At 35.7% G+C, this 72,089-nt stretch overlaps 4 protein-coding genes and 1 long non-coding RNA gene across 5 annotated transcripts; 2 read left to right on the top strand and 3 right to left on the bottom strand.

Moving 5' to 3' along the window:
• Nucleotides 1-7,092: 7,092 nt before the first annotated feature.
• LOC110790162 (uncharacterized protein At4g22758) lies at nucleotides 7,093-8,583 on the bottom strand. Its single transcript, XM_021994934.2, has 2 exons — nucleotides 7,964-8,583; nucleotides 7,093-7,589 (listed from the first exon to the last, which is right to left on the bottom strand). Exons 1-2 carry the CDS (start codon nucleotides 8,358-8,360, stop codon nucleotides 7,426-7,428), a joined length of 561 nt encoding a protein of 186 aa, XP_021850626.1. The 5' UTR covers nucleotides 8,361-8,583; the 3' UTR covers nucleotides 7,093-7,425.
• Nucleotides 8,584-31,835: 23,252 nt separating this feature from the next.
• Nucleotides 31,836-35,853, bottom strand: LOC110790174 (pentatricopeptide repeat-containing protein At4g13650). Its single transcript, XM_021994953.2, has 2 exons — nucleotides 35,637-35,853; nucleotides 31,836-35,500 (listed from the first exon to the last, which is right to left on the bottom strand). Exons 1-2 carry the CDS (start codon nucleotides 35,703-35,705, stop codon nucleotides 32,405-32,407), a joined length of 3,165 nt encoding a protein of 1,054 aa, XP_021850645.2. The 5' UTR covers nucleotides 35,706-35,853; the 3' UTR covers nucleotides 31,836-32,404.
• Nucleotides 35,854-36,987: 1,134 nt separating this feature from the next.
• On the bottom strand, nucleotides 36,988-43,341 carry LOC110790173 (protein TIC 100). The gene is made up of 11 exons (XM_021994952.2): nucleotides 42,569-43,341; nucleotides 41,757-41,828; nucleotides 41,544-41,633; nucleotides 41,272-41,445; nucleotides 40,569-40,659; nucleotides 40,109-40,171; nucleotides 39,921-39,987; nucleotides 39,570-39,673; nucleotides 39,354-39,480; nucleotides 37,989-38,737; nucleotides 36,988-37,609 (listed from the first exon to the last, which is right to left on the bottom strand). The coding sequence occupies exons 1-11, from the start codon at nucleotides 43,210-43,212 to the stop codon at nucleotides 37,223-37,225; spliced, it is 2,568 nt and encodes an 855-aa protein (XP_021850644.2). The 5' UTR covers nucleotides 43,213-43,341; the 3' UTR covers nucleotides 36,988-37,222.
• A 4,715-nt stretch (nucleotides 43,342-48,056) lies between these two features.
• LOC130472342 (uncharacterized) lies at nucleotides 48,057-49,035 on the top strand. The gene is made up of 3 exons (XR_008932449.1): nucleotides 48,057-48,186; nucleotides 48,373-48,486; nucleotides 48,849-49,035. It is a non-coding gene; the product is annotated as an uncharacterized lncRNA (long non-coding RNA).
• A 6,402-nt stretch (nucleotides 49,036-55,437) lies between these two features.
• LOC110790172 (uncharacterized) lies at nucleotides 55,438-71,764 on the top strand. Its single transcript, XM_056843148.1, has 20 exons — nucleotides 55,438-56,181; nucleotides 59,736-60,584; nucleotides 60,666-60,923; nucleotides 61,139-61,405; nucleotides 62,195-62,285; nucleotides 62,460-62,913; nucleotides 63,010-63,089; nucleotides 63,182-63,266; nucleotides 67,979-68,070; nucleotides 68,157-68,225; nucleotides 68,318-68,354; nucleotides 68,616-68,698; nucleotides 69,424-69,921; nucleotides 70,020-70,056; nucleotides 70,222-70,276; nucleotides 70,540-70,592; nucleotides 70,685-70,750; nucleotides 71,013-71,127; nucleotides 71,269-71,307; nucleotides 71,400-71,764. Exons 1-20 carry the CDS (start codon nucleotides 55,578-55,580, stop codon nucleotides 71,513-71,515), a joined length of 3,948 nt encoding a protein of 1,315 aa, XP_056699126.1. The 5' UTR covers nucleotides 55,438-55,577; the 3' UTR covers nucleotides 71,516-71,764.
• Nucleotides 71,765-72,089: the final 325 nt, after the last annotated feature.

Raw genomic sequence — 72,089 nt, 5'->3', positions numbered from 1 at the left:
TATGTGTTTGTATAGTAACTTCTCTTCAAATAGAAATGAACAAAACAACTAAAGGGAACTAGAAGTGGGTAAATCTGAGCTGACAAAAGCTGATCCAAATCACCAACTTAGTTCAAATCCAGCCTAATAATAAAGGGTTGGATCTACTCTCTTTGTTCCTTAACGATGTTCCCGGTTTGAATCTTGGGTGGAAATTAAGAAAATTGAAATCTTAGTTTGTTTGGGTATATGTGTAATGATTGAAGGTAAGAGTAATGATTGTGTGTAAGAGATTGGAATAAATGAAAGAGAGAGAAAATAATAAAGAAATATGAGAAAATGTACATATTTTATTATTAATAATAATAAATCAGATTACATGTGAGGTTGAATACTCATCCGGAATTTATATACTGAAATTTGAACAAAAATCAACAAAAAAAACAATCAACCAAAAAATCAACAAAAGTCAACCAAAACTTAATTCGAACCAAAACATTCGAACCAGAAAAATCAACCAAAAATCAAGAAAATAAATTCAACAAAAATCAACCCATAAAAATTCAACAAAAATTCGACAAAAATGAACCCAGAAAATAAATTCAACAAAATCAACCCAGAAAATCTCAAAAAATCAATCTAAAAAAATCGACCCAGAAAATAAATTTTTAAAAAATCCACTCAGAAAATCTCAAAAAATCAACCTCAAAAAATCAACCCAGAAAAAGATCGACAAAAAACAACCCAGAATAATTCGAAACATGCATGATCAACCCAAAAATTCGAAACATCAACCCAAAAAATCCGAATATCAACCCAGAAAAATCGAAACATCAATCTACAAATTCACCATCATACCACGATTTTGAGGTTTTAGAGGTCAAATTCGACCACGAAAACCCTAGATCTAGAGTTTGCATGGTCGAATTCAACCATCTAAATTCATAATACGTATTTGGAGGAGCTTTAAATTCTCGATCTAGTGTTTTTTCGGAGGGTAGTGGCGGCGACGACGCAGGTTTGGTTGTGGTGGTGGTAAAAACGGCGGAGAGATTTATGGAGGAGAGATTTTGGAGGAGAGAGAGAAAAATGTTTGAGGAAGGAGAGAAATGAAGAACTTGTTCTTCATGAATCAGAGGTTTGGGAGGAGAGAGAGAGAGAGAGAGAAAGAGAGAGAGAGAGAGAGAGAGAGGAAGGTGAGAGGGGAAGGGGAAGGGGAAGGTGAGGGGTGTGAGTGACCGGTTATAATGGGAATGTGGGGGTGAATATGAGGAGTTGAATAGAATTAAATAAGGGGGTTGAATTTTGGGAAGTTGTAAAATTGAATTAAATAAGGGGCTTACTATTTACCGCCCCACATTACTCAAAACCGCCCTAATATTTTACTTGTATAACCCTCTTTATTTACCCCTTTATTTTTAACATTTACCATTACCATTTCTTTTTTTACCGTTTCCCCCACCGTCGGAACATCACTGTCGGAGCACCACCGCCGGACCACCGCAGCCGGAGCGCCGCCACCGGAGCACCGCCGCCGGAGCACCACCGCCGCCGCCGGAGCACCACCGCCGCCGCCGGAGCACCACCGCCGCCGCCGGAGCACCGCCGCCGGAACCCACTTCCAACACCACGCCGACCACCACAATGCGAAACAACTTTTACATGGCCGAGACTACCGGAGGAACTTCAAATTCACAAGAGGTATTTTTTTTTTCCGGAAAAAAAATTTAATGGACTTATGCAATTCTAGCTCCGACCATGGTACAGACTTATGAGTTTTAAGTCTGTACCATGGTACAGACTTATGCAATTCCAGCTCCAACTATGGTACAGACTTATGCAATTCTAGCTCCAACCATGGACGGAGCTAAAACTTCATAAGTCTATTCCATGGTTGGAACTAGAAATTCATAAGTCCGTTAAATTTTAAGTTTTTTATTTGTTGTTTAATTTGGTTAAATTTTTCCGAAAAAAACATTACTGACTTATGCATTTTAAGTTTGTACCATGGTACAGACTTATGAATTTTAAGCTCGTACCATGGCAGGGGCTTACAATGCATAAGTCTACACCATGGTGTGGGCTTACGATACACAAGTCTGTTAATTCACAAGATTTTTTTAAAAAAAAATTGTGTACTTAAAACAATTCATAAACTTATGCAATTCTAGCTCCGATCATGGTACAGACTTATGCATTTTAAGTTTGTACCATGGGACAGACTTATGTGTTTTAAGCTCATACCATGGCAGGAGCATAAACTGCATAAGTCTACACCATGGTGTGAGCTTAAAATGCATAAGTCCTTACCATGGTATGAGCTTAAACTGCATAAGTTTGTGTCATAAAAATAAAATTAGTATTTTTCTTATATATTGAATATAAAAATTACTTTGTTTAAAGAATTTATTTTTTTAAATGGGCAGGTTCCGTTGCTAGATTTTGGAAGCGAGCTGGTGATGGAACGAAGAGGGGTGGGGGAACGAAGTGGGTGCCGGTGAAAGGGGGACAACGCCGACGAGGGGAACGAAGTGGGTGCCGGTGAAAGCGCCGGTTAAAGGGGTGCCGGTGAAAGGGGACGGTGAAGGGTGTGGTGGTGGTCCGTTTTTTACACTGCCGGTGAAGGGAGTTTCTCTCTCCTAAGAGAGAGGGAGGGTTGAAAAATGAAAAGTTACTTTAAATTAAATAAGGGTATTGATGTAAAAGAATAGGGCGATTTTGAGTATATTGGGGCGGCTTTTAGCGCTCCACTAAATAATGTAGGTGAAGAAAAAAAGGTAGAATCTTTAGGTATTTAGTGTAATTGTATAGGAATATAAGGATATTTTGGGAAAAAATATATGGCCAAAATAAAAAAGATTGAAACTGGGAAGAACTTTTAGGAACGCCCAAAATAGAAATGGGAAAAACTTTTAGCCTGTTTAATTAAATGGCCAACCCAACTCAACCTGTTTAATTAAATGTAATCCCCCGTATATTTATAAAGCTTATTAATATAGTTTTACGAATAATTAATTATATTTAAATTATATTGGTGAATTTTAGTAATATATATACATATTTAATGAATATTTACTTATTGAAATGCATTTTAAATATTTTAAGAATTTTTGAAATCAAAAATAATTTTAGAATTTTATTTTGAAAAGAAATCGAATTACGAAAACGGATTGAATTTATAAAACGATCCTATTTAGTTTTGAATTCGAATCATAAAAACCAATTCTACTCCTAGCCCAATTGGGCAAAGCCCAAACCAATAAACCCAACAAATACTCCTTTCTCTCCTCTACTCTTACGTGAAACCAAAAGGGAAAAAAAAGAAGGAAAAGAAACCCTCCTACTGCAATTCACGCACAACTCAGCCATCTCTCCCGCCTTCACTACTCGTCGTCGTCCCAGCCGTCGACCACCACGCACGGTAATCTCAGCCCTCTCCCTCCTCTTTCGATTCTCCTTCTTCCTCTGCTTTCGTTCCTCCCCTTCCCCTCTATTTTTCGTGCTTCCCTTAATCCTTTGCGTGTTCGCAGCAACCCCGTTCGCGCAGCAGCCACCGCACGCAACCACCGTGCCCAGCTCCTTGTCGCGCCGCCTTGCTGCACGTACGTCAACCACCACTGCCGCCCTACCGGCCAGTGCTCTTCCTCTCCTCTTTTCTTGGATTCCCATTTGCGCACCACCATTACAAACACGCGCAGCCACCGTTGCTGCCACCGCCGGCCACCTTGCGTCAGCCGACTATCTGCCTTGCTGCCGCCGTCCCTGACCGCCGGCCAGCCTCCTTCTCTCTCACTTTTGGTTATTTCCTTAAACCCTAAACTAATTAATGAATTTAATTATGTTTTAATAGTTTAATTATGTTTCTTGAATTTAAATTATAAGTTTTATGATTTGATTATGAATTTCAAGAATTATATGTTTGCATAATTAAATTATTAATTTTAGATTATATAAATGCATTGAAATATTGATTTTTAATTATTTAAAGTATGAATTTTAAGGTTTTTAATGATTTTAAATCATGGTAGGATGGTTAGGAATTATTAAAGTTATTGTTTTTATGCTTTCAAACATGTTAATTATGTTTTGGAGTAGTTTGAAAGTAGTTATATTGCTGGAAATTTAAAGTATGATGCTTTGAAGAGTTTTCAACGAATTTCACTAATTAATATAATAATTACGATGCTAGGAGATTAAATATTCAAGTTTCGATATTGGGAAATGTTCTAATTATGTTTAGGAAGGGTTTGAAGCTCCCTAATGTTGCTGAAAATTCAATATGAATTGATATGAGTCTATATTGGTTGTTGTTAGGTGGAGAATTCTCCGTAGGCGACTTTTGAATTATTAAAGTGGTCTTGCAGTTTGTTTACACAAGGTACGTACATACCTGTGTGCTTGGAATGTGTGCTAATTGTTGAAACCATGTTGCATTGTTAATGAACTTGGTTATGTTGATATCGTTGATGAATTTAGTCAGGTTGAATATTGCATGTTTAATACTGTTGGTTGGACATATTGAACCTATATTGCATTTTGAGGATTATAGCATGTTAGTATGGATGGTTGATACAAACATGTTTGATTGGGAACACTAGATTACTTTGTACATAATTCAGGTCAGTGGATTGTTGTTCCCTTTTAGCTTTTTCACTACTTTATGAGGGCCGAGGACCTCATTTAGTAAGTTGAAACCTTATACCCATATACAGGGTTGATCAGTATTAAAAGAAGGATTGGAGTTAATTGGAATGAGTCTGGTTTGATGCCTTTGTGATCACTTACTTAATTCCAAGATAAAAACAGTTGTAAATAAATGTGGATTGTATGCCTTATGTGATTGTTGAGTCATAACAGGGTGTCAATTTGTAAATCATGTAAAGTGAAACTGAGTAGCAATAGCTTTAGACAGTGCACGTCTAAAGTGACGGACAAACAGGAGTTGGGGTTCATGGTGGTAGCCCATGGCCTTTAATTCGGACCGGATTGTGTCCTATTTTTATTCAAACGTTCCTCGATATCGCAGGTCATTGGGGTTACGGAGTCGCGCCCGTACCTCGTCTTCCTTAGTGAAGCATCTAGCTAGAAAACTCGGTCCATTGTCTATTTCAATTAAAATAATATTATTGTTATAAAAGTCCAGTCCAGTCTAGCCTAGCCTAGTTAAGTATGGTCGTTAAATTATCATGTTTGTCTGCCCTTATTTATGTTCATTAGTATCATGTTAGGATGGTTCGTTTGATAGTATCATGTTAGGATTATTATTACTTTTAGTATGTAGTACTCAGCTTTGCTGATTACGTGCTTTGTTTGTGTGTGTTGATCATGGCTATGCCTTATTGATCCTGTGATGACCCATCTTTGGTGAGCAGTCTCTAAGGATCAATAAGCGTTGCCCATCTACAGGTTTGAAGATGATGCATCATTGGGATCGGGATTAGAGAGCTTGTAGTTAGATTTGTTTTGTTAAGTGATTTGGTTTGTTAATTTGGATTTGAAATTTGTCATACTATTCGTATTTCCTTATTTCCGTTAATTGGTTTTGGACTTAATATGTAATCGATTATTTATAAACCTAAAAGTTAGTTTTATGTTTTCCGCTGCAAAATTCTGAATAAGCCGTTACGTTTTCACACGGGCGATAATGCCTTGATAATTCTCTATAGTTATATTTATAAAAGGTTATTTTAGAAAAAGGGAATTGTCGGGGTGTTACATTAAATGTATTGGTCATGTTGAAATTTTTAACCCGAAAGCAATCCACCTAACTCATATAATTATTTGGGTCAGGACAACCTAAAGATGGCTGTGGGCCAGGCCGGCCCGAAGCCCGACCCGACCCGGCACGAAAAAAAGTCCGGCCCGACACGAGCACGAAAAAAGCACGGCCCGGCACAGGCACGAAGTCGTGGGTCGTGGCCTTGATTTTTTGGAAAAAGCACGACAAGGCACGGCACGACTCGACCTGGCACGACAAAGCACGCTAAATTTAGTAACATTAGCCTTAGGCACGACGGGCCGGCCCGGCCCGGCACGAAAGCCCGTGGGCCTAGGCCCTTTTTTTTTAACTTTTCGGCATGGCACGGCACAACACGACGTGGGCCTGGCGTTGGCCCTACCCGGTTAGGCCCACGGACCGTGGGCTCAACCCGAAGCACGGCCCGACCCGCCCCACGACCATCTTTAGGACAACCCGCTCAACCTACATTTAAAAAAAAAAAAGAGGATCTTTTTAGCTTTTTACAAATTTTAAATATGAAAAACTTAAACTAACGTCTAGCAACCGCCAATGCTTAATTTTCTCTCTCAATATCTATCTTTTCTACCTCATCACAAAAATTATCCACGTAGATTTTATGTTCTTTACATCAACATATAAAGTAGCGGATCTATGGTCATTTCCTAAATAACAATGAAGGAATACGAGAAGATAAAAGTAAATAATAAGTCCCTTCTTTGCCTCTGAATGCCGCATCTTCTTAGACCCGGATGACCAATTTTACTCACCTGACTTTCCTTCATCCATTTTATTAAAAGTTATTATTGCCAAAATTTCCCCAACTATTTAAGTCCAAGCAAATACTCCAGTATAATGTTAGTTGAAAGATTTTATTTCTCATTTTTTCCTTCAACATTAAAAAATTATTTGAGGTTTTGAGCCCCCTCAAATATATATTGGAGTATTAGTTTTTTTTGCTATGAGATATGCTCAAAAAAATCATCCCTTTAGCTATAAATTTAAGTCAATTTACACTTAAACGGGAATAAAGACTTAAATTGATCAACCCCAAGGGCAACTTATTTAATTAGGTAGGGTTGGATAGAGAATCTCAACCCGTTAAGTAAATAGGAAAAACCTCAACCCGTTCATAAATGGATCGACCTAATTCTGACTAAATCCAACCCAATCGCCAACTATAGGTAAACCCACACATCGAGTATCATCCTCTTAAATCCTTGTTATCCGCCGCACAGGCGCACAGTTTACTAATGGATACCCGAGATTATCCTTTCCACTGCATTATTGGAATCACATCAATTACAACTTACAAGTACTACGAGTAGTATTTAAACAAGCAACTTGTCAAGAATGCCAACAAACAAATTGACAAATTGTCTAACAAGCAAATATCCGGATTCAGAGTATATTCAAAATGAGAATAAAATCCATACAATTGTAACTTTGTAAGATAACACTGATTTTGTATCTAACTATTTTTTTAATTATCATTTTTTGCTATAGGAATCTTTCCAACTGTACAATACTACTTCTGCTACCACAAATTTTTAAACTAAAAAATTCTAAATAAAATCTAAACATAATTTACTAGTCCAAATTCCTTAAACACAAGAATGGACCACCTTAAACAAGAATATGGCCAGAAATTATTATTTTTCATTACCAAATATCTCACTTTTTAAAATGTTTTTTGGGCAGGGTTTAATTTAGAATAAGAAACTCATGAACTTGAGCCAAGGAGAATCAACTTTTGTAGCCTGTTCAGCCTGCTTTGCACATGACGACGCCGTTTCAACCACCTCCTTCCTCTTTTTGCATAGGAAAAAGTTCCTTGACCCTAACTCTGCTATTTTCTCTCCTCTATCCAAACCTGCAATTAATCCAACATTCATCAATCAACTACTATATTAATCCATCAAAATTACCATCAACCAATCATTTGAACTGGTTTAATTTGAACCAATAACGCCGACAACTAAATTTGAATTGACTAGCTATACAATCATTTCAACTGCTGTAATATTAATAAAAAACAATAGATACTTTTTAATTAATGATGATTAATATTTCTCAATTCGTTACAACTTAATCCGGACAGACGTGTATATGATCATATCGTGATAACAAAATCAGTTTAATAATTCCAAAGATACGGCAGTAAAAATCGCATCAATAGTTAGAACGACAAATCCGTAAACACTAACGAATCTTAAACAGACAATAAAATAGGAGAGAGATAATTACTTTCAAGGCTAAACTGCGAATAATGGAGGTCGAAATCATCAACAATGGCGGAGGAAAGCACAGGACGGCGACCTTCTTTCACATACTGCTTAATCGCAGCAGAAACTAATTCTCTAACCGTTAATTCCGGACTAATAAGAACCTGAACAGCGCCAACACTACCTTGAATCATCACATTCAGTAGAACTTTTGTGAGCTTCTTCGGCTTAACCTCCTCTTTAGGCGGAGAATTGACGGCAGCGTTTCTCATCGCCGACGATAAATCCGGCACCGTTTTCGGTCGACGGAGTTTTTCCGCTGTCGGTGAAACAACCGTTCTTCCGTTGAAGGACATCGATCTTTCGGTTACTCTAGAGAATGATGAGAGTCCGTTTCGATTCGACTTAGGGGACGGCATATTTGGCGGCGTACGGGAGGTGGTTTTGGGTTAGCGTAGGCGGAGGTAGCGAAATAAACGGTGGCAAGGAAAGCTTAGAGCGGAAGAGAGAGAAGAGCTTCGGCTCTTAAATGAGTAGTGTGTTGCAGAAGCTCTCATAAGTTAACCAACTCAGAATTTGTATTATTTGATTTTAATTAATTGGAATTGAGAAAATTGAAGGAATGAAGAAGAATGGGGGAGGGAAGGAGAGCTATTTATACGAGGGGAGGAGAGAGTAAGTTTGAAAGTTGGGGGAGTGCAAGACGTAATTATGGTCCAATCATGGTACTCCTAAGGATGTGGACCATATGGTTAATTTTTTTATACGGAATTGTTAGTGTTGGAAAATGGGGACGTTGGGAAATATCAAGAACTAAAACGAGGGTTAAAGAATTAACTTGTGTGTTGTGATCGATCTTATGAGTGGTGGCCTGGTGGGTAATTTGGAGGAAGTACAAATACATATGAGATATGTATGGGGAAATACATATCAGAACATAAGACAAAATAGGAAAATGAACAAAAAATTAATTAAATGGTACTTTTCTAAACATAAATGATACTTTTTTTTACAAAATGGTACTTTTTTACATGAATAGTACTTCATTTTTTGTCTTTTAACTATTTGTCTTTTAGTTGATATGTGTGTTTCCACACATATCAGATATGCGAAAAAACGAACCCGGGTAATTTGGGCCCTTGGTGGGCTCATAAACCATGAATCAATTGTAAAAAATAAAGAATCGCCTATGGGTAGGGATGTCAAATATCGGATTTGGAATGGGTAAAGGTTCATCTGCATCAATCCGCTGTCACATTCCACAAATTCATTTATCACCCGTTTAATCCATCTCCCGATTTTATTGCTCAAGCAACCAAGGAACCATTTAATTTAACGGAAGACACAATTTCAAACTTGAAAACTACTACGCATAATTAGTTTTCACTCTGTTTATTTCCTAACAAAAAAAAGTCATAGAAAAAAAACGGGATTGGATGAGTGAAGATTGATGGGAAGATAAGAGAAAGAGGTCTATTCCTATCAAATGGAAAATATTATCAACCCTTGAGGCAATTCGTGGAAAATGGATCTGGTGCACACAGAGGACTGTACACCTGTACCTTTCACATCCCTCCGTTTTTGTAAGTTCTTTATACTTGTAGTTTTGTACAATTTTTAATGCTTATTTGAATCATCAATCTTTAACCGATTTTTCATGAAATACCCACGAGATTTTCCATTATTCACCAAACGCCCATCAAGTTTCAATAATTCATAAAATACCCCTATTTCAATACTTAATACCCCAACTACCCTAGTGACGTTATCAACCCCAATTTAACCCACTAACCTCTAATTAACCCACCCATTAACCCATTTCCCCCTTTTTCTTTCTCTCTCCCCCTTTCTTCTTCCTTGGCCTTTTCTCCATGGCTGCCCCTTCCGCCCACTCTCCTCCTCACATCAACCTTAACCTCTTCTTGGACGTAGTCGATGACGACGACACCGCCGCCTCCTCATCGGTGCTCGAAAAAGAGAGCAGAAAACCCTAAAGTCCGTACCGAACTATCCTCGAGAGCTATGTTGGGAAGACCACCACCACCACCACCATCAGCAGCAGTAGCAGCAGCAACAACTCTTATTCAAAATCTCAACGTAGATCTAGCTAGTTAGTTTATCGCCACCTCTTCGTTTCAGGCGCCGCCATCCGAGATAAAGTTTGATCTCACCATGTTGGCCACTCGCAATCTTAATTAATTTCACGGCAAGTCGAAACCTTTCACTTTCAATTCTTCTTTTTGGTTTGATTCAATTGAAATCAACTCAATTGTGGTTTATAATAATGAATTGGAAACCCTTTCACTTTCAATAGCTTCTTTTCTTTTAGTTCAATTCAATTCAATTAAATTGTGGTTTATAATAATGAATTGGGCGTTACATTTGTTATCCGCCATTGTTGGTTGTCTTAGCTCGAAAATTCCTTATATGGGTCAATCCCAATTTCTATCGAAAAGCCGGCCAGAAAAATATGATTTCAAACCACAAATTTCTTCAACAAGCCCAGTTCCACTGTCTAGGTTCAAAGTTTGGGGATTTTTGCAGCATTGTAAGCTTGACCTTTTCGATTTATTTTCCACATACTCATAATATTTTTGGATTTAATCTCTTTTGATTATTGTTTTCAATTTGTTGATAGATGTATTAGCGATGGGTTGATTATTGTTTTCAAATGTTGGCTAAGCTGCTTGACAATCTGGACGATGAATCTCAGATTTGGTATTTTCAAATTGTGAATTGAGGGCGTTGGAGGTTAATGGAAGTAGGAAGGGAAGAGAGAAAAGAAAATAAATGGGTGGGTTAGTGGGTTAATGGGTGGGTTGATTAAGGTTTAATTAAGGGGTTAATTATGGATTATTGAGTTAGTTAGATGTTAAGTGGTGTATTATAGGGTCGATGACGTCATTAAAAGTATTTGGTGTTTAAGTATTGAAATAGGGATAGTTGGAGTATTAAGTATTGAAATAGGGGTATTTTAATGAATTATTGAAACTTGATGGACGTTTGGTGAATTATGACAAAACTCGAGGGTATTTCATGAAAAATATGTATCTTTAAACACATATTATGAAAGATTATAAAAGCGTTGATGAAACTACACATCGAGACGAATATATCAAACAAAATCCAACGTAAAATATGATTTAACTTATATATTTACCGATAGAGTATAATATTGCACTTGAATTATAACCTATGAATATTCTAATAATGCATACTATTCACCTGATATTCACTTAAAATTTTAAACTTATCTTGTTTGAAATTATCTGAACTTATTTTAGTTTTAGATTATATTTGGATAACCAATATTTATTCTGAATTTATATCTTATTTGAACTTATCTGAATTATCTAAGTTTATTTTCTTGAAATAACTGAAAACAATATGGCCTAAGTGGAAAGAACTTTGAGAAATGGAGGAAGTTTATTTGTATATTAATTTGTAAAATATGTTTACATTTATTCACCGCATACATAAAGTTTTTAATAGTGCAAGTGTTAATTTTTGTAGATACCTTTGAAAAAGTAATGAGAATATATAATAAGGCTTTGTTCTGTTCTCCTTATTTTTACTTATTTCAGAAAAATAAGTTCAGATAATATAAATTCAGGAAAAATAAGTGAAAATTAAGTGAATAGAACGCACTCTAGACCTGATACGAATTGAATATATACATATATACATGTAGTCAGTGGCGGTGGCGGTGCCAGTACGGGTTCAGTGGGTTCAACTGAACCCGTACTGGCAAAAACATGGAAGAAGATCGCGAGTTTCTGAACATACCAAATTTAAGTTTATATAGAATTTAGCGCTCAAAATATACATAAGATAGAGGCTGGAACACTGGTTGGAGTGGGAACTGTTTTCCCCATATGGTTGCGGGTTCGACTCTTCGCAAGGGAAATTCTAAGATTTTTTATTTTTCTTTCTTTTCTTTCTTTTTTGGATTTTTCTTTCTTTTCTTTCTTAGTAGCTATAGTTTTGAACTTTTAATAAATAATTTTTTTATTACAAAATGTATTTGAAATTCTGAAAATTATCCAACGCCCTAGAAAAAATTGGATTTTGTTTTTATTCATTTTCTTCAAAAATAAATTCTTTAATTATTTATCTTATATACTATAGTACGTATGCAACCTGTTATTTGTATTCAAAAAAATCTACTAATGTACGCTCTGTACAAAAAATATGACTTATGTTCTAATTTCGAACCCTTAACAAAAAAAATCTGGCACCGCCACTGCATGTAGTGTATATTTAACCCTCCCTATAAAATACTCCCTCCGTCCCGGAATACTCGACCCGGTTTGACCGGCACGGAGTTTAAAGGACTTGAATTGACCTATTTAATTTAATAGGTAGTAGTTGATAGTGGGGTATTATTTTAATGTAGTTAGTGGTAGGTGGGTTAAGAGGTAGGGTTGGGGGAGAGTAGGGGTTGAATTTTTAATTACTTTTTGTATGGAGTAGGGGGTATGTGGGTTAATAGGGGTGGAGTGAGAAATAATATAATATTGTTAGAATATTTTCATTTTTAGAAACAGGTCAAGTGTTAAGGGACGACCCGATAAGAAAAACAGGTCAAGTATTCCGGGATGAAGGGAGTATAAATTTGATTGGGAGTGACTCACGTATAGACGTTCGTAGTTTTACTGATTAACCCGTGATAGACTGATAGACTTTGTTTAATAGGGTTCATAAATTCATTTCAATTTAGAAAATTGAACACTTGTTTGTATCGCCTAAAACTGCATTTTTTTTTATTATAAAAATAGTTAGCACAAACTATTGCTATAATATCCGTAGTTTCTCGTCTTGTATTCCAATAATTTCAACTCCAAAGTCCTTAAATCTCTCTTTCATACTTTCACAATCAATGGATGACAAGTGTTAACATTATTGTGACGGAGTAAGCTGACGTGTATGGACACCACCCAATTAGTCCTTACATCTACGCGGACGATAGACGTTACCTTTCCGGTGTTTCTGGTATCTTGTGCAATTTCACATACTCCCCCTGTCACTAGACCTGTCAAACGGGTCGGTCGGGTTGTAAAAAATTATTTTCGGGTTGAATCGGGTCGGTCACTTTCGGGTTCGGGTTTACAAATGCTTGTTCAAGACTCAGAATTTTCGAGTTCGGGTCGACCCAACGGGTTGAGAGATTTTAAAACACGCATTATATTTTCATTACTTTAGGTGATAAATATACAAAATATGGGCACAAATTAATAAAATTTCCTATAGAAGTTTATATTTAGCCAAATTCAACCATAAAATGAGGTATAATTCAAATTAAACTCATATTATACACAACAATAGTAAAAAGAACGTGTTTATTATGCTTAAATTTTCTCATAATCTCATTTATTACTATAAATAAAATGATTTTCAATCGGTCGGGTCCAAAACGGGTTCGGTCGGGTTTTGATCCATTGCTTTTCGGGTTGCTCGGGTTCGGATAAAATCGGGTTACGGGTTATAAAATCTTGTTCAGGACCCAGTATTTTCGGGTCGGTTTTCGGGTCGGGTCGGTTTTTGACAGGTCTACCTGTCACCTAAATATGGAGGGCGGCGTGCCCCATATCAAATACGAAGTATGAACGATAAAATAGGGATAAAACAAGCATTAAAACAAGTGTCATTTTTCAAAGAACATATGCCATTTTTCAAAAACAGATGCCATTTTGGAAAAATAGATGCCATTTTTCAAAAATCGATGCCATTTTTCGAAAACGGATGTCATTTTCATAAAAATAATTTTGTCCTTTAACGTTTGTCTTCAGCCTATTTTTTCGTTTAATGGGGTGATATCTGAGATGGATTTATACTTCTTCCCTAAATATGGCATCATTTGATTTAATGTTTTTCAATACATGACTTTGACTTATTATTTTTCAAATTACGAATAAATGAAAATTATAAAAAGTTAATATTTAAAAAGTATATATCGATACGAATCTAATAAGATCCTACATAATTAATTACATATTTTTTGCGTATATACTCCCTCCGTCCCTTAATACTCGACCTGTTTTGACTTTTTGCACTATTTACATAATTCACTTTGACCCTATTTTATTTATAGCATATGAAAACAAATGTTAGTATATAATATATTGTTGGCTTCATCTTAATATGTATTTTCAAAATATTAGTATTTTTATAAGTTTTTATAATATATAGTTAAAGAAATCGGTGGTCAAAGTTGTGCATTGGCAAGCGTGTCCGGTCAAAACAGGTCGAGTATTAAGGGACAGAGGGAGTATTACAAAAGATAGTTAAATAAAAAACATGGATAGTGTAAAAGTCAACATGGTGCGACATTTGTGGAACGGAAGAAATATATATTTTTGTTGATTTAAGCTAATTTTCTTAGTGGGTGGATGTATTTTGGAAAAACTCTAATGTGGGTGTAGAAATGTCGATGCATACACAAGGCCTTAACCACTCACTCATCTCAAAATAATAAATATATTTTGGCTGTTGTATGCATCGGGTAGTTGTATGAAAACAATTTTTTCTATAAGCATAAATTATAGAAGTAATTTGGTTTGAAAGAAGAACATATAAGATTATACAAGTCTACAAATCTTGAGGGTAGTTTTTAATGTTCCACTCCGTACTTCAAGAACGGGTGAGCGATTCGCGATAGCTCTCCCACATGTTGTTTGATCTTCACAAAGACAACTCACAAGCCTGTTCGCAGTCGTGTAAGATCCGACACAAACACCTTATTTTTTCCTATAGTGAATTGAATCGGATTAAAATACATTGCGTATTTGAGAATCGTAATAACAATATTAGTATCTATACTAATATATTAAAAGGCGTTGAGAAAAATGTCTATGTGGCACGTAGTACTCTTCCCTTTACGCCACATCATCCACTCACCAATGATATGTCATATCATGGACAACAAAAAATCAATACGTACAATGAGGTTCGAACTCTAGACCTCAAGTGTGGATGATAACTCTCATTATCATCTTAACCAACAACCATTTGTAGTTTATCTCTTCACATTAATTTATAAATGAATGTTAACATGAAGTTTGCAACAACTAAACTTTTATGTGAATTTTTATTTTTTATTGACTATTTTGGAAAAAAATTATAATTAAAGAATTAGGACAACCATGAATAAATATGATGTCATAAGTCTCATAAACATCAACTACAGAAATATCTTGCATGGCTGCATATATCTAATTTGGTGTTTGTTAATTTTGAATCACTTATTTTCATTAGAAAACAAATTATACAATTGTAAGGTGATGCAATTGAAAAATTATTTCTCATGATAAATGACTTAGTGTGTTTGTGTAATTGACGAGCTTGATGAATGCTTTCACTTAATGATATACATGTATCTTATCAAATATTTTGCTCAAAAAAATCTAAAATTTTAACTATTCAATGTAGCAATCGGGGCATCGCCCGAGCCACACACTAATTTTATTTAAAACGAGAATTATTGAGTAATACAAGAAGGGCGCCTCATGGTGAATGAAGTGACCTGAAAATGTTCAGCAAATATAAAATATGTGGATTTGAGGAGATGACAAATATGTTCAACAAATAACTTATATTTATATATATTAGGCAAAATATTGTTGAAGAAAGCCTTCCCAAATAACACATGTGAGTGTCCCACATTGAGAAGAGATGAGAGAGTTAATCCCTTAATAAGGCTAAGGGGCTACTCCCCTTATCGCCATATGGTTTTAAGGTGGAACCTCCTTTGGACTTGTTAAGTGGACACTCTCTCTCTCGATGACGGGTGCGGCCCAAACCCGTATTTAACAAATATCTTCACAAAAAAAAAAAGGAAAATTTGATAAAGGCAGTCCCAACTATGGACGTTTATCTTTAAAATGTCCCAACTACGGATTATTATTGGCCGGTCCCAACTAAGGGGGTTGTTGACTTTGCGTGGGTCTTTTTTCAAAATGACCGGTTTACTAAGTTGAAGACGATGACGTGTCCGGTCATTTAAAAAAATCACGTGCCACTTTAAAACAAATCCACCCATTTAATAAAAAGCCCACCCATTTAACTAAAATCCCACCCATTAAATAAAAAACCAACCACTTAAAATACCCACCCAATTATTTGGGTGTTTGATTTTGATTTTTTATTTTTTTTACCTCCTTCCTCCCTCAGCAACACCAACTGCAACAACCTCCCACCACCCTAGCTACCAAACCCAACCGTCGACCCCAAAATCTCACCGCCCACCACATGTCTGTTTACCAATCTCCCTTCTGTCTTTCACTTCTCGGTTTCTGTCCAACGCAAACCCGAACGGAGAAGCTGCACTGCACTCTCCACTCGCTCACACCATATCTGTCGGAGCTGCGAACTCGCCGCACTGCACTCCCCTCTCGCCGGAGATGCAAACAAGCCGCCCTACACTCCCCTCTATTTCGCGGCGGGGTTCGAAGGTTCCAACCCAGATCTCGCCGCCCACAACAATGGTCGTGCACAAGATCTCCTTGTTTTTAAATTTTTTTTATTAAATTAAAAAAATAATTATTTGCCGACGGTGGAGGCTGAATGGGCCGGCGGTGGAGGCTGAAGGGGAGAGTTTGCGCGCATCGTGAAGGTGAGAGGCGAGGAGGGAGGAGAGGAAAGTGGTGGCCGGTGGTGGATGCGGGGGTGGATTTGGTGGAGAGAGAAAAAAGTTAAGAATATTTATTTTGGGTAAAAAAAAATCCTTGACTTACACATCCGGTCACCGGTAAAAAGACCCACGCAATGTAAACACCCCCCTTAGTTGGACCAGTCAGTAATAATCCATACTTGAGACCTTTTAAAGATAAACGTCCATAGTTCAGACTGCCTTTATCAATTTGAAAATTAAGAACCATCGAAGATACCATAACTTGATATACGTAGACGTATTATTAAGAATTCGGAAACATGGGTTACGGTTGCCTTTTAGATGCCGCGAAATAGTGTAATATATGGAGATATAAACAACGTTATGTTTTTTAATTGCACTGCCATTAGTAAATAGTAATGCTTGCGTTGTCACAAAGCATTAGAGTTCATCTTCAGATATTTCGTTCATAAGATTTTAATTAATTTAGTGTTTGTTTTAGGACTCCCTTGACCTAGCTAGAACTTCAATCACTCAAATACATTCCACACAGAGTTCCTTTGTCTACAATTGTAATCACAAATATTTTAAATTTTCCTTATTAATAAAAACATGTTAAAGATCGATTCTAATATTACACACTTATGTCACACTTTAATAATATCAACCGAGGAAACAAATCCTTCTTATATTTTCCCTAATAAGAATATGTTAAAGACCTTAATAATGTCGACAGAGGAAATAAATCCTTATTGGTTAAAAAGGATGAAAAAAACAAAACAGAGTGTATAAACAATTATTACTAAGTACTATTTACTGAATTACTTTATAATGGAGTTGTCAAAGGACCAACTCAACCAAAAGCTTAAGCTGATGGTTGAAGCCCCAAGATTATAACTCTATCACGCCCCCTCACATTAAAGCCCTTTGGGCTTGAAGTGTGGATGCAACATAGGCCTCCTCATACCTAGCGCGAAATATTCCACTTTGAAAGGAGGGGTGGATGAGATTCGAACCCGTGACATTTGCGTCACGTTGGCTCTGATACCATGTCAAAGGACCAACTCAACCAAAAGCTTAAGCTGATGGTTGAAGCTCCAAGATTAGTTTTATACTCTATCAGGAGTAGAAATTAGTACTTAATTCCCCGTTGTATAATAATGTTTTAATTTCTACTTTTCATATTTGTCGATGTATTGAGACGAATCAAACAAGATTTACTTTTATCTCTAATTACACATTAGTAAAGTTTATAAAATTTTGATATATTTAAAATATTCACTGAGACAGATCAAACAAGATTCACATGAATATTTTTTTGTATATGTTAGACAAAATTTTTACAAGATTTTCTTCAATTATGAATAATGTCAAAATTATAAATTGGAACATCATTATGCAATGGAGTTGAAATTGGTGAGTTTATCCCAGAAGGGGAGTCTAAAGTCAGACTCGTATGAAATGTGATAAAAGATTACACCGAGTCTGGAGGTGGGTTTGAAATCCACGACTCTCTCAAGACTCCATTTTTTTTTCTCCCACCAAATTAAACCATATTTTTTACCATATTTTTTTTTTTTCATATTTACTGCACTTCCAACGGCTATATTTTTCAACATATATAATCAGTTGCACTTCATTTGGGTTTAACGGCTGTAATTTTCAATAGCTATAATTGGGTTTTGGATCCTCTAGAGTTCTAAAGTAACTCTACAAGGTAGAGTTTGAGCAATATCAACCATTGAATGAAAAATCAATGGTTCATATAATATCTTTCCAAATTCCCCCTCCCCTATTTTTTCTCATCACTATCCACCCCCCGATTTCCCCTTCCCACTAATATGAGCCATTGATTTTAAATTGTATGGTTTATATACAACTCTACCTTGCAGGATCCAGACTCCTAATTGACTTTCTATATTTCGATAGCTTGCTTAAAATAGATCTCTTGGAAAATATACTTCGTATACTTCATGGATCCAAACCAAAATTTTGATTTAAATTAATTCTCTTCTGGTTTCATTTGCCTTTAAATTCATGTTTTAGATCTTTTTATTTATTATGTTGTATAATTATTTCTAATTTGTACGCAATGTATGTCAATTCCAAATTAACATTTCTGTTTTATATATATATATATATATATATATATATATATATATATATATATATATATATATATATATATATATATATAGAGCACCGCGTAGGAAATCTAATGGGTTCGACCAATGAAAAATAATATTTCTAATTTATTTTGGAATTTAAAAAATCGAGTGGCATGTAGATAATTAATTGGGTGTCACGTAAATATTTTAATTAATTAATTACTAATATATACAACTCCATCCAATGTCAAACACTCAAATAATTAAAAAAAATTAATATAAAATAAAATTCATCCAAAATCAAACACTAATCTAAAATAAATTCAATTTAAAATTATACAATAATCCAATATTAGAGCTCCACGTAGGAAATCTAATAGTTTTAGACAATGAAAAATAAGATTTACAAATTATTTTGGAATTAAAAAAAGTCGAATGTTACGTAGATAAATAATTAGGTGCTACATAGATATTTTTTTATTAGTTAATTACTAATATTACGTATACAACTTCATCCAAAATCAAACATTCTAATAATTAAAAAATAAGTCTAAAATGAAATTCAATCCAAAATTAAAAAACTAATCTAATCTATAATATAAATATAGCAGTTGACAAGTATAAGAGTTTTATTTTAACTTAACAATTTAATAGAATCTGTGCATCCGCACAGGCTAAAATTTAGTAAAATATTATTTTAGGAGTTTAGGTGATTTTGAGGGTAATGTGTAAAAATAGGGATAGTCTTGCTCTAATAATTCAGCAAATAATTGAGCGCCACGTAGGATTACTATTGGTTTCGGCCAATGAAAACTAATTTAATTTTGATTAAAAAAATTCGACTGCCACGTAGATAATCAATTATGTGCCACATAGATAGTTTAATTATTTAATTACTAATATATACAATTCCATCCAAAATCAAACACTCTAATAATTAAAAAAAATAAATCAAAAATAAAAATTATCCAAAATCAAACACTAATCTAAAATAAAAATTCAATCCAAAATCAAACATTAATCCAATATTAGAGCGCCACGTAGGAAATCTAATGGTTTCGGCCAATGAAAAATAAGATTTCAAAATTATTTTTGAATTAAAAAGTCGAGTGCCACGTAGATAAATAATTAGGTGTCATGTAGATATTTTTATTAATACTAGGCATATACAATTCATCTAAAATCAAACACTCTAATAATTAAAAAATAAATCTATAATGAAATTCAATTTAAAATAAAAAATTAAGCTAATCTACTACGTAATATATTAAATATAGCAGTTGGTATATCTATGAATTTTATTTTAACTTAACAATTTAATAGAAACGTGCATCGCATGCACGGGCTAAAATCTAATAATAATAAAAAAGGAAGAAAAGCATTAGTGAAAAACTGATGTGACAGAGTGTGAATAATAAGTGTGAATCTAAGGGATAAACTTACCGTTATAACCTAATTAGAAGTTGAAGTTAGATAGGAAAAGGAGGTCCCAATTGTGTGACATGTTTTTTATGACGAGAAGCTACGTTGTTAATTTCCGCATGCTTTTCATGGTTGTCTTAAGAGGGAGGCAATAAGCCAATAAACCGAGTAGCCGACCATCTACCTCACGCAAATATGTCTATTCCAATTATTTTTAATTTTATAGTTTATATGAGAATATCAGGCCATCAAAGCATTTCATTGTCAATAAAAAAAATCCAATAATTTTAGAAGCTATGAGGCTAATTAATTTCTCAGTCCAAGCGGTTTTGTTTTCTTGTTGAGAAAAAGAAAAAATAATTCTTAATTAGTGACCATAATTGTTATTTTAAGGAAAATCTTTTGTTTTACTCAAATGGACGTACGGTTAAACCACTTAGATGAATATAAGTTGGTGGGGAACTAATACAACGTCGAGCCCATTGCAGGCATTGCTTGCTTTACGAATGAGAGTTACTCACACGTTGACTTGCGTAGCTCAACTGATTAATTTAAGATAGACACTGGTTCAGCTTAGAGACCTTCTTCTTAACTACTCCGTAGTATAGTAAAAGAAACAAATTGGACATATGATTATATTCATTATCAATTATCTTCGCATGGTGAGATGGTTTCCGCCCCCTCAAGGTGCCTTCAAATTCAATTTCGAATGGTCGTGCAAAGTTAACTCCGCAGCAACATGCATCATAATTAGAGGCAACACTGACACTCCTACCTGACAATTACGGAGTACTCTAGGAGACTAGGAACAACTCAAGTCTTTATGATGATACTACACAAAGGACTTCAAGAAACAGTTCGACTACACATCAACAACATTTATATCGAAGGTGCAAATCTTCTAGTGCAGTAAAAGGTATTTGAAACATTCCTTGAAAACTTCATACCATCGTCAATGACATCAAAAATCTTCTTCAACAATTCTCCACGTTAATATTCAACGCATTTATGGAGAGGACATCTAGTTACAGATTCGATGTATATTCTCCCATGTAATAGTCGACAATTTAATTCGATTGTTCAAAGTGACTACTTAGGGGTTCCCCTCAAGCGGATGACCTCCTAATGTATTTCTTCTTATCTATAAAGAAATATTATCTTCGCATAAACAAATAACTTTTAAAGTCTCAAAGAATAGAAAATTACATCAAATTTTATGTGTTACTCCCTCCGTCTCTTTTTGTTTTTTACGTTTTGTATTTTTCACGCGTTTTAACGAATAATTAATTTGCATTAAAATACCTCCATTTTTTTTATTTAAACGAGATAAATTACGTTTATTTATAATGTTTTCACTTTTATCAAAATTCTGATATTGGGAAATGAGAAAAAATTTAATGTCCCAATGGAAATGTGTGAGAGATTAAATGACCCAATGAATTTGATTGGTTAAAATAATAATTGGACACAAATTTTGATAGAATACTAGATTATTTATGTGATAATATAAAAGGAAATGTAAAAAACATTTTGAAATACCCAAAAAGGAAAATGTAAAAAACAAAAAGAGACGGAGGGAGTAGCTGTTTTGGACAAATTCTACTTAGAGTCGAACTTGTCTTTAGGAAGGTGCTAACAATCGATTCAGCAAGATAATACGAGATAATGAGAGCAATTCGTAAGAGAATAAAGAGTGGATATTATTAGCTAGTAAAACATATGTTTACAAGGGAGCCATTTAGGCCTTTTTATAGGCCTTGTACAAAGGTGTAACATACGTAATTAATGTACATAATTGGACATAATTAAGTCGGTTAATGCTGCGTCCCTTTACACATTTAATCACCCGTTTGTAACCGTTGCCGTCATACCCAACCGTTGAGGACAAGTTGTCCAGTCATAACTCATGCCTTGCTGGTTGCATGCCATGTATACTTCGTGGTGGCACACATGAGACACGTCACCAGGAGAGTATTTCCCCCTTAACATTAGCTTAGAGTCACTGGAATATGACCCAACTAGCCATTTAACATAATATCCAAAGTAAAAAAAAAAAACAAGACGATGAATTTAAACTGACTATTTTAATCAAGTCAAGTTTGAATAGGGACGGACCTACATGGTCCTTGAGGGGTCCAAAGGGACCCCTATTTTTCTGGGAAAAAAACTGCAAAGTTATACAGTATATAAGTAATTAATGCCTGTATAGAGTTAAACAAGTCTCTATAACTTAGTGGTCAGCAAAATTGCCAAACGTAAAGCTTAGCAGCGCAGACATCCCGAGTTCGAAGCCCGGCATCTACACCCTTCAAAAGCCCAAATTTTGTCTTTATATTTTGACATTTTCATCTTGTATATTTTTTTTTTTTGTATTTGCAAAGATGTTAGTACTATGCTTTATATTTTATAATTGTTCTATTTTATTAAAATTTTTAGGGGTTTAATTATATAATAACAGGCCCATAAAAAAAAAGATGCAATTTTTTTTAAAAATAAATATTCCGTAGTGTAGTTTTGTCATTGTTTTTGCTACTTGTCAAGTGTAATTGTAATGAATCAAATTTCTTTCACCGTATAAAAAGTCGTCGTATATGTACACTCGTAATATATTTTTTACAAACTTTTTTGTAAGGCGGTCTTACAAAAAGACCACATTGGTGTCATATAAGATAATCACTGAAACTAATTAGTTAAGTACTATAACGAGCTAATTAAGAGATGAAACAAATTAGTTAAGCAATATAATCAATTAGTTAACAAATAAAAGTGGTCTTTCCGGTAAGGCGGTCTTACACAAAAGTTGCCGTTTTTTTTCTTTTACATGAATTGTTGTAAACTATTGTTGTAATTTGGACTAATATATATTGATTTTTATTGTTGGTAAAATAGAAAGATTGCATAAGCAAACAAAAAAAAGAAAAATTCCTCTCCTAACATTAGCTTAGAGTCACTGGAATATCACTACAAGAATTTGTATCTTTAACGACAACCTAATTACGACGGGTCAAAAATCCCGTCGCAAAAGCCTTTTGCGACGGGGCAAACAACCAAACAATGACGGGAATAACCGTCACAAATGTCTTTTACGACGGGTTTACGATGGATTTACGACGGGATTTCTATTAACGACGACCCCCTTTTATGACGGGTTCGCGACAGGAAATCCCGTCGTTACTCAACGATTATTGGCCTTTCGCGACGGGATTTCCCGTCGTTAATAGTACAATTTCTTGTAGTGTATGACCCAACTAGCCATTTAACATAATATCCAAAGTTAAAAAAAAAAACAGGAGGATGAATTTAAACTGACCATTTTAATCAAGTCAAGTTTGAAGACAATGGTGATTCATCCAAGTTTTCTACTTGTATTGGCTTGGTCATTTGTACAATTGTACATTGAAAGTTGAAACAACGGTGATTCATTCACGTTTCTGCTTGTATTAGTTTGGTTATTTGTACAATTATACGTTGAAACAATGATGAAACATTCAAGTTTTCTACTTGCGTTTGTACAATTGTACGTAATATGGAGTAGTAGGGTGCATTCTATTCACCTAATTTTCACTTATTTTTTTTGAACTTGTCTTATATGAACTTATTAAAAAAAAACATTTGTTACAAATTGTAGGCCAACCCTTATTTTTCATGAATTAACTGAACTTATTTTTCCCGAAAAACATAAATATAAATATAAGGTGAATAGAACGGAGCAGAAGTTAGTCCTTACTCTTCAAACGAGTTCGATTAAAATTTTGATATGAGCTAGTAAAATTTATATAGTACAGTTAAAATAAATAATGTTAATAATCAAATAGAGTGGATTGAATTTTGACGGATCTACCTAGTACAACTCAAAAACTAGAGTATGTGCAATCAAATGAAAAGGAACAAAAACTGAAAACCGGCGCAGTGGATTAAATGAAATCAGGATCTACTCAAAATACTTGGTATGTGCAAATGTGCAATCAAAGACTTCACCAGTTATTGATGGGCTGAATGAAGACAATTCTCACTTGGATCCTTATTCATTTTGCAATCTATTAATTGCTACCCTCGCCTATAATAGTACAATTGCAAAATATGGCATCTATCAGTGCAGGTAAAGCTGAACACCTAATTGCTACTCATTCCGTCTCTTTTTATTTTTTACGTTTGATGTTTTTCACGCGATTTAACGACTATTTAATGTGCATTAAGATTCCTCTACTTTTTTTATTTAAACAAGAAAATTTACGTTTATTTATAATGTTTTCACTTTTATCAAAAATCTGACATTGGGGAAATGAGAAATATTTAATGTCAAATGGATTTAATTGGTTAAAATAATATTTGGACACAAATTTTGATAGAATATTAATGCATTATGTGACAATATAAAAAGGAAATGTAAAGAACAAAATGAAACACCAAAAATAGAATACGTAAAAAACAAAAAAGGGACGGAGGGAGTACAAAGTATAAGTGTTTGTTTAAAAGAACATGTGGTATGAAAAATAAAATTTCTAATTTATTTTTGAATTAAAAAATAAAGTGGCACGTAGATGATTCATTAGGTATCACCTAGATATTTTAATTAATTAATAATATATACAACTTTATCCGAAAATCAAACACTTTAATAATTAAAAAAAAATAATCTAAAGCCACGTACTTAATCGATTAGATCGTGGCACATAGATATTTTAATTAATTAATTACTAATATATACAACTTCATCCAAAACCAAACACTCCTATAATTAAAAAATAAATATAAAATAAAATTTAATCCAAAATCGAATACTAAACTAAAATAAAATTCAATCTAAAATCAAACACTAATCCAATATTAGAGCGCAACGTAGAAAATCTAATGATTTTGGCGAATGAAAAATAAGATTTCAAAATTATTTACGAAGTAAAAAAGTCGAGTGTGATCACGTAGAAAAATAATTAGGTGACACATAGATATTTTTATTAATTAAGTACTAATACTACATATATACGAACCCATCCAAAATCAACCGCTCTTAATTATAAAAATAAATCTAAAATGAAATTCAATAAAAAATCAAACACTAATCTAATCTAATATATAAAATATGGCGAGTGGTATATATAAGATTTACTCCGTATATTTTAACTTAACAATTTAATAGAATCCGTGCATCACACGGACTTAATTATAGTATTATCACAATATTGATCATGTTCTTTTATCTATATGCTTGTGTTCTTTAAGTATACTATGCTCACTGTGTACTCCATTGTACACCTTTGCATTTACTTAGATCAACCACTTGCATCCATCACGTACACATGTTCATGTATAGAATTCCTCAAATATCTCTTTTAGTTGTACTATTTGAACTTTTATTCTATTTACACACTTTCTTTAACAAAACGTTTGTGATTTATATACATAAAAAGCTTCACGAACGGAGAATTAAGATTATGAGAACGGGAGTTGCAAGTCTCAGTCTTAGCCTGGTTTCCAAGCGGCCTAGGTGCATGGACAAATGGGTAATGTTTTGTCACTAATATCAAGTGGTAGTTAATTGGATGGACCCATTATTTCATCAATCATTTAATGGTTGGCCGTCAATACCTTAACCTCTGCTACTCACTTAACTTTATTATTAGAGGAAATTAAAAACAAAACATTGTTTTTTTTTTGTTCTACTACGAGGAGTTCCCACCGCCTTCGGCGAGTGGACTAATCTCCCGCGGGAGTTTGTATGGTACCTCGATGGGCAGCATCCTTCCCAGTTGAGATTTTTTCCATTCCCAAGGCTCGAACCCGAGACCTTAGTTAAGGAGCAAGATGCCCTTAACCACTCATGCCAACCTCAATTGGTTAAAAACAAAACATTGTATGAAGTACTACTACTATACTCAAATCAATGCATTATGGCCGGCCATCTCCTGTTCTCCTAGAATATTCCTTCTACTCTTTCTTAAAATTTGTCGTCAACCAAATTCGGTATCTTTCTAAACATGATTACAACTTAACTCTTATCCTTTCTGGATCTTTCTGATCTATTAAGAGTTGGCTTCCAAGTAACCACATGCTAAATAGCCAAAAATAGGACATTCAAAATATAGTTAGAATTGAATAATCTTTGTATTTAAGGAAGTTATCATAGTTTTGATGCCTCCATCTTTTGCCGATCTGATTTCACTAAGTAAATGAAGTAGTAGGTGCCAGTAATGCATCAGTAAAAAGGGATAAAATGTTTGAATACCACTACTTTTATTTGACAAAATGGTTGTGTACCATTACCACTACCTTCTAAAGGTAAAATGTTAATTTTCACCTTTTGTAGGCCTCACGTTAACCACAACTTTAAAACGACTAGCCCTTTTATACAATGAGAATATTTAAAATTAAAACAATTCAATTCAAGATAACTTTATAGAATATTTAGAAAGAAATAGGAAGGACGAAGAGGGTCGGGTGGGCGTTAAGAAAGAAGTAAACAAAGGTTAAATGTCATTTCAACTTTCAAGGGGTAAAGGTGGAAAGAAAGGAGAAAAGCGAGACCCGCAATTCCACAACACAGACAAAAAACATAAGTATTTTGTAAAATAAACGTAGTTGTTTTTTAAAAAAAACTATAAAGATAGCAATTTATAAAAGTGGCAAACAAAAGGCAATGACTCACACATTTTCCTTTAAAGATTAGCTAAAAAAATCTTTATTTTGGGAAGTAATGTGCTGGTATGTTACTCCCACACTATTGGTGTCATGGTCCGAGTGTTTTGACACCGGATCCGTGCGGCGCCCTCTTGCCTATTGGCGGCAAGGAGGCAAGCCTTGTGCGGAATGAGTGTCTTGGGGCTCGTAGGGGCACGAGTAAGTGTCTGATTCTGAATGGGCACTCTTGCCTATTGGTGACAAGAGCGAGGGTCGAGGGTCGAACGGGGCGCTTGTGTGCGCACAGCAGGCACAAGCGGGACCGTCGACGAGAGTGTATCTGTTTTGAGGGAGACTTTGTTGGGTCTTAGAAAGCTTAAAGCATGCGACAACACAATATCTATAAAGGCTAGCAACAACACATGAATTAAGCAAAGACAACTTCTGATGAGAGGTATTGTTTCATACCCCTCATAGAGGTTTATTTTGAATTAGCCAAAACTTGCTAGTGCACAGTGGAATTACAGTAACATAATAATTCTCCCTAAAGCCTATAAAACTATTAGAAAGATCCTAGAAAGCAATAGAATGGAGAAATACAAGTAAAGGAAGGTTGGATTCTAACATCCTCCCCTACTTAAGCTGTCGACGCCCTCGTCGACTTACAAGAGTTACAAAAGATGAAAGAAAAAGCTCATATTCTAAACTCTGTAGTCTTCTCGGCGCCGTTGGTTGATGGCGGTTGCTGGAGTCTTCTTGAATCTTGTTGTGTCTTGATAGGCTGGTGAGTCTTGTGAATCCAAGTCTTCCTTGTTTTTGGTTTCTGGCCTGGAGCGGCTTGGCTTGAGCTTGTATCTTGTTTTTTGTTTCTGATACGAGGGGGTATCTGAGATGTCTCCTTTCTGAGTGGCTCCATCACTCGCATTGCCGAAAGGAATCGGCCCTTCTCTTTTTTCTTTGTGGGAGTACCTGTACTTCGAACTAGACAAGTTTGTCCACCTGCTACAAGCAAAGAATTCAAGTGAGGCATTACAACTTCTTTGCTAGTGCTGAGGAACTCCAATCCAAGTACAAGGTTGAAGTCGTCCATGTTGACGGCAGTGAAGTTCATTTTTCCTTCCCAGTATCCCAACTTTGCTTCCACTTGTTCTGCCACACCGAGAATCGGCTTGGCTTTAGAGTTGACGGATTTCATGCTACCGCCTCCTTTCTTGAGTACTAAACCCAATCTTCGGGCTTCTGCTTCGGTCACAAAGTTGTGAGAGGCGCCGGTGTCTACCATGGCTCGAGCATTCCTCCCCTTCACCACGAGGTCCACATATATCATGTTCGTGGATTCCTCTCTTGTCTTCGAGGCCTCTTTCCCCATTGCATACATCATGTAGACGGAACTCATTATGCGGGGTTCATCGTCCTCACTGCATGCTTCTTCTTCTGTCTCTTTTGGGGTTTCCTCCACGGACATGGCCGACAACTTTCTCTGTAGATTGTCGATCTCCCCTTTGTGCTTGCACTCCCACCATTTGTGTGGACCTCGACATATCAAATAGTTAAGTCTACTAATGTTTCCCGAGGGCGTGGTGAACTTGGATTCCTTTGTTGATACGGAAGGTGATGACCAGGATTTCTGTGAATCTCCTCCCCCATTTCCTTTCTTGAATCCTCCGACTGAGCTGGACGACACCCTTGAGTCACTTCTCGCACTCTTGGGTGAGCTTGGGGTTGGTCCCTCCAAGCTTGTAGGCGTCCCCCTTGTTCCTTCTTCCGAGCGATGTCCCCTCCCTGCGGAGTAGTCCATTAATCGCTCTGCAGCAGTCATAGCGGCCGAAAGAGTGTCAACTTTTACCCTCAATACTTCACGCTTCGCCCATTCTTGTAGCCCGTGAACAAAGTTAAACAACCGATCCTTCTCATTTATGTCTCGGATGTCCAACATGCAGGCCGAGTATTCCTTCACATAGTCGCGTATGGAGCCCTTGTGGCGAATCTCCTGTAGCTTCATCCTTGCAACAAACTCGATGTTCTCGGGATAGAATTGATCTTTGAGTTCCTTCTTGAACTCTTCCCAAGTGTCTATCTTTATTTTTCCCTCTGCGATATCGGCGTGCTTGGTGCGCCACCACAGCTTCGCATCATCCGACAAATGCATGGATGCGGTATCCACCTTAAGATTGTCACTCAGTTGACAAATTCTGAAATACTGCTCCATGTCGAAGAGAAAGTTATCAACTTCCTTCGAGTCTCTAGCCCCACTGTAGTCTCGAGGTTTTGGAGGTTTGATCTTCATCGCACCACCCCCACTCGAGTCAGTCCTTGCAACGCGCATCAGTGTCGCGCATTTGTCTTGGGCATCTTTAGCTTGCTTCTGGACAAAGTTGAGTTGTTTCTGAAGCGCTTTTTTCTCTTGCATGAGCTCATCGACCGCACCCTCGAGTCTTTCTATCTCTTTGGCTTGGCCAATCACAATTTCCTCGAGTCGGGTCCAGCTCTCTGACTTGCCTTCTAGCCAGGCTAGTCTTTCTTCGATCGTTTCCATCTCTTTCTTCCTTGGGTCTTTCGGGGCCTAGGTCGAGCCTTGGCTCTGATACCAACTGTTACGGTCCGAGTGTTTTGACACCGGATCCGTGCGGAGCCCTCTTGCCTATTGGCGGCAAGGAGGTAAGCCTTGTGCGGAATGAGTGTCTTGGGGCTCGTAAAGGCACGAGTAAGCGTCTGATTCTGAATGGGCACTCTTGCCTATTGGCGACAAGAGCGAGGGTCGAACGGGGCGCTTGTGTGCGCACAGCAGGCACAAGCGGGACCGTCGACGAGAGTGTATGTGTTTTGAGGGAGACTTTGTTGGGTCTTAGAAAGCTTAAAGCATACGACAACACAATATCTACAAAGGCTAGCAACAACACATGAATTAAGCAAAGGCAACTTCTGATGAGAGGTATTGGTTCATACCCCTCATAAAGGTTTATTTTGAATTAGCTAAAACTTGCCAGTGAACACTGGAATTACAGTAACATAATAATTCTCCCTAAAGCCTAGAAAACTATTAGAAAGATCCTAGAAAGCAATAGAAAGGAGAAATATTAGTAAAGGAAGGTTGGATTCTAACACTTGGGCTCCTAACACACATTAGACAGGTAAACTTTTCAATACAAAAACTTATATATGACAGATTTATGTGTAAGACCATATTCTTACTAAATACATAGTATGAGTAGTTATTATTTTTTAATCAAATAATTATACATCATGACTAAATAGTTATATTGTTTATCAATTATATATACTCTGTAAGCAAATAATTGTAACATGATGTTGTTTGACTAAAACATTAAGCTACACTACGTAGGTTAGCCAATAAACAATAAGATTCCAGATGGAACAAGCACGTAATTAACCCAATATAGTAAGTCTTATCTTGTTTAAGGAATTCTCTAAGATTCAATTAGCCACTTACCTCATGGTTGATGGTACGATATTACTTATACGTAGACGGCTCAAACCCTAATTAATTAATCTTAAAATAGTTAATAAAAATCACAACCTTATCTTTTTAAAAAAGAAGATATATCAAACAATCAAGAAAATAATGTCACTGGTATGTAAACATTAACAACATGAACATCAAGTTGGTTTTGTTGTTGCTTGGATTATTGAAGACTATAAGTTGACTAGTCTTTTGGTCAAATTTTGAGACAAACCACACTGAAATGTTCATTTAGTACATGCATACTCACTGATTTTGGTAAAATTTAGTCATTTTCAATATCTATAGAAGACATCTGATTTTATCTTCATTTTTGTAATTATTAATGATGCCAACCAATTCATTCCCCGATATGCCACTTTGTTTGAATTTATTGTTTAACCGATAAAATTGTGACGTCTTTTGGTGAATTTTACCCATTATTAAAATATTATTGAGGAGGAAATATAATGTTGTGTGTTATTCATGGGTATACGCCTCTATTTATAATACAAACTAAAGCTCCTGCTCTTCATAGGTTTCCTAATTCATATATACTTCTATCTTATATTATATAGCTCAGTTATAACATAACTCTACTACATACGATATTATATCATATAGGATAACTGCTTTAATCTCAATACATTATAGTTTTGTTTTGAACTTTTAACGTCGACGATTAATTACCACATTTCACGTTGAATACATGAGGCTCAAATGCAAACCCTTAACATTTACTACGAGTATAAAATAAAAATTGAACCGAGCTCGTAAATTTATCTCCATTGCGCACTGACACTATGAAGGTGGGTTATCTTTGGATGAAATTGTGAAATGAGTTTGTTTTTTTTTTTTCAAATAAGATACGAAATTAATTTGGTTTGTGGTTTAAAAATATGTAAAATTAAAGAAAATGTTAAATAAGTCGAAATAAACACGAGTTTATTCTCGGATGCATGTAAGAAATTTGACTAATAATTTAAGTGAGTTTAACCTGAACGGGGTTGATGAATTAAATAAAACTGGATGTCTAATTTAGCACAGTGTCACTTGTCAAGTTGACTCGAGAAGCAAGTTCCCAAGGAGAAAAGTAGTGGAGGATTGACTGGGTCAAGCTTGTTTCCAACCAAGCATGTAACTAGTTCCTACTCAAAATGGTACATTGCACAATTGGGCGAGTTGTGCACTTGTGTTGTGTAAATATTAGTTTTATACTCTATCACGCCCCCTCACATGAAAGCCCTTTGGGCTTGAAGTGTGGATGCATCATAGGCCTTCTCATACCTAGCGTGAAATATTCCACTTTGAAAGGAGGGGTGGATGAGATTCGAACCCGTGACCTTTGCGTCACGCTGGCTCTGATACTATGTCAAGGGACCAACTCAACCAAAAGCTTAAGCTGATGGTTGAAGCCCCAATATTAGTTTTATACTCTATCAGGACTCAATTAAGGTTAAGGGTCCCAAGACAAGCTAGTTCATCTCAATGGTCGCTGGGAAATAGGCGCGATATTACCCACCAATCAGTGAAGAGTGAAGAGTGAAGAGTGAAGACATACGACTATACGAGTAATGTAAATAGATACAATGTCGTGAATGATCCACTCTCCAGGATATTGGATATATAGATACAATCTATGGACATTAAAACTTACTTCTGTTAGGATCATCAGTTTAGATTCTGTTTTTCCAGGTCTGTTGGTTTATAAATTAGTTAAAAAGATACACAAAAACTGTTTAATTACTGCATATTATTTTAATTTACAATGAATTAAGCTTACAATTCTGGATTAGTGGTGAATATGACAAGATTAATTGGCGAATTGTCAAAAGTGGCTTCTTTTGTTTGCTGCAAGATTTTCTGTTCTGCACCTGGACATGAGTTCAACTTGGTGCATCTGAAACTGATGTTAACCTAATACCAGCTCCTAAATCTCATTCTAACATGCTCCAAATAAAGTGAATATTAACTTCATAATTGATTTATATACCCTGTTTGTGCATCAGTTTCTGCAACTGGAATCTCTGATTCTTCTGCAAATTAACCAGCTGAAAGTTGAGCTTCATGGTCCATAGTAACTCATGTCAGATGAAGATAACCAGCTGATGTTCACCCTCTCGATCGTAATTGCTTTTCGCACTGAAATGGACTGATGCTTTCTTCCTTGGGCTTCTTATTAAACATATATATGTGTGTCTCCAGACAAACACAGAATCATGTTCCATGTACATATTCCAAGTAATTCACTTACCAATAATCCCTACATGAACATGAACCACCCTCAAAATGATGAAATCTATATGCATCTCTCACGATAATTGTCCGGTTTGAGATCTTAGATACACACTTGATCCAATTATGGCAATCAATACATACACGGAGATTTTTCATTACACGGAGAGGGACTGAGCTTGATGATGAGCTTATCAGTCCAAAAGCAATAGCAAGTCTTTCACTATGAATATTTACTGTCTGATTCTTCTCTTTATCAACCAGAAGGCTGTACTGATCTTGAATGTAACCAATATCAGCTACACTCTCATCCAATTCTACCAAGAAATCAGATATCTTCTTTGCCAAAGGATGAAGATTATCACCAGCATAAAAGGCATGAATGGTATTTTTAACTTCGATCCAGCTACGACCTGGCTCCTTCTTTACACCTCTTTCTTTCATCAATTTTCTGGATTCATTCATGCAGGAGAAATTCTTTGTCACTGCATACATATTTGACATGAGAGCATAGGTTGCAGAGTCATTGGGTTCTAACTCTAACAAATGGCCAGCAGCAAACTCTCCAATTTCTTTGTTCTTGTGAACAATACAAGCACTCAAAAGACTTCTCCAAATCCTTGCATCCGGTTCAAATTGCATATCTTCTATAAACTTTTTAGCACGGCTTAGATAACCAGCCCGACTAAGAATATCAACAACACAAACATAATGTTCTATTTTGGGCAACAAATTGTATTCTTTGGTCATGGACTCGAAGTAACTCAGTCCCTGTTCTACTAACCCTACATGGCTGCATGCTGATAATACTCCCACAAATGTGACATGGTTTGGTGCCACACCAACTCTTTTCATCTCATCAAAGATTTCTAGGACTTCTTCCCCACAACCATGCTGTGAATATCCTGTAATAATTGCATTCCAGGTAACGTCATTTCTGTCAATCATTTCAGAGAGAACTTTCCTGGCATCATCTAGACACCCACACTTTGCATAGAGAGTGATTAAAGCATTCGATGCCTCAGTTTCCAAGTTGTATCCAGTTTTAAATAACTTAGCTTGTATCTGCTTCCCTTGTGTAACATTTGCTATATTAGCAGCAGCACTTATTGAGGAGGTGTAAGAAAACAGATCAGCTTCTATACCTGCTTCATTCATCCGAGTGTATATCCTAAATGCATCTTCAAAATGTCCACTTTGTGAAAAACCTGAAATTAATGAATTCCATGATATGATATCTTTCTCATCAATTTTCTCAAATGCCTGATAAGCGTCTTGAAGTCTTCCACATCTAGCATAAAGGCTCACAAGAGCATTCCGGATTGAAAGATCATCTGAGTAACCAAGAATGCATGACTGAGCATGAATTTGCCGACCTTGGTAGAGTGCCTGAATGCCTGCACATGCGCTGATTGCATTTGATAATCCTATATTATCGACTTGGATCCCACGGCATAGCATCTCTTCAAAAAGCTTAAGAGCATGAACATACATCTCATGCTGCCCATATCCAGCAATCATAGCTGTCCAAGAGACCACATCATTTTCAGTGAGTCTCCTGAAAATCTTTTCAGCAGGATCCAGGAATCCTTGCTTAGCATACATATCTATAAGCACGCTGCAAACATATTCATTAAACTGAAATCCTGTTTTAATGACTTGGGTGTGGATTTGTTCCCCCAAATCTGGTGCTCCCAGAGAAGTACAAGTTCTAAGCATGCTTGGATATGTATACTGATTGGGTTCCAGGCCTTTCATCTGCATTTGTGTAAATATGTGATATGCTTCACTTAGATTTCCGACCTGCCCATAAGCTACAAGCATTACATTCCACAGGACTACATTTTCTCTTTTAGTTGTAAGGAAATACTTATGTGCAGTTTGGATATCAGAGCATTTGACATAAAGGTCAAGCAGAGAGCCTTCAATTAGCATATCAGAGCAGAATCCTGCCTTGAGCACATATGAATGAAGCTGTCTTCCTTTATCAAGAGCTCCAATGGTAGCACATGCACTTACAAGGCTTGCCACTGTAACACAGTCAGGTTTCAGAAAATCACGCTGCATCTTCTGTAGCAAATGAAGAGCTTGATCACTAAGTCCCTTCTGAGCAAGCCCTGAAATAAGGGAATTATACGATACTCTGTCTTTGTGCTTCATCGTCTCAAAAATGTTGTCAGCAGATACCATGTCTCCCCAACGAGAATAAAGTGTCACAAGTGCATTGCAAACAAAAACATCAGAAGCAAAACCCCATTTATAAATAAGGCCATGAAGCTCCTGACCGACCTCAAACATCTCTGTCTTACTGCAGGCACTTAAAAGACTTGATAAAGCATAAGGTGTGGGTAATACACCATGTGTGTGCATCTCATCACAAAATAGGCGAATAGATTGTTCCTCCCTTCCGTTCTGAGATAAACCAGATATCATAGCAACCCAGGATACATTATCCTTCTCACCTACATTATCAAACACATATTTTGCAGAATCTATCATTCCATTCTTTGAGTACATGTTGATCAATGGATTACACACAAAACGACTACCATCAAAACCATATTGAATAATCTTAGCATGAATCTGCTGAATACAACAAATATCATTCTTTTCCCCTGCACCTCCACCAAATGCCCTCAACACATTACTAAACGTCAACTCATCAGGATCCACATTTTCCCTCAGCATACGCGAAAACAAACCCAGTGCTTCCCTTGACAATTTCTTTCCTGCAAGTCCAGAAAGAATCGTATTCCATGAAGAAACACATACACTGATACCTCTTTCAAGCATTTCATCGAACAGCTGGTGTGCATCCCATAAGCGATCATTGACAAGATAAAAATCCAAAAGTCGGCCACACAGTTCAATTTCCTCAATAAAGCCCGATTTCAGTATAAGCCCATGAAGCTTTCTGCAATCAATTAACGACCCAGAACCTGAATTTAGCCATCCTTCCAAGAGCCACATATAAGTTTGAGAATTAGGACGATAACTGTTATCTTGTTGATTAATTTCCGAGGCTCGGAAACTATTATCTTGTCCATTAAGTTCAACAAAAGAATGACAGATTGCAGAGCTGCTTAATCTAGCTAGTTTCCCGAATTGACTCTACAATTCAAAATTACAAAGGAGTAAACCAATTGAGTAAATATGGCATCAAAGAACAGGGAAATTAAAAAAAAAAAAAAAAAAAAAAAAAACAAAGAAAAGTCGAAAGGCGAGAATTTACAACGATATTTTTTACCTGGAAATGGAAGAAATTAAGCAAGGAAACGGAGCATGAACAGCGCAGAGCCGTTGTGATAGACACCATCAAAAATTAGTTATCTGTGTTTTCCCTCCATAAGGAGTCAAGGGACTAGTAATAAAGTAATACTCCCTCCATCCCAACGGTGCCCGTTTGACATTTTCCGGGGGAACTAACAAACTTAAAAAATGACATGATTAACTGCGAATGTTGTTGTACTAGAAAAGTACATAATTTATTTTATATTTAGACAAAGAGACAAAAGATAATAAATTATTAGACCGCATTTTCATGATAGAGACATTGATTATAGGACCACACTATTTTACATGGTACAAACATCAAATATGAGACCAAATTTTGTAGTTAAAGGTAGGATAATTGGGGTGATTTAAGTTGTTTGATAAGGTATATTGGACAAAAAACTAATTGATTAAATAGGAAATGTAAAAGTATCCACATCATTTTGAGACACCCAAAATAAAAAACAGACACTATGTTTTGGGATGGAGAGAGTAACTGTTAGCGGCCGCATTTTGGGCTAGTCAAAATCTGACTCGACCTATAACCTACTTGAAACCGGCTGGCACACGGTCTGATAAGTAGTCGTGTATATGGTGAATCTCTATTAAATAAGTGAGGAATTGAGGTTATTTTAGTAAATTTGCTTTTGGTGTCCCCCTTAGATTATTAAAACACCTTCCACATTTATTGAATAAAGAATATAATGACAACTTACCCAATAGGAAAGCCCAAAGAAGCATTTTAATCAATTTAGCTCTTTAAATAAATTTTTACCATGTTAATCAATCTGTTAATATCCGTTTGGCTCTATCTAACTTATCTATTTCTTATATTCACACGCATCGCATTTATATTATATTTTTTACATGTTATTTCGGATTTAAATGTAATAACACAAATCTCTTTATTATATTTGCACGCAGTGCATATAAGACTAGTGGTAAATGACCCAAGCGCGACTTCAATTAATTGACAATCTATTTAACCCAAGTGTGAAATCCGAACCCAAAGAAAATCCGACCCCGAGTAAACCTGATGTGAGCAAGGAAGGACTACAGTATAATCGTGTGATTGATTCGGATAGAGGTTTTGTGAAGTTGTAAGTAGAGTAGCTACAAATATTAACACCATTTATTACTGGCTATCAAAAGACGCTAGAGTTTTAGTTAGATAGCTAGACATGCAGGTGGACAAGGTAAATAGGTCTACCATAAAGTTTGTAATATGTGTCTTGTGGGCGATGTCTCGTCTCATCTCCTTTTCCATAGCTTTGCTAGTTGCTACGGCTAACAAAGGATGATGATAGATAAATACATACATCATATTGACATACATGGTTATGGAATTTTGCTGATAAAAAAACAACAAATAAAATTACATTCAACTTATCAAATTTGCATGATTTCTTCATACAAAACAATGATGCAATAAACAATAAGAGCAATTTCTAAGACTCAGCTATTACTTCCCGAGGCCAGAACCATACATGATCTGGAACCCAACTCATAACAAACTCTTGCCTTGAAAAATAAAACAACAAAATGGTAACACAACTTCATTTATGATGCAGAGCACTGTCCAACTCCATTGTGTGTATCCAAGCATTCAAGTGGTATGTGCAAGGATAATATCCTGTCCGAATTTCTCTCGGGTGGTGCACATAACCAATGAAGCTCCCAAGATTTACGCCCTTTTTTGGAGTACATAGCCTGAGAGGAGGATGTTTGGGATGCAGCAAACAATTTTCTACCTCGTTTCACCCGGTGCCTCTGTTCAGCCTGACCTTTTGTTCTTAAGATCATATTTTCTGGAAATGCTTGGCGAAAAGTAACCAAATGAGAATGTTCCATAATACCCTTAGAACTGCTACATAATGCCTGTCCAACTTTCACTGGAGATCTTTCCTTCTTCCATACTGAAAAAGATTTCGCAACCATTGATGGTACCTGCAAAACAATTAAAGAGGCACACGACTTATTTAAGCATTATTATTTTATTATAGTGCTTTACGTTTTTTACAAGTTAATAGTCTTGAGTCTAGCTGAATATACTACTGATTCTTGAAATACGAGAAACCAGGAGTTTTACAAGATCCATCCTTTTTACAGAATAACATAACAATGAAATTAAGTCCCAAGTCATAACTCATAAGCAAATGAGTAATGTTGATTGATACAAGATATGCTGATCAAATGCCAATTATGCCTGGGCTTTACCTTGGTTGAATAAATGTCAACTGAAATTTAACTTGCAAGTTTTATCCCATTGATAATTCCATCAACAAACAGAAATAAAGAATCAAAATATCTAATATGAATAACTCACCGTTGAAAGCAAACCAGTCGGAGCAAATGAAAGTGTAGAGAATGGAGACCTCCCAGAACCAGTTTTCTTCTCCTTTGGATCTGTAACAGAACCAAAACTTGATGGAGCTAAATCATCATCCTCATCCTCTTCTTCTTCCTCTTCCTCTTCCTCTTCAACCCCATCCTCATCTTTAATCTCCTCCTTTGGTGATTTTTTTTCTTCCTGTTCAACAGGTGAAGAAAGAGAAACTGACGCATCTTCTTCCTCGGGATCCATGTCAACTTTCTCCTCTGCCTCCTTCTCTTGTTGTTTCAACGCTTCTTCCATGTCTTCAAGGGCCTCTTCCAAGCTCAGTTCAGCCTCTACCAGTTCAAGCTCCTGCTCTAAGAGCTTCTTTCTAATTTCACTGGCTTCCTTCTGCTCTTCAGTCCATTTTTCTAGTTTCTCAAACCAGGGTTTACAAGAATTCTCTATTGAAGATAGTAAACGCATCCAAATACCCTCTTTCTTCACCACTTTTTCTCGTCCATAAAATTCATCAAACCCAAGAGGCAAGAACTTGACCTTTGTTGGGTCAACATCTTCACCCTCTCCCGGAGGTGGTTGCCAAAACAAGCGAACGCCATGTTCTTCATCCTCGATGTAATTAATTATTCGCCCCGTTGGTGTGTGCATTATGACAGGGTCCTCAGTATAAATGAGCTTAGATGGATCATTAGGGTCAGGTTCTGGCTCCTTGTTTAGAAGAACAAATTCTGGGGGTAGATCTGTCCGAGAAGCAATTCAAATGGAAGCAATGAGATGATATTTGGCTAATCACATAAGAAACTGCAGATAACTTAATTGATAATGAATACAGAAATCTGAGTACAAAAGTAGAGACCATGCTGATAAACATAAAATTCAGCTTAGTTCTACATATAACCCACGTTCCTAGGGGCTAAAACATTCATAAAAAGCTGCAGTCACACCAAGACTCACAGAAGGGAGTTCCCAGTAACTAAATCATACTATTATAAATAAATAAATAAATAACAGCAGTGCGGTCATTACCTGTCAAAGATAAAATACAGAACAGTAGGCAATAAAATCAACTATAGCTCATAATAGGCATTTTTAAGGAATAGATAAACAATAATAAAGTCAAATCAAGTAAGAGTTAAAAAGAAAAGGAAAAGGGGCCTAGCGCTTTTATGCTTTACTACACAACAAATGCTCAGATCATGGTTAATTCTTTGGTCAATTTTCAACAAATGCTCAGATCATGGTTAATTCTTTGGTCAATTTTCAAGGTCTTTGACTCTTTTCACATCAAAAGTCAGTCCGATTCCTTAAGAAAAGCAAAAGCCGATAACTTGTTGGAATAAAAGATGGAAGAAATACCTCTTTCCCACCAGTATTCAAGCTCTGCTGGCATTGGGAGTCTTAATGGTGCTTTATAGAAGGAGTTTAACCACATTTCCCTTTCTTGATCTACTTCATTCACATAAGTTTTCCAGTAATCAGGAACCTGGATCATAAATACAACAGATTTCATGCTCTGAAGCATAAAAATGAGGTAATGTTCAGTTCATTCTCAAGAGTAGGCAGACATCATACTTCATAAAACTGGTTGACGAAACCTGGAGCTTGCCACGCATCTTCTTCCTCATAAAAATAGGGATGCTGCGGATCACCATATGGACCCCTCTCTTCTCTAACCACTACATCCAATTCACAAGACAAACATCAAAACTGGTTGTTGATGTGTCATTGACGCGGTATGACGCTTGTACTATAGATAAGCGGAAACCATACACCGATACACTAAAGTAATTTTACAAATTTAACCAATGATTTTCCATTTTCATTAACCGAATACAAATAATCTATTAGGTTCCCCTGCCCTTTCTCTCCTTAGTTTTGTGATATCCTTATAGTAATGTTTGCTTGAAATGTGAAAAGACTTACTTCCATCAGGCTTATTAATGAACATTCGAGCCTTGGCTGCAGCAACTTCGGCTATGCCTGCGTGCATCTGAATAGTCTTTATGTAAGAGTAAAATTCTAAAAAGAAACAAACAAAAAAATAAAAAAGCAGCCCCCCCCCCCCCCCCCCCAAAGACATCTAACAAACCTCCTGCCTAAAATAGCCATACCGTGGAAATTTCTGGATCGCAACCAGTATCATCCTCCAGTTTCTCACCAAAGTAGAACCGGCCCTACAAAAATCAAAACCACAAAAACTACGAAGACTAAGTATACATGAATTGACCTTAGAAAATTGAAAGAAGCGATTAGCTAGACTTTAAAGCTTGATATTGCTTCATCTTTATGTTTCTATAATTTTCTAAAAGCTGATATCAGTGTTATTGCAATTGCAGGCAAAGACAGAATATAGTACAAGTCTGAAAAAGAAATCATCATTTTCATCGATTTTATTTCATGTGATAAGGACAAGACAGATCTTTAATAAAAAAAAGTGTTTCGCTTTGATGTTTCCTAAAATAGAGTTAAATCATTTTGCTCTAGAAGTTAATGTCTGATTGCTAATCATTAAAAACATAAGGAACGGTTCTATAAAAGAATCACATAAATCAGCTTTAATTATGGACCTACAAAGATGGGCCTTTCATTCACTTCATACACACCACAACCATGCATTCTTCCATGCTTCCACTGACCAGCGTAACGGTACCGGCCTTTTTCCCTGACACAGTAAATATATAATGAGTAACAGAAGAATAGAATGATGTTGATGCTTACAAAACTTTAGAAATCCAGAGGAGAACATAAAGTATGGTAAAAAAAACAATTTCAGCTAAACAGTGCATATGCAGGTGAGCTTTCACCTGCAACCAAAGTTATTAAGAGATAGAGAATGGACATGACCCTTCTAAAGTTAGTAGATATAAGTTTGCTATCTCATGTCTGTTATTAACTATACTTCCCGAGATCAGTATACTGATGACTACAGAGTAAAGGTCAAATGTTGAATTGCCAACATTACTCTAGGGTGACCACGCTTAAACACCTATTTCAAATGCCAAAAGGCCCAAAACATGAATGCAGAATGACTATCAGATGTCTTCATACAAGACTCTGCAGCACATGGTGATGGTAGTAATACAAACATCGATGCAGAAGTACACAGCAGGAACCAGGGACCAGATACATAACATGTAATCATGCGATAGGAAAAAGAAAAAAATGCAAACACGTACAATGTCCATAACCATCAAGAGCACGAGAAAAGAAAGAGTGACCATATTATGAGTACTATAGAAGAGAAACGAAGTAGAAGTTCACAGCAATAACTTACGGCCTCTCTCCATATTGTCGTATCCACTCATCGTTCTCGTAGAAAGGGATTTCATAATTCCCATTAGTGAGACGAACGCTGTCTTCAATATCCATCTCCAGCCATTTCCTATCCTCTGGGTTCATGAAATCTCTCTTTATGATTTTCCCTTCAGCACGCATTTCTGCTTCAAGTCTGAGAAAAACGTCGAAGAAGTCAGTCTAAAGCTCAAGATTCAGAAGTTCCACCCTGTAAACTAATAATGTAAGCTGGCTTTCCATAGTAAGACATACTTGGAACCTGGGATAGGTTCTATATCAGGTATCTCAACTTCAACAACACCGTGTCCTTCCATGTTGTTCTGAAGCCATTCTCCCTCATACCTACAGTAAGAAATTCACAACAACTCCGTTTTTCATTAAAAGTTAATTCAAATTAGCGTCCACATTGACCGAAATGGTCACTTTAATATTTAAGAAAATCGCAAAGATGCAATGTTGGCAGACCTGACAAGACCTTGCTCAGCAACATAGACACCTTTTCCATGAGCCAAGTCATCCCACACAGTGCCTTCATACCTTTATAAAATGACAAGTAAGAAAAGCCATTAGCAAATAGGATAGAACTCCAAATTTAAGAGAAGAAAAAAAACTTTTCAGAAGCAATACTTTCCCCTAAAAAGTCATACGAAGTGTGCATAAAAGTTTGTCTTGGACCTCAAGGGTAGCAAAAGTGCAATAGATAAGCCACCTCAACAGTAGCTACGTACGAATTAGCCTATAGTGTGGTAACTAACAGACAACCTACATGATGGGGTGAGCCAACATATAAAAAACAAGAAAATTCCTTCATAAGATTCAAGAACATATCCCAAATGACACCAAAACTCACACCGGCCTAAGGCAAGGAGAATGGGTAGCTTCTGTACAAGTCGATTATACGATTACATAAAACATACTCCATAGTCGAACACATTTCCATTACACTAAACAAATTATTAAGCATATAAAATACTGCCAAACCCACATTTCTCATTCAAAATTGAAATTTTCATCAAATTAGCAAAACCCCACTAAAACCCCAGCAGGAGATTACAGCACAGTTCAGTGAGACAGTGACGGTTCCAATCATTCAATTTTAATCCTTACAATTGCCCCAATACCATATTTGCCAAACTATTGCAACTTCAAATCTAATTACAATTGACAAACTACACTAACCCACCCAAATTCCCACATTTCCATCCGTTGAACCAACAAATTCACAGCAAAAAAACACAATATAACCAATCAATTTAACCAGAAAACTCAAAACTTACGAGCTTCCATCGGCAAAAATATAGCTAACCCATCTCATAAACTCCTCAATACGATCCAATTCCTCAATAACTGCCTTGGGGTTTTTGATATCATAATGATTATTAGGAACAGCAGGATAATACTTCCGATACGGCAAGTAAAACGGCGCAATTGGAGGGTCACGGCCTTGTTCAACCTCTCTCTTAACAACTTTCCAATCTTCATCATCAGCCCAAGCCGGGTCCCAACCAGGCTTTGTCATGTCAGGAGGGGCATCAGCCCAGAGCTCCTTAAGGTCTTCTTCCCTCCAATTCTCCCTGTCTCTTGGGAAATTGAACTTGTCATCTTCATACTCAATTCTATCCTCTTCATCTTCCAACTTTTGCTTGTACCGGCGGGAGGCATAGGCGCGGGCGAAGCGTTTGATGTTCGCTTCGGCCGAGTAGTCACCTTCCTCTATGTCGTCATACTCGCCGGCGCGTCTGTAGTATACTTTGGGTTTCTTTGGAGGTTTGATGTCGCCGTTGTCGTCGAGGTCTGAGTCGGAATCGGACTCAGACTCGGTGTCGGAATCGGGTTCGGACTCAGTGACGGAGTCTTCGTCTTCTTCTTGTTGTTGGGGTTGCTCATTTTGAGGGGGTTGGTCGTCGGAATCATCCGCCATTGTTGAGGGGATTGGGGGATAATGATAAGGTGAACTGGTGAAGTGTATAGAATGAGTGAGGGGATAGTGAGAAAAGAAGCTGAGTCAATGGTGGGTGTTTTTGTTTCTGTGTTTGTTTTTGGGCTTTGTTAGACAAATGATAAACATTTGACAGCCCAATATATCAATTCCTTTTTTTTTTTTACAGCCCAATATATCATCCGGTTGTCGTCGCGGGAGAAGATGAGAGAGAATTGAAGATTTGAGATCTTTGAGTGAAGGAAGGAGAGATAAATTACGTGAGAGTGAAGCGGCGAAGAAGTGAACTTTGTGTTTTACGTAAAGGGTTTGAGAGTAAAAGAGAAAAATGTATTTTAGTCTTTTGTAAAGGCTACACCAAAAGTGTGATTATGTTATTGCTCCTCAGTTCTTCACTTAGATAATAGAGATTAGGAGCGAGCACGGATCGGATATCCGATCCGAATCCGATCCGAAATTTGATATTTGTATCTGATCCGAAAAGTTTCGGATATCCAAAATCCGATACCCGAAAATTTTCGAATCGGGTATACCGGATATCCGATATCCAATTTCTTAATGTTTTTTAAAAAATTTAACTTTGTTTTCTATCAATTTCTAACTTTTACTCGTAATCTCACTGTTCACTATCCAAAATAAAGAAATAAAGTTCCTTATTATGAAATGGAGATCTGTAATTCAAGAATACATAAATTCTTACTTTGTATAAAGAACAAGTACAATAACTAAAATCTCCGGAAAATGTATCTTACTCGACGAGTTCAAACAAACCAACTTATTGTACCCAATTTTCAAAATCTAACAATCGACAATACATATATGCAACTTTGGTTGTTTCCGTTTCTTGTAAATAACACTACACCCAATTAAAACTCTAACTATCATTGTCGTTTAGCCAAAGCATCCGCCTTCCTTTCCGAAGAGGGAGAAGAGATATCATCTAACGTTTGTTCTTTAATTTGGGAGCGGTAATGAAGTAATGACTCAAAGTAACTCATGGAGATTTCTAGCTTTATTTTAAAGGAGAGAAAGAGGAGCTTAATCAAATTTAGAGAGAGGTATTGGTTTGATTGAAGAGAGAGAGAGAGATATAGAGAGAGGGGCCGGTAGAGTGGTAAGAAGGTTGAGGGAGGCGTAGAAACTTAGGGTAAATATATACGAAGTATCATTTATACAAACTACGGAGTATGTAAAAAGAAAAGTAAACACAAAGTTAAACAAGCTCCTAGTGTTGCTCAGTTTTAACGTGTTATAGAGCATATACTGCATAAATTGTTCACATTGTAAAACTTTAAAATAAATTGCACTAGATTTTTTTCGGACCGATATCCGAAATAATGAAAATCAATATCCAAATAGGTATTTGATATTTGGATTTTTCGGATCGGATATCAGATCCGATTCAATTTTCGGATCGGGAATCCAAAAAATCGGATCAGATACGAATCAGATTATCGGATATTCGAATTTTCAGATAGTTTTGCTCAGCCCTAATAGAGATAAGCATTTGACATCCCACTATATCAAGTTTTTTTTTTCTAGATTGTCGAATCTGGTATGAAGTACTCCATAATTGTAGGGGTCGTCTGGTTCGCACATGGTAAACGAAATAAATTCAACAAAGGAAAGATGAGGAATTAAATCAATTCTCTTTGATATAAGTTCTGTTTGGGTAGCATTTGTTCATTTGTCACATCTCTTTCTTTCTCACAATTGCTTCACCACATAAAGTGTTGCCACCTCCCCAATTGCTATCTCCACCACTTCTCTCGCCACCTCTTCCTTAACACCGCCACCTCATCGTCTCTAGCTTCGTCGCCGCCTCGTGTTGTCTCACAATTTCATGGTCTAATTTGTTGTTTTAATGGTCAAATTCAACCACAAAAACTCAAGATTTGGAGTTTCCATAGTAGAATTTGACAATTTAAAACCATAATTAAATGATATATCTAAGGCAACTTTTCGGGTGGAGATGGTGGGATTTTTGGGTGCTTGTGGAGGGGTTCTTTTCATTGATTGTGGAGTGGTTTTGATTGTTTTAGGTGGTTGTGGGGGCGGTTTTGATAAGCTAAAACTAAACATTCTCACATGCATCTACATAAAAACATTAGCAAGAAAAATTAACCTAAAACAAAAAGCAAAATTAACCATTCTAAACATGCAAAAAAATTAGAATGGTTCTAAAACTTGATAAAAATGACAATAAACAAAGATTATGTAATATATACCAAAAAAAAAATATACATTTACGTACCTATTGCTAGAAAAGGTGGTGTCGAAAGTGATCACATCCCCGAAATATTTGCAAGTTCCTCTACTACGCGTGTCGGACCAGAATGCCTCCATTAAATAACCATCTTCATCTCTTTGGATAGAACTATAAAATTCTCCATTCAATTCTCGTTGTGCTTTGAAATACTCTTCAAGACCAGCAACATCCCCTTTATCAAACCTTGTTTTACGACGTTCCTCAAATCCTTTTTGTTGAACGTCATATTATCGAAACCACCTTTTTCAATCAATTGAGTGCAGTAGTTTCTACTAATGCTAACACCACCCCTATCATTGATCATTATCCTCTTAAATGTAGGACCATCAATGCTTCTATAGTTAACCATCATTCTACTACATTCGGGTCTAAGAGGGTGATTATGCTTCAAATCACAACTAATAAACTCTTCATTTTTCAACGAACCATAAACAAACATTTTGCAACCAGTCACATTAGACCCGACACTTGGTTTAACACCTCCCTTCTTACACTTTAATCTTATTCGTTCCATCATATGCGGCCTAGCCTCAAGTTCTCCAACACCTATTTTACTAACACCTTTATCCTTGTACTCCTTCTTTAACATATTACTACTCACAAACATTTCAAAACCTTCCTTATAAGCGATGAAAAAATTCACTAAATTCGAGACCGGAATTAAAAGACATTCCTTCGGTAGGAGGGTTCGACGTAGTAATATTCACAATAGTTCCTTCTTCGACATTAGATTCACCATTAAGGTCTATAGTAACCATTGCTTTGTAAAATACATAATTAATTAATAAAATATATAAGATTATATAATGATCATACACATTATATTTATTCATCAGTAATATAAAATATTACTGCATACTGTAAATATTTTTAAGTATTAAATCTACATACAAAATTAATTAAATGTAATTGGATAACATACAATATTTAACTAACTAATTAAATGATGCACATATTAAAAGGCACATTGTTTTCTCCGTAATTAAAAACTACACATATTGGTTTCTCCGCAAACCAAATTGACAAGAAAAATTATAAGGAACTGATAAAATCACAAAAACATATTCGAGACTACATTATATCATAAAACTTAAAATATCCAAAATATATGGTTATCTAAGTACGTTACAGGCCAGTTAGAAATTGCAATGTAGTACAAATAGAAATTAATTTCAAGAACAATTACCTTCTTAAAGAAGAGGTGATAAAATTTACTCCAAAAAACTCGAATTGAATTGTTCTTTTACATACACACACACACACATATATATATATACATATATATATATATATATGTATATATATATATATATATATATATATATATATATATATATATATATATATATATATATATATATATATATATATCTTAAGATGAGAACTTCTCTTATAATGAGAACCTTTAACAACCGTATGATTTAGATGGAATGGACGGATGGGATTTAATGTCATAAAATATCAAATGCCAGCCCTTTCTCTCTCTACTCCCCCGACATTATTTCTCTCTTCCAACTCGTTGCTCTTCGATTTTCTTCGAATTCCAACAAATTATTACTAATTAGGTGTAAATTGTCAATATACATCGGCAATTTAATGGTTGATATCAATTTGCAGCTTCAAGTTTTGGAGGCCTTCAAGGTTTTGCTGCAAATTTTGTAGGTAATTTGAAGAATTTGCTTATAATTTTTGCGGCACACCATTATTCACTCAAATCAAATTTCGAAGGTAGTTTGAAGAATTTGCTTCTAATTTCTCGCAAATTTACGTATAATTATCAACCAATAGCTACAATTACACTTGAATTCTTCGCAAAATCAATATTTCTAACGTTTTACATTGATTTCCAGCTTCAATTTAGGGGTTCGTCAACGTTTTGGGGAAAAATCAAAGGCTAATTGTTTAATTTGGGGAAACTACTTCAAATTTTACTGCCACACTGTAAAATAGAGATAAAAATCAGGTACTCTGCTATTTTCCAACAAGTTAAATTAGGATTTATAATCTTATTCGTTTGTTGATGTTGTGTTTACTTTTGCTGATTTTGTGTTTACTTTTTGTTGATGTTGTATTTACTTTTGATGATATCACTAGTGGAAAAAACCCCTGTTGTAGCCCCCTTGTTGAGGGGGGCATACATAAGCGCGCCTCAATAGCCACTTAGTCAACGCGGGTCAAATATTTTACTAACAGGTTGGGGCGGGCTTTTGTGGTGTTCGCTTCTACAGAAGCTGTTGAAGGGGGCTTTTATTGCCCGCCTCAATAGGCAGAAGCTGTTGAAGGGGGCTTTTAAATGCCCGCCTCAATAGGCATTAGCTGTTGAAGGGGGCATTGTACTGTTCGCTTCAAGAGACTATGTTGAAGTGATTTTGGGTTTAGTCCGCCTTAATGAATTCTACAGCCCAAAAATACAACGTACTGTAGTCACAATTAGGGTTTCTTTATACCCTAAATTTCTCTTTACCCTTTATTCCCTTAGCCGTTTTTAACATTATCTCCTTATTTCCAAGATCTGTTCTTATCTTCATCTCCTTTATTTTTTGGGATTCCATTATTTCTTGAAGAAAATCAGCCATGGGTCATACTTCCTCCATCCCCCGTTGTCTTCTCCCCTTCCGTATTTGCGGTTCACAAAATATGGAGAAATTGAAGCTTTGAATCGTCATCTCTATTATCAGATCAGCAAGGTACCAATCTCCTTTTCACATTAATTTTTGATTGAATTTTGTTTTTGCCCTTTTTTTCTTAACGTGTTCATGATTTGAGGATGCTTTGACTTCTTCGCTAATGTCGACAATATGTTGCTTGTTCAATTAATTCGATTTTTTTGGGAAAATTGGGTGTTCTGCTTATTGATTTATTTTGATCTTCAGTCAATAAGGTTCATCTCTGACATGAGTGGTGACTGTATTCGTAATGAAAAGACACCGGCGTTAGGATCTCGGTGGTGAAAAACCTCGTCGTCTGACATTTGTAGATCTAAATAAGTAAGTTTCATTTTATTGTCTTTTTTCATCTAACAAAAGGTCATTTTAGTTAATAAATGTTTAGAATCTGAATATTTTTAAAAATTAACTTTCATATATGGAGTTTAATTTTTATCTAAATTGTTGTTTTGCTTTTGTTCATTTTTTAGGTAATTTTTGGAAAAATGAAATAATATATTTCTTTCTGGCTTATAATCGTTTTTTTCTTATTTCTTTCTGGTTTATAATCGTTTTTTTCATGCCAATTGTTTTATAATTTTTTTTCTTATTATTGTGTCTATATTTCTTATTGAAGGATCTTCAATTTTGTTTTACTGTTATTTGCTCATAAGATGATGTCTTGCTTTCTTAATTTTTTTCAGGTGTGTCATGGATGAGAGATTCATTGGTTAGAAGAATTAAAACATACGTTGTCAATTTGTGTTGCGTAATTTGATTTATTCAACTTTGTAAGATACTACTTTGTACTTATAATGTAATACGAGTAGTACAGAAACTCAGATCTATAATTCTTGAATTCCTTATTTGATTAATAATAATGACACATGTTTAGTATATCAAGGTTTTTATCTCCAAAACTTTAATATTATGTGCGCACTTATCAAGACCCAAACAATAGGAAAGAAAAAGAAAATTATACAAAAATGCAATTTTCAGCAAACTATTGAGGGGGGCAATAGTTATTGTACGCCTCAACAGGTCCCCATTATTATGCTACTTAATGGGTCTGTTGAGGGGGGCATTAGCTAAGCCCGCCTCAACAAGTCACATTTTGAGGCGAACAATGCCCGCCTCAATAGCTACAGACCTGTTGAAGCCCCCTCTGTTGAAGCGAGCAATGTCCGCCTCAACAAGGCCTAAAAGCCCGCCTCAATAGGGGTTTTTTCCACTAGTGTATTGTGTTTACTTTTGATGATATTGTGTTTACTTTTACTCGATACTGTGTTTACTTATGCTGGTAATGTCTTTAATTTTTGTCGTTGTTGTGTTTACTTTTGGACTGGAGTTAGAGTTATTGGCATCTTCTTATTGATTCAGCCATGAAGTCAGGCATGATCATGTGTCATTGCAGTAAAATTGTGGTGTTTTTGGTGGTTTTTGGATGGTTGTGATCTGGGGTGGGTGCTGGCTTGTATGTTAAGTGTTAGGCATGTTGTATGTTTGGATTGTGCGTGGTTGGGTGTTAATGTGGCTGCCTACAATGATGTGAATGTTTTATATGGCTGTTGTCAACAGTGCTATCTGTGCATTGTTGCTGCAAGGGGATGTGCTGATGGTTTGGTTTGGAATGCTCGATGTTGTTCAAAACGTGTCAATCCCAGTTGACTGATGATGTTATCTTGCCTGCAGTTTGTTTAAGATAGGGATTGCAGCTCTTTTGGTTTTCTTTTCTCTTACTTAATAAGTAGATCGTAGCTTGGTAAAAGTAAATTAAATAGGCTCAAAAGTAGATGTTGTTTGTTGTTTTCTAGTTATCTGTGCGGTGAGTTATGGTTGCAGTTAGTTTACATAAGCTAGGCTAGTTCACAAGGTTGTGATGTTGCTTGAGTTGACGGTGATGATCAGGTGCAGGCAGTTGTTGGTCAGGTTAACATGGTTACGGTGCTATTTTGAGGTTGATGCGGTGTTATTTCTTGTGTTCCGATGTTCCCGCTGTGAAGGTGGGTGTTGGTGGATGAAATTGGGGTATTGTTGTGTAGGGTTGTGGTCAGGCTAGTTGTTGGCCAACACGGTTGGGATGCTACTTAGCTGTTTTTCTTTTAACTTGTCTTATAAAGTGGTACTCCAGTTCTAATAGGTTGATAGTAAATGAGTTTTCTAGTTTGCCGGGGGTGTTGGTTGTCAGATTTGGGGACACAGTAAGTCTTCATTGAGGGTGGATCCTGACAGTAGGCTCCTGGATTGTTGTGTAGGGATGGTGGTTCGGTTTTGTAAGTCAACTTTGGTAGCCTGGACAAAGTTTACTTGTTGTTTCTTGTTTTGTTTTCCAAAAGTAAACTAATTTAATCTAAAAGTTAATTAAATCACTTTAAAAGTAAACTTAATAATAATAACAATGAAGCGTCAATATTTTTCTTCCTTTAAACCTATTAGCTCAAATGGTAGAGCACTATGCAAATGCATAGGGGATGTAGGTTCGATTCCTACATAGGTTGTCTCTAAAGTAAATTAAAAAAAAAAACTCGAAAGTTATTACAAAAAATTAAAAGTAAATCAAAGTACCTCAAAAGTAAATCATAATAACTTAAAAGTAAATGTCCAACACTAATACAACAGAGGTAAGGATTATTAAATATGAATAAAGTAAACTAATATCTCATGGTTGATTGGTTGTGACAGCAGTCCCTGTGAGTTGTGACTGTGTTGTAGCAAAGAGATTAAGAAACTTTGTGAATTTTGTTACATTATTTATCAGAAATACACGGAAAGTAAATAAAACACACTCAAAAGTAAACTAATAATATTCAAAAGCAAATCAGAAAACATCATAGTGTATGAACAATTAAATGGTCTGAAGCGATAAATTAGCATATAAACTCTAAGTGAAAGTAAATGTTTTCACACTAAAAGTGAATAAAACGATACAAAAAGTAAAGATAACCTACGTGGGATTCGAACCCACGTCTTTTGCGCTTTTGCAAAATGCTCTTCCAATTGAGCTAGTAGGTTATTATCTAAAGATAGATTCGAGGTAATTAGAAAGCATTAACATATTTTTCGTTTTGTGCAATTTTAAAGTAGATAAAAAACCGGTAAAAGTAAATAGAATTGATTAAAAAGTAGAACATCACCAACTCCATCTCTAACAACCATCCTCAACCCTATCTCTAAAAACTGAGAGAAGAACCAAAGCTCGGCAAGAAACCAACAGAACTAACAAAAGTCAACTGTGGGCCTGTGCCCAACATGCCAGAGAGTCAAAGGAACTTCAAAAACAAAACAAGTACCTACGTAGCTAGAATCACAAGTACTGAAACAACTATAACATTCTGAATATCTAAACTACATACCTTAGTTTTAGAAACAATAGGCTCAAAGAAAAATTACCAGGCACTTGGACAAGTTCAGAGGATGTAGTTACTATTATAGTTGAGATAATTTACAGTTAGTACCATACTTTAGCCTATGATCTCATTAATCATAGACCCATCTAAGGAGAACAAGACTGCCAGTATTAATCAACCCATTTTTGCTTACTATAATAATTGAAGAATTCAATCATTTTTGTAAATTTTGTATATTTCTGTTGGTTATGTGATTTTCAGGTGTCTGTATATACTGCTTTTTAAGTGGAAACTGTGGCACTGATCTCAAGTCCAAACATATTGGGAGATAATAATCTATGATTTAAGGGAAAGTTAATTAATGTAGCATACACTTTTAAGAAGTACATGTACAAGGGAAAGTTCCCCGCTATCAAATTCACGTGTTTGGCATACCTTGCTAAAGTTTTATTGTTGTTAGGTTGCTCCTTACAAGATACTGCGCAGGGAAAAGGATGTTGGATCAGTTGCAACTCATATTTTCCAAGAGGATGTTTTTAAATCCAGTGATGAGATGGCTGACTATGATAAACCGTCTGTGAACCATCAGGAATTTTTTTATCACTTCAGCAATTCTGTAGCACCAAATAGACCCACCAAATAGACCCTGCTTAGGAGAACAAGACTGCCACCTAAACCATAACAAGCTCAAGAAAACATCAGTCAAGAAAAGCTATAAAGCTCTCATTTTTATATCAAAATGTTTCACATTTTCCATAGTTTCCATGCCATACAACAACCAAAAACACTATTTTCAAGGGAGAATCATGGATCAAATTAAAAGCAAACTAATCATCCCAATCCAAACACACAAAGGAGGAGGAATTGAAAAAAATAAGGCAACTCAGCCCATCTCAGCCTAGCTACAACGAACACAAGTAAATCAATTACAAAATATCCTCCCAATAGAACTTCAAATGAATTCAATCCCTTTCTTTACGAACTAACTTAAAATACTAAGAACTATGGCCCATACATATATTCCCTTCTCCATATAATCTACAAGTTCAGACCTTCCCCGGCCAAATTAAGATTCAACAGAGAGAGATCAACTTTAAAGTACTTTAGGTAGGCAAAAATGAGCTCCTCCTTACAAGAATACATCAAGAAACCAAGATCAATCCATAGTGCTGGTAAGCATCTATGTTGGACTCAAATTTTTGGCCGTTGTAAAAGATCAGTCCAAAATTAATACAATTCAAATTTTTTAAAATACAAGCTAATAAACAAATTGTTTAGTAAAGTAATCACAATAATACAAACAAATACAGATTAAACAATGAATAGGATCAAAGAATAACTCAGAACAAAACAATAAGATCAATAATAAAAATGAAAAGTTCAGTTTTAAGCCCTTAATTTTAACAGTTAAAAGTGCAAAAATTGAAATGAAACTCTAATTAACTCGAGAAAACTAAACCCTAACTTTAACAATGAAATCGCAAAACACTGCAACAAAAGCCCTAATTTGAAAAACAATAATCCCTAATTTGATCCAAAATCAAAAGTACAAACAATGAAACAAATCGAACAATTCAATACATACCTGACGAATTGAAAAACGTGAAATCGCAAACAAGTAAGAAACTTGCAGTAATCGAAGATGTTGAAGAAGATAAGTCAATCGTAGAGACTAGAGAGGGTTTAAAGTAGGAGAGAGAAAACGGGAAGAAGAGAGAGAAAGAAAATCTGGAAAAAGGAATAGAAAGGGAGGTCATTCATCCAAACTAAAATGACCATACTACCCTTACTTTTTGATTTGGTCAGGCGAGATGTAGGCCGTTGATTGAATTGATCTAAGGGCTGAGATTAGTTCTCAGTTCTCATTTTAAGGGGTGGTTATATATATATATATATATATATATATATATATATATATATATATATATATATATATATATATATATATATATATATATATATATATATATATATATATATATATATATATATATATATATTTGGACGGGCTAATTTTTGGAGAGATTAGGGTGGTGAAAGTCCAGCTCTTGAGGATAACAATGACGGAAAGAGTGAAATCCCCCCCTCCACACCACACCACCCTAAAGCTCAACATTTACCCCCTAAATTAAATTTTCACTTGATGACTTGTCTTTCCCTGATTGGAGGGTAAGTACAGTCAACTTACCCCAGTATAAGTGTATGATTTCTCTAATAACCACTATATCTACCAATTTTCCAAAAGAATAAAAAAAGATAAAATAAAATCTAAGTATGACAGCTTCCCCAGTCCCTAGTTTCCCCTAAATGGAGTATTTTTTTTCCCATTGCTGCCGGTTGAGTAGAGTTGTTGAATAACTCAACAATAGAGTTATTGAAATCTTGACCTTCTATTAAAATCAACATTAATATACATACACATCCTTAATTTTCATAACAAAATTAAACAAAAAATAGCAAATTAATACTCGTTCTTCCCAACTATTCTTATTTCCAAACTATCGTTCTTCCGTCAGCTGCTCTTTTTTTTCACAGCACCACCATAACTGCTACATCCTATTCCCTCGCTCTCGACTATCTCCTCAAGTCTCATGCCCATGGAAGAAGCCAAAATTTCCATCACCATCATCACATCCATTGGCGGAGCTACCGTTGGGCATGGTGTGTCACGTGACACACCATTCCCCAACGAAAAAACAATTATAATACGAGCGTACAAAAATAACATACATTTTCTTCTTGCTTCAATGGCTAGAATATTTGCAGTTTTAGCAAATGACTGGGTTCGAACTCCCATAGCTGCAGTTCTTTTTATTATTTTTCCTTTCTTTTTGTTTAGCGGTTCATTTCCCAATACTCCGTAATATTCAAGCAAATGCAACCCCTTTTTCATTTTTTTTAAATAAATAAATAATCTCTCCTCATCTTCTTACTCCATATTTTGTTTAGAGATTTCCAATAACCCCTTAGTTTTGGCATTCTCTATTTCAATTTTTTTACAAAACTTTTCTCCTTCGTCCTTTGTTATATACTGTATAGATCTTAATTAAAAAAAATATTATGACTCTAAAGAAGAGTAAAAAATGAACAATTTCTATGTTAAACTCATTTTTTAATAAATAAATACATAACGAATTTAAAGTAATTTTTAGTTGTAATTTAAAATAAGATATTTCATTGTAATTTATTATATAGAATAAATCCAGATTTTCAAAGTAGTGTATTTGAGAGCATCAATACTAGATAACTCTTAGCCCCGTCTTAAGGAGAGAGAAAATCTAAGAGCTAACTCTTAGCGAATAAGATGTAACTCTTAGCTCCCTCTTATTTAGAGATTAATTATGACATCCTCTAAATAAGAGACAGCTCTTAGAAAATAAGAGGGGGTGAGGTGGAATATTGGGGGAGCATTGTGCTTATTTTTGATATTTTTGCATTAAAAATAAAATAAAAAAATAGGAAAAAGTTACCTAAGAGATAGTGTATAAGAGTTAGTTATTGGGGGCAAATAAGAGATAACTCTACAATTGATGCTCTGTAGGTTTCCTAAGCATCAATTATAATGCACTCTTAACCCACTATTGAAGAGAGAGAAATTTTAAGAGTGAGTTAACTCTTAGCTACCTCGGTTGATTAAGACATCTCTAAATAAGAGGTAACTCTTAGAAATAGGGGGTGAGGTGGATGATTGTTGGAGTATTATATTTGTTTTGGACATTTTTGTTAAAAAAAATAAAAATAAATACATGTAAAAGGTACTCCGTATTTAAAAGGGAGTAAATAAGATATAGTTATTTCTTGGGGTTTTTAATGGATAACTCTTATTAAGAGAGGGTGATGAGGTGGATAAAGAAAGAGATTAAGAGTGGGTAAATAAGAGTTACCCTTATAATTGATGCTCTAACAAGTTTAAAACACAGATTTGTAATTTTTATAATTAGTAGACAGTGGTGACAACTGCTGGGTGCCAATAACCCCAGAAAATTCTGACTCCCCCCAACGATCATATCATCCCGTTTATAAACCCTACAAACCCCCTTATTTTTCCACGAAATTCTCTCAGTTGACAACTGATTCTCCTATGCCATGGTACAACAAAACAATTGCTGGGTGCCAATAACCCCAGAAACCCCAGAAAAGCCGCGTTCGAGTATCGTTAATTTTAGCTATGGGACTTCAACCACCCGGTACGAACCCGGTCGTAATCTTCCTTGTACGGAGTTTCTTGCTGGTCCGGCTAATGGTGCATCCGTAATTGAGGAAAGTATGGAGAATCTTGTCGGATGGGCTAATGGTGCATCCGTAATTGGGGCGAGTACAGAGAATCTTGCAGGCTGGGCTAATGATCCAACTGTAATTGGAGCGAGTTCGGAGAATCTTGCCGGCTGGGCTAATTTTGCAAGTGTAATTGGAGTGACTACGGAGAGTCTTGTTGACTTGGTTAATGGTGCAAGTGCAATTGGGGCGAGTATGGCAGATAATTTTACCGGCTGGGCTAATGGTGGTGCAAGTGTAATTGGAGCGAGTACGGAGAATCTTGCTGGCTGGGCTAATGGTGGTGGAAGTGTAATTGGAGCGAGTACTGAGAATCTTGCTGGCTGGGCTAATGGTGGTGGAAGTGTAATTGGAGCGAATCAATTTGAATTTCAAAGTGATCCTAGCGCAAGCATTGCTCAGGAGCCTCTTCTTCGTAAGTACACACTATCCCTGTACAATTATTGTTTGAAACTACAGTTTAAGGTTTAATTTTATTCAACTAATTAATCATGATTTAGTAATAGTTATAAATCTTGTAAATTAATGATAGATTCATAGTCGACTGAGAAGACTTGCCTTAATTAATTACTAGTCTATAAAAACTAAAAATTGCCTTACCACAACTAATTATAATAAATAATATGCTAGAAAAATTGTTCAAAAAAGTTCATATAAGAAAAATTAGATATAATCTCTAGTTAAATTAGAAACTGGAAAAAGTGATTTCGGAAATTGATTGATTTTTTTTGGATTGCAACATTGAGCGTTGTTCCACCATTTGTTTTGGTTATGAATTAAAATAGAGAGAATTAAGGGGTTATGAATTAAAATGGAGAGAAATAAGGGATTTTGTCATCTTTTCCCAACTTATTAATATTAACAAACATAAGGGGTAATTGATTGACTTTTTGACTTTTTTTTTTTTAATTTCTTTTATTATTTTTGAGTCATTACTGTGGGTTAGTTTGCTATTAAGTATTTGTTATTTTTTTTTTTAATTCCTGACCCTGATTTTGGTGGGTTAAGTTAGCTGTAATACGTAATCTTTACTGTGATTAAGTTATTTTTTTATTTTTGTAGTTTTCTTATTTGTTTCCAACTTTTTCCCTCTATGACGTTATTTATTGTGGGTATTGACTAATTATTTTCCCTTTATGTTGTATTTAATACTTATTGATCCATAACTTATGGTTAGTAGGGGTATGTTAGTTTTTTCTATAGGGGCACCAAAAGTGTATTTACCAAAATACCAACACCTTTATAGAATAGAGATGAGTATTGACTACCTTTGGGATTTTATTTGGTCTTATGTGATGGAAGGAAGATATTGATACTAATTGATTGTTGCGGATTACTGAATAAGTGAATATTTGGAGTCTTTTCTCTTCGGATGCGAAATAGTTGTTTGTTTTTGGATCAAAGGATGTTAGCAGGTTTTGCTTTTGGTTTGTTTCGGGTCTGGTTGAATTCTTCACATTAATTTGTTAGGGCCCGTTCGGCATTATTGTCAGTTTTCTGTTTTCAAAAACAGGAAACTGATTTCAGTTTTGGTTTTAACTTTTTCAGTTTTAGGTTCCAATTAACTAAAACCAATACACAACTATTACTCCTATGTCATTTCTAGGCCCAAGCTTCACAACTATTACTCTTATGTCACAACTATTACTATTATGATTATTCCGTATTAATATATCATCATTATTGTTTTATTATATTTAAATATTTTAGGCTATAGTTTCAAAGATATGCTGATATTCAAGCTTCTGATAGTTTTCTGTATTAACGACAAAAGGGATGGATATACCTTCTGAGCTTTCTTGAATAGTCCCCTAGAATGGTCATCCCTATTTGATCCTCTAAAAGATTTAGCACTTTACAAATCAAAGAGGTCTAGCTTTTATCTGAAAAATCAGAAGCAATTGTATATGGACGTTTTGTCAAATACGGAGCATTTGCAGTTAAACCGATTACTCTCATAAGACTTCCAGTTCTAAATCAATAGGTCAATATGGCTTTTCTTAATTATGACCACTTACTATTTCAACAAAAAAAATCAACAATATAGAGCTTGACTTCCCTCTACTCAAACAATCCAGAACTTGGAACTGCTTCACACATTCAATCAGTAGTATACAATCTAATACTGCGATTTCGAATTAACTTTTATCTGTATGCAGTTTGGAAAGTAGTAATAAGACTAACAACCACTATTCACTAAAAATCTCTTCCTTCAAACATCCACACCAAAATAAAAAATAAAAAAAATTGACAAACCAATTCAAAACTCAAATAATCGACAACAACAATTGAAAAAAAAATTAAAGAACAAAGATGGACAGACAATTTAGACGAACAAACAAACTACCAAACCCAATTCATCAACAAAATTTCCAGTTCAAATAAACAAAAGGATGAAACAGTGGGGATGATTTCAAGGGGAACTAAAAAAGAAAAAAGGAAGAGGAAATTGAAGAAGATGAGAAGACCTCCATGGCTCCATACCAACTTGAACCTTGAATCCTGAGAATAGTTAGGCTATATACTACTATACTAGCCAATTTGAACCTTGAATCTTGAGAATAGTTAGGCTATGCCGGGAACCAAGATGGAGATTGGAGAGAAGGGGTGTACGCTTTGCGGGATAAAGCTGAAACGGAACTTACAAAACGACTTTTAGTGGTTTCTGATTTTCTGCTTTGGTTTTGTGAAAAAGCCTCAAAATTCGTTTTATTCAACACTATACCCGAACAGCCTTGTTTTTGTTTTTTTGATTAGAAAATGAAAAAACGAAAAACGGCAATGATGCCGAACACAGCCTTAGTTATCGAAGTTTTTTCGTTATTGTTCAAGAAATTCAGAAAGTGTGATAGTCTCTCAAGGTCAAATTCATGCTCGTCTTTTTGCTTTGCGGATCTTTCTTAGCGATGTATCCTAATTCACTCAAGTCAGCTAACTTGTACTCTCCCTCCTATTATTAAATTGGACGAACTTTTAAAGCCGAATGAGGTAGCTTAATTAATTACCACAGTCGGTTTCTGCCAAGTCTTCGGCCCGGTGGCTAAAACCGAGGGTATGTGTATTATTGTGTACAGTTTGTACGAGAACTCACATGTTCAAATACCCTCCCCCATATTGCCCTTATGACTCACATGGGCTTTTGGTGTTGTTTCTATATAAATAAAATGGTCCTCTAAGTCATCAAAAAAGAAAGAGGCCGGAGATTTGAGTGAGATTGTATTCATTTTCAAGTATCATATCACTAGATTCACTAGGCAGTTTCAAAGATCAAGTAGCTATTAATACTCCATATTTCTTGATCTGTGGTTGATTGTATATTTATTGACTTTTCCTTTTTTGTTTATAGTCGTTAGTAAATATTGTATAAACCAACAAATACATTGTACCTTTGATTTTTATAACTAACTTGATCATTATTTTATGATGCTTAATCAAGTTTTGCTATTCTGAACGTTGGCATTTATATTTAAGCAAATTACTACTAATAACAATCAACTAATCAAGTAAAATCGTATCAATGAGATTTTGCCTAGTGGTTGCTTGTATAGGTCACAGGTTTAAATTCCCCTTCCCCATTAATAATTTATATTACTCATTCGCATGCATAAAAGAAAATATGGAAAATCATGCTACAGTAATTTGGTGAAAGTCTGAAAAAATAACCAAATTAAAAGACAAGCAGAAATTTGAAGCATTTATGAAAACAATTTTTATCTTTAATTTCTTAACGAAGTTATTAAGGGTCCGTTCTTTATTGTTTTTTTTCTTCTTCTAGTATTCTGTTTTTTAGAAAACCAAAAACAAAAGTAAAAGGAGTTTCAGCTCTAAATTATAAACCAAAAACTGAAACTTACAGTGATATAAAATAGTTGAAATTAACATATATTTAAATCTTTTATGCTGGTCTTCCACTTCAATTTAGATTTTCTATTATATGTTATTTAATATTTTGGTTATATTTGTTCGTAGGTGAGGAGAAGAAATCAAAAAATAAAAGACAAAAAGTCGCAATGGATTTGAACAAGAAGCCTGGGGAGAAACGGAAATTCAAATATTTTTGGCCAAAAATTGATGATTCAAGGGCGCAGACCCCTAAGCCTAAAACTCCCAAGCAAGTGACACCCAAGGTTAAAACTCCCAAACAAGTGACTCCTAAGCCTAAAACTCCTAAAACTCCTAAAACTCCTAAGCCTAAAACTCCAAAGCCGGTAAAGAAGAAAGTGACGAAGAAAGATTTTGACGTATCTGAAATACTTGAAAGTATTCTTCCTGAAACAGAAGAGGCTAACATATCTGAAATACTTGAAAATGTTCTTCCTGAAGCTTCAAGCTGCAAAAGGGCCTTAAATTTTAAGGACATTAGTTTTGTTGAGGATGGAGGTGTCAAAGTTGTTGAAAAGCAAAGTTTTAATGATTTATCTTGTAATGGTGGTAATCAGAATGAAAAGTCGGAGAAAGATAAGAGTCAACGAACTTTGAAAGTCTATCGAAGGAGGAACAATAGTAAATGTCTGAATGAATGTAGAAAAATCGGGAATAATTTTCTTGATAGGTGTAAGAAAAAAAGAAAAGGGAGGAGTAACTTAATCACCAAGGGTAGTAGAATGATGTTATTACCAATGCAACTGAAGATCGATCGAGATTCATTTGATTGTATTTTTAGTTTATTATTTTCACGAATGAAGTTCAGGAAGAGAAAGAGATCGGCAAAGAAATTGGCACCGGTTAGCGATGTTGTGAAACAACCGGGTGACTTACACACAATATCTTGTTGCTCTCCTCCCGACCATATAAACATTCCACATTTACACAAAACAAGTAAGTTTAATTTAATACTTTTTTTTAGAAAGATAAAAATTTCTTACTAATGATTATGTTTATATGCATATTTTATTACAGGCTTTGAGAGAGATGAGGTGCTTGTAAATTTGGACCAAGGTGAAATTGGAAGTGATAGAAGTTTACGACTTGCTATTTGTTCGGTTTTACAAAGTAAAGAAAGTGAAACAAATTCTCCTTGCTCGACTTCAGAAAGTGAAAAAAGTAAAACAAAGTTAGCGAAGGAGAAGCCGCCAAAGGGTCCTACTAAACGCCAAGAGAAGAAAAAGATACGCCAGGAGAAGAAAAAGATTAAGAGTTGTTTGAAGAAGCTTAAAGGTAATGTTGTAAATTTGTATAAGTTTGTCAAAGTGGTATAAAAAACACGGACCACGATAAAAAAAAAACTCCGATGATTAGGATTTAAATTTTGCTATAGAGGAGAAAATACGGTTCTTGCACAATACGAACGTCTCATTCCTTAAGTAGCAATTTGGCTGTTATATTACTATAGTGATTAGGTTGGGACTAAGACTTTGTTGTTTTTGATGTAGCTTGGAATGGGAAATCAATGGAGCAGATTATAGACCCCCTTGTTGAATACTTTGAATCTTTGTCATTTTATGAAGACCTAGACTCAATTGAAAGACTGAGTATAATGGTAAAGGGAGAAAATAATTTAGCCCTTGTTGCTCAACAACCAAACAAAGAAGCGGATGGTACTGAAAAACCATTTGAAGAGACCGAAGAATTCTGTGAAGAAAGGGAAATTCTACAAGCAAAGATGAATAGATTCTATATGGTAATGACCAATTTGCAAGGTATTTCACTTGCTTTTTATAGTCTTTTATACGTATACGTACATACTCAGCACTCAACCCTCCCCAACTATGTAAAATATTACACTTTATCCGTTCCTTACAGATCTTCCCATTTGCGTTTCTCCTTTTTGACATACTGATTTGATTATTGCAACTGCATACACAACAATTATATCCTTTCATTATTCGTGTTCATTAGAACACTAAATTTTCAGGTTTTCATCTCATACAACATTACACTTTGATTATTACATTGGATATGATTAAGTCATTGTATATTCTTACATCAGTGAATAACAATCCACTAATAAAAGCTGTCCAGAGTTGGTATTAAAGTGCAGATACGTTTTATATTTGGCTGATTTTTGTAATTTGGCATTATTGAAACATCCTGATCCTCTGTTTCTAAGCATGCTAGTGTCTCAGTTGTAAATTGACTTGATGATCTCACAGGCGACTGTTAAGATGGGCCTAGGTACGGTATTATAGTTTAGCTTAATTGAAACTTTAGAGTTATGTAGTACTATGCATGTTGATGTAGGAGGAATTCAAGGAAACAAGAGCTCGGTAAATGAAAATTTACGAAGAAAAACTTAGCTCCAACTCCAAGTTTTATTCTTCAGTTACGCTTTGTTTGTATGATTACTACGGTTGTGGTTACTTGTAGACAATTACTGTAGAAAACCTTTCGGAATTATGTTATCGGTTTTCACTAATTAGTTGTGATGTTTTGTATATGTGCACCTGATAGGTCTTAAACTCTTAACCTCTAAATCGCCAAAATTGCAGGGCCTAAGGATTTTGTCAAGTGGAATGGTTCTGTTTTAGACTCGGTCGTTGGAGTCTTTCTTACGCAGAATGTATCAGATGTCCTCTCAAGGTATGATTTAAGTTCAAAACTTTTAAATTTTTGTTTCAAGTAAATAATTTACTCAGGCACTATAGTTGAGTTTATCACATTGTACCTAAGTGGTCAAGACGGTTTTGAAATCTTGGGAGGCCAATTTGCATTTGAGTTTGTCTCATTGCATATTTAATTTTATGATTGGTGCAGTAATGCGTATATGGAAGTGGCATCACGATATCCTATTAAACCACAAACCAATGAAGATGAGGATTGTGGTATAGATTCAGATATCTCAAGCAGCCAAGGGAGTACTGGGAGCACTTCATGCAGTACGAATGGCCCGATCATCGAGTATCCTGAAGAAGAAGTAGAAGAAAAAGAAGAAACCAAAGCAAGAGAGAAAGAATATGATACTGCTTTGAAGGATATGATAGCGTCCTTGCCTAATTTACCGGGACCGGGAAAAGAAAAGAAAGGCGAAGATGCAGAAAAGTTCGATTGGGAACCCGTACGACTTTATTTTCTAGGGAAGAGTACTGAAAGGAGTCCAGACACCCAAGATTCTGTAGATTGGGAAGCAGTAAGGAAAGCACCAGTTAAGGACATTGCTAAAGCCATTGAGCAAAGGGGCCAACATCGGATTATTGCTGGAAAAATACAGGTACGAATCATATTTTGTACGAGTATGAAATTTTTTATTGTTTGGAAAAAATTGATTCCGCTTCAGCAAAAAATCTGATGATTGTCATAAATACAGAGAACTCTTAACCGACTAGTCGATAAACATGGAACTATGGATCTTGAATGGCTACGTCAAGCCCCATTTGAAGTAGCAAAGTAAGTCAAGAATATCCCCTTCATTTTTTCCTTTTGCAATTTTATACATTTTTTTGTAGTTAAAATTTTAATATCCTTTCTTTGATTTTCAGGGCATATTTACTAAGCTTCTATGGACTTGGCATGAAAAGCGTTGAATGCTTACGACTCTTAACTCTTGGCCATGATGCCTTTCCCGTAAGATTCTAGATTTTCACTATTTCTCTTTTTCTTTTTTTCAGTAAGCAAGCAATATCATTTCTCAAAAGATCAACATCATACATCATGGGAAAGTAAAGGGGAGATAAACCATCTGGGATGGACACTAACCCAAAAAACATACAAGCCAAACCGGCAAAAACCAAGATACAACTCATGAACTAAAAGACTAAACTAGAGAGCATCAAACCAATCCAATCAGACTGAGACACTTTCTTACTCATAATACTCTTGACTCTAAGCCTAATGAATACTCTTCACAACAGAGTCCACTGTAGCTACCTTTTGCTCCCATAACGCTTTATTTCTCACAAACCAAACCATATAAACAGCAGCACTAATCGCAAGAACAACCACATTCTTCCGAAACTGAGATTTTCCTGTTCTTTTATTGATCCATCTCAGCAAAATATAAAAATCAGTAGTATTGGCATTAATGCCCAGCCAAGTCTTAATGCCTTGGATACATTGTTTACTAAACTCACAATTAAACAAGTGTTTATGAGTTTCTATTTCTCTGTCACAAATTACACAATTTTCAGAATCACCAATGTGTAATTTGAACAGTCTTTGCCTTGTTTGCAACCTCTCCAGCATTGCTAGCTAAAGGATGAAACGATGCTTTGGCAAAGAGTAGGGATGTCAATGGGGCGGGGCGGATGCGGATGTAGGTCCCTCCATCCCCATCCCCACCTAAAATTTTCATCTCCATCCCCGCCCCATCACCCATGGCGGGTACAAAATTCATCCCCATCCCCGCCCCCGCCCCAACGGGTATAAACTAAAATCCATCCCCGCCCCACCACCCAACTGGGTATCCATCCCCGTCTTATCCCCGCCTCATACCCGCGCCAGTACCCGCCAAATTTTTCTTATTTAGCAAACATTTTCCATGTATACGGAGTAATGAAAGTTAACATTCGAAAAAAAATACCGTATGACTAAAGTAACATATATAATCGGAAAAAAAAAATGTCATAACAAAAAAAATCTCACCTAAATTCATATTATCACCTAAACATGCAAATAAATCCAAACTCAACCCATCACCCATGGCGGGTATGAAGCGGGGCGAGTGGGTATGGGGCGGGGCGGGCGGGGATGGGGCGGGTTCCACACAAAATCCACACCCGCCCCATCACCCATGGCGGGTACGATTTTTATACCCATCCCCGCCCCATCACCCGCCAAACCTACCTCCATCCCCGCCTACTTGGGGCGGATGCGGGTCGGGTCTCCTGCGAAACCCGCCCCACTGACATCCCTAGCAAAGAGAGTCTATTAAAGTGCTCCAAGAAACCTTCTGCCCATGTCCTAGTAATTGTGTATAAACTTTTGCAGTGCTGAACTTAGGCACTGTCAACCAATTATTATTTTGCAAAGCCAATCGCAGATCATTCTTAGCCTTGCAAATACTCTTCCAAGCCCAACTAGAACCACTAGGAGCCTGGTACTCTGTCCATTCAGCCCCTTTAATGTATACAACATTCACCCACTTAACCCACAGGTTGTCAGCTTTTTGAGCTATGTTCCAACCTTGCTTCCCCATGGCTGCTTTATTCCACATAACCACATTCCTTATGCCTAGGCCACCGTTCTTCTTAGGCTCACAAACTTTATCCCAAGCAACATACCCTGGTTCTGGGCTATTAAAAACACCAGACCACAAAAAAGATCTACATATAGCATTAATTTTCTTTAAAACCATCTTAGGTAAAATGAAAATCTGGCACCAGTAGGCATTTATGCTCATCAACACAGAATTGATGAGTAGTAAACGCCTGTAAAAGAAAGATGTCTAGTACTCCATACTTTAATTCTTGCAATCATCTTCTCTATCAACTTCTCACAGTCAATTGCATTGAGCTTCTTTGCACTCACAGGCACCCCTAAGTATCTAAAAGGCAAGGAACCAAGACTGAAACCAGAAGCTTCAACAATGTTATCCACATCTCCCGGCTCCATACCACAACAATAAACAACAGATTTCTCGCAATTGGCATACATGCTACTTGTATAGGAAAACAATTTGAGTCCTTTCAAAAGCATGTTTACAGGAGTAGGATCACCCTTACTAAACAAAATCAAATCATCGGCAAAGCAAAGATGATTTTGTTTAAGAGATTTGCACCTTGAGTGAAACTTGAAATCATTTTGATTCCCAATGTAAGTCATAATTCTGCTTAGGTACTCCATAAGGGAGATATTGGATCCCCTTGTCTTAGACCTCTGTGCGATTGGAAGAACCCAGTAGGCACTCTGTTAAGCATAAGAGTGAAACCTGGACTCTCAACACAAGTCATGACCAGATTTGTGAAGAACAAAGGGAAACCAAGACCGAACAACATTTCTCTAAGGAAACCCCATTCAACTCTGTACATCAACTTTGAACATGCAGCAACTAATTCTTTGACTCTTCTTGTATATCTTCACTAAATCCTAACAAATGAGGACATTGTGCAAAATGCTTATGCCGGCCAAAAAAGTCCCTTGATTATCAGAAATGACCCCCGGGAGAACCAATCTAAGCTTCTCAAACATAAGCTTTGTGATGCATTTGTAGATCACAGCACAACATGATATTGGTCTGAAGTCCCCTACATTGTTAGGACACTCCACTTTAGGAATCAATCACTGAGGTGAGTCAGGTGACATTAAGCTCCTTGAGAATTTTTCCAGTCTTGAAGAAATCCAGAACAGCTTCAGAGATTTCTGATCCTATTATGTCCCAGGATTCTTTAAAAAAGAAGCTATTATACCCTAGACCCGGGGACTTGTCATCGGGAATAGAGAAAATAACCCTTTTCACATCCGCGTGTGTGAAATTACAGTCCAACAGAGCGATATTATCAGCAGAAAGTCGAGGACCTTGATTCATAATTTCTTCTTTTACTCCACTTCTACTTTCCATACAACTCCCTAAAAGAGTGATAAAAATCATGGAAGGCCTGTTGAACCTCATTAGGACTATTAGCCCAATTCCGAGCACCATTATGGACGGCATGCACTCCTACTTTTAATACTCTGGTGGAAGGCTCCAGGACATAAGCTAAGGTACAAAGCCCCCATATTAGCAGCTTTGACCCTCGTCTCCAGGAGACTGAATAACTGAATGTTGTGAGCGTGAATAAATTTTTCACCTCACCGTGTTTAACCTTGTTATTCAATCCCCTGACATTCCATACAAGGATGTTATCCGTGATGATCAGGGAAATTCAATCCCTGGATCACATGGTTTCCAGTACCTCGTACTTCATAAAAGATGTCTTCAACAGTTGAGTTTTGGAGAGCCTCGAACTGATTAGCTATAGGAGTGTTGTAGATTGAGAAGGTTGCATTGACCCAACAACCCTTTGGAACCCCTCATCAACAGGTGTCTCGACATTTCCAATTACATAGTAGTTGCTGGTACGTGTACGTGTGTTGGTTCGACATTCCCAGCTGTTGATACCGGCGCTTGTTGCTGCAGCATGGGTGGAAGTCGTGGAACCTGGGCATGAAGTTGGGCATGAAGTTGACCCACTGCAGCCTTCGCCCTCCATACCCTTTTACCAGTTTTCCTCACACATTGATCCATAGCATGTCCATATCCCTTACATTTTTCACAATGCAAAGGTTTCCATTCGAAGTGAACAGGCTGCTCAATCAGTACTCCCTTCTCATTAATAAATCTAATAAGTTCAGGGAGTTTCTGATTCAGCTTAACCTCGATTAATACCCTTGCATATTGAAGCTTATCTTTCTTCATAGTTGCCTGATCCATTTTCAGTGCTTTCCCAATCAACCCAGAAATCTTAAACAAACTCTTCTTCCCCCAATATTTAGGAACAGATTTCACGTCATCCTTTTTTCAAATCCATCAAAGAATTGACAGCCAGAATTCAAAACTTTATCCCTATTCTCAAGTGTTGTTAATCTGATTATTTATCGACCTTTCCCAACAATTGCTACTTTGCAATACCCAGATTCCCCCAAATTCGATGGACAAACCCATCCATAATATGCAAAGGTGGATTTGCTCCTAAAATAAAGCATACAATTGATGATTCATTCAAGTTCACTTTGAATATCCTCAAGATCAATTTTGATCTAATCGTCATTTCCATCAGTGTTACTATCCAAGACAATATTATTGCCATTAGAAGTGGAATTCTGTAAGTTTGAATTAACATTGCTATTCAATACATTTAACCAATTCGAAAAATTTGTTCTAGCAGCAGCTTATTCTTGCAAGTGAATTAAAGAAGCGTGAGGAGAGATAATTTTACCTTCTCCAAAATCTGGGTCTATTTGACTATCCCTCAATTCCCGCTGAACCATTGATCCCTTGCTTTTCTTTGAGTGCGATGATGGTGCGTGGACATTTCCTTTCCCATTCGCATTCGAGACCGCTATCCTTTGAGACCTTCAAGCTCCAGCCATGGCGCCTAGCGCAGGATAAGAACAGGCCCTTATCGTGCGCCTAGAGAGCTTTTAGAATCTCGATTTGCACTATTTCATTTCTAGCAAGTAGGTTCTAATACATATTTTCGAGTTTTAAGGTACATTCTTCAAAGAATGTTATAAAGTTGAGATTTTTATGGAAAATAAAACAAAAATTTATCTAGTTTAATAACTTAGAATTTCAATAACAATTGCATTTCAAAGATCGATTCTAATCCTTCTGACCTATTCTGACTTTTTCATACCAGGTTGATGTAAATATTAGTCGAATTGCGGTACGTTTAGGTTGGATTCCCCTCGGAACATTGCCTAAAGATACTCCCTTTCATCTTCTTGAAAAGTAATGTATACTCAACTATTCTGTTTCATAATTTGGATGGAAGGACTAGCTGAAAATTTCCTAACTTTGATAGTCAATTAGTGTAGGTACCCGTTAGAAGACGCTATTCAGGAGTATCTTTGGTCCAGAATATGCAATATGGAGCGGAAAAAATTGTACAGTTTCAACTTATATCTCAATGTCATTACTTATCAAATAATTGATTTTATAAATCTTATGCAATAACTCCAATGTTTATTTGGTACAGGTATAAAATTCATTATCAGTTGATCACATTCGGAAAGGTACTTTCTTTCGGAACTATATTTTTACCCTACAACCAATGTTATTTTGTTATTCAGTTGCTTGCAAGTTAGAAGCACATGCGCAAAGAAATAATGTTGGTTGCTAGAAAATTACCCCTTTTCTTTTTCTTTTGGGGGGGGGGGGGGGGGGGGGGGGGGGGAATCTCTTTATATTTACACATTTCTATTGATAATTTTCTGTTGAGTTTGACATTTTTTACTGTATTAACCATATAATTACAAAATGTTACTGTGTTTTAGATTTTTTGCACGAAGAAAAATCCCAATTGTAGAGCATGTCCATTCAAGAACGAATGCAAATACTATCAAAGTGTTGTAGAGAGGTTAGCGGCATGCCTAATACTACCCCTTACCACTTATTCCTTTATGTGAAATTTTTTGCTTATAAATCTATTTTTTTATATAATGATTTTTGCGATGATGGCGTTGAACACAAATTTGAATTACTAATATTAATTTAGATAAGAAAACATGATGATATCCCACATAGTTGTTTAATTTAACCACTGATAAAATAATAATGATAATGGTGATGATGATGTAGAGAGCAGTAGTAGTGGCGCAGATGGCGGTGATCGGTGTGGTCACGGTGATTTATGTGGCGGGGATAGGAGAGCAATATCATCTGTGTGTCAGTAGATTTAATAATTTTATCCCATAAATGTTATGAGTTGCATTGTATTCTTCCTCAAGAAATGGGGTTTGGGCAATGTTTAGCAGCCTGGCAGGGATGCGAGTGGCAGCAGCCAGCAGGAACATTGAAAAAACCAAACAAAATTTAATCGGAAGGCACAGTCTAACCTAAGAAGTTAGACTTCATAGGAATTGCAAAGTATGTGAGTTGTTTGGTTGACATAAAAAAACATAGGCAGTTGGACTTCATAGGAATTGCAAAGTTAGGATTATTCTTGGTCAATCAATAGGTAGGACTAGCCAAAGAAGGGCGAGTATATATCTGTTTATAAAGTACTGTCATAATTAGTAATGTGTAATTCATAATATGTTGCCTGTATTTAACATTTTTGTATTTTATTTTTTATGAATGCAGTACAAGAATGAAACATCCTCGGTTGACGTGGACTCAAAATAAAGAGATATTAAGGTTGAAGAAGGGTTCTAAAAAGAATAAGAACATCCAAAATCCATTTGACGTCAAGAAAGAGTCTTTGTTTTTAGCATCCAGTTCTAATTCATCACCAGACATGTCAATATCTTTCCCGATGTTAAATCGGACCTTCTCTCAAAAACGTGATTGTAGCCCTATCATTGAGTTTCCTGCCTCTCCAAAGAGGGTTGAAGAACCCGAGCTACCTGAGATTGAAGATTCATTATTAAACAATACTAATGAGGCCGATGAGGAAATTATAGAAGTTGATATTGGTACTCAAGAGTTCAAGCAAACATTCAAGGATCAAAATGAAAAGGAAAGTGTAACACTACCTCATAGTGATGATTTGTCAAGAGCTTTGGCTATCATATCTCAAGACGATTATATTCCTCTACCAAAGCACATTAATCCTATTCGATTGAGGACAGAACATCAAGTGTAAGTTTTCGCCCTTTTATGACTACAATATAAAATTAAGCTAGTTAATAAATGATTTGTATTTATTATTGAAGATAAGTTGTATTTATACTCTGCAGGTACGAGTTGCCGCATAATCATCTTCTTTTGAAAGATGTATGTAATTCCTTAACTAGTCGATTATCTTATACCACCATGCCTAACTTGGAAAAGACTTTTATTAATTACTTCGTACTTTGTTATATATAATTGATGTGATTTATATATAATATAATATATTTTTTGAGGGATGATGTGATGTGATTTATATTATTGTTGCAGTTTGAGCCACAACGAGGGGGAATACCCTATCTTCTCGCCATATGGACGACACCAGGTAATAAATTACATAGTATTCCCTCCATGTTTTTCTTGGGAGCTACGTATTAAGAATTACTACGTATGAAGTTATGATGAAATGTGTGATATCAATTTATTTTTCGATTCATTATGAATTGTTATCTATATAATGTTACATGCATTATTGATATGAGGCAAAACTATGTTCATACGAAGGTGTATTAATTTAATAATACTTCGTACAACTTAGATTTGCTAAGTAAGAATTAGATTTATTTATCCAACCCCATCATTTAACAGATTCAGATGAAAAGCATGGTAATACTCTGGAATCCGTCAAAGGAACATTTTTGGTAAGTATTCTAAACGAAAGAAAAGGAAAATTATTTATGTTATTTCTGTACTGTAAGATAATTACAGATTGCAAATTAAATTTGATTTACAGATACCTGTTCGAACAGCAATGAAGGAATCCTTTCCACTCAATGGTACCTATTTTCAAGTTAATGAGGTAAGTAAAAATATAAAAATAATTTCGAGTGCGTACTATTCGCATAAAAATGTGTATTATATTGTTTAACTAGGTTAGCAGACTTAGCACAGAAGTTGTAAAAGTTTGTTTAATTACATCCATTTTAATACTCCGTATGTACTCTCCTCTTTTGATTAGCAAATACAACTTTATAAACTTAAATAAGTAGCCATGAAAACAAACCATTATTTCGGCGGGTTTTTGTTTTTGTAATAGTTATTCCATCAATGGTTTGTTACAGGTTTTTGCTGATTATCAAACTAGTGAATGTCCAATTGATGTTCCTACAAGTTGGATATGGATGCAACAGAGACGAACTTTATATTGTGGGTATGGCACATCGTCAATATGTAAAGGTAAGGAAAATAGTTGTGTTTAGTTGTGTTGTCCGAAAAAATGTTTTATACGTAGAATGTAACAGTAACACCATTGTGATTGACTTTTACGTAGTACTGTAGTATTAACCAAGCTTATGGTTGTATTATGTGTAAAATTAGGTTTAACTACGGCGGAAATTCAACGTTGTTGTTGGGAAGGTATCCGATTATATTTTGTTTTATGTATTAATTATTATATTAATGATTTTTGCTTTTACATATTTTTTTTGTTTTTACATGTTATTATTTAGGTTATGTATGTACAAGGGCTTTTGATCGTAAAAGCCGTGCACCAAAGCCACTATCGTCTAGATTCCATAACCGTCCTCAAGTGAAGGGAAAGTCGCAAGAGGAAGAGGAAGAATAGATATGCGTTTGGATTGTCATGATGATTGATGGTGTATTTCTCTTAGGGCTTGTTATGTTCATATCAACGGTATTGGTTGTGTATTCTCTCCATCTTTTTTTTACTTACAGAGTACTCCACTTATTAGTGTTCTATTCTTTATTGTATAAAAGATTAATTTTTGTATTTATCACTTTAGTGTTAAATAATCTCAAATTGAGAGAGTTGATTGAAATTTTGAAATAAGAGGAAGGAAATTTTGATTTACTATCCAACAATTCAAATAATAACTAATAGGAAAAGATTTGATCTTGTCTAGCTCAATAATTCTTCAATTGATACAACAAGTGTTCTTCATAATTCTCTCGTCGACGATGAAACCAAACTCTTGTTTAAACAAGAAATAAGAGAAATCTAGACCGACTATATCTATTGGTAGCATTAGCAATAACTTATCTCAAAAAAAAAAAGAAAAAAAATTACCAATAACTTTTTTTTTTGACAAGTAAGAGAGATTTTAAACAACTATTACAAACTAGGCTTGCTAAGGAGAGAGGACAAACCTTCTAGGAAGACCCCCACCTCCAAAGCAAAA

This window comes from Spinacia oleracea, chromosome 4 (genome assembly GCF_020520425.1).
Source record: "Spinacia oleracea cultivar Varoflay chromosome 4, BTI_SOV_V1, whole genome shotgun sequence".
Taxonomy (NCBI): Eukaryota; Viridiplantae; Streptophyta; class Magnoliopsida; order Caryophyllales; family Amaranthaceae; genus Spinacia; species Spinacia oleracea.
Note: the sequence above shows the minus strand (reverse complement) of the source record. Positions and strands in the feature narration are given on the sequence as shown.

What these genes read in the sequence shown, in the direction of transcription:
- LOC110790174 (XM_021994953.2), bottom strand. Translation starts at nt 35,705, where the DNA reads ATGGTGTCTATCACAACGGCTCTGCGCTGTTCATGCTCCGTTTCCTTG. An exon ending in TTAATTTCTTCCATTTCCAG is followed by an intron (nt 35,501 to 35,636) that starts GTAAAAAATATC and finishes TTTGAATTGTAG; the next exon opens with AGTCAATTCGGGAAACTAGC.
- LOC110790173 (XM_021994952.2), bottom strand. Translation starts at nt 43,212, where the DNA reads ATGGCGGATGATTCCGACGACCAACCCCCTCAAAATGAGCAACCCCAA. An exon ending in CATTAATAAGCCTGATGGAA is followed by an intron (nt 39,674 to 39,920) that starts GTAAGTCTTTTC and finishes AATTGGATGTAG; the next exon opens with TGGTTAGAGAAGAGAGGGGT. An exon ending in CGACTGGTTTGCTTTCAACG is followed by an intron (nt 37,610 to 37,988) that starts GTGAGTTATTCA and finishes ATTGTTTTGCAG; the next exon opens with GTACCATCAATGGTTGCGAA.
- LOC110790172 (XM_056843148.1), top strand. Translation starts at nt 55,578, where the DNA reads ATGGTACAACAAAACAATTGCTGGGTGCCAATAACCCCAGAAACCCCA. An exon ending in AATATGGAGCGGAAAAAATT is followed by an intron (nt 68,226 to 68,317) that starts GTACAGTTTCAA and finishes TATTTGGTACAG; the next exon opens with GTATAAAATTCATTATCAGT. An exon ending in CCGTCAAAGGAACATTTTTG is followed by an intron (nt 70,593 to 70,684) that starts GTAAGTATTCTA and finishes TTTGATTTACAG; the next exon opens with ATACCTGTTCGAACAGCAAT.
- LOC110790162 (XM_021994934.2), bottom strand. Translation starts at nt 8,360, where the DNA reads ATGCCGTCCCCTAAGTCGAATCGAAACGGACTCTCATCATTCTCTAGA. An exon ending in TTCGCAGTTTAGCCTTGAAA is followed by an intron (nt 7,590 to 7,963) that starts GTAATTATCTCT and finishes GATTAATTGCAG; the next exon opens with GTTTGGATAGAGGAGAGAAA.